Genomic DNA, 72,089 nt, shown 5'->3' with positions numbered 1-72,089 from the left:
CAGAAAGAATGGAAAACTGTGGTTATCACAGCAGAAGTATATTGAGATGGTTTTAGAGAGGTTTAGCATGAGTAATTTCAAACCTGTTAGTACTCCACTTGCTAGTCATTTCAAGCTGAGTTCGCAACAATGTCCAACAAGTGAGAAAGAGAAAGCAGAAATGAAGAAGATTCCGTATGCATCTGCAGTTGGCAGTTTGATATATGCTATAGTTTGCACTAGGCCGGATATTGTTCATGCCGTTGGAGTTGTTAGTCGGTTTCTCTCTAATCCTGGCAAAGAACACTAGCAAGCAGTGAAGTGGATTCTCAGATACCTTAATGGTACTTATAGAGTTTATTTATGATTTGGGAGCGGTCAACCTGTGTTGGATAGTTACACAGATGCATATATGGTTGGGGATCTTGATTCAAGGAAGTCTACTTCTGGTTATATGATGACTTTTACAGAGGGAGCTGTGTAGTGGCAATCTCGACTTCAGAAATATGTCACTTTGTCTACTACAGAGGCAGAATACATTGTTGTTGTTGAAGCTTCTAAGGAACTCTTGTGGATGAAAAAATTTCTACAAGAGTTAGGCATCAATCAAGAGAAGTTTGTGTTATTTTGTGACAGTCAGAGTACTATCCATCTTAGTAAGAATCTGACGTTTCATTCCAGATCGAAGCACATAGAGGTGAGGTATCGTTGAATACGTCAAGCGCTTAAGATGAGGTCATATGCACTTGAGAAGATCCATAATGATGATAATGGTCCAGATATGATGACTAAGAGTTTACCTGCAGTGAAGTTTGATTTCTGCAAAGAAAATGCGGGTTTGGTGGAGCAGCCTATCCCCACTTGAGTTGGTGAGGGGAAGATTTGTTGATGGGTCCCCAACTAAATGACGCCCACATGTTAAAAACAAAAAGAAAAAAATATAAAAGAAGTGGCATATAGCCACGGTAAGAGAGAAGAGATATTAGAAGACTCTCTTCTTTGAAAAGAAAAAAAGAAAAATAAGGGAGAGAAGGGGTTTCAGCATCGAATAGAAGAAGAAAATTGGGGGAAAAGAGCATTGCCATTTTGATCTGATTAAACCGGTAAACTCGCTCCATTTCTTATGAAATTTTAGTATGTTATTCATGGTGTAGAGATGAACATTAGGATATAACTTGCTACTTGTATTGCCTTCTCTTTTGTCTGATTTGAGATAGCCACTTTGTTAAGGGTTTATGTTGATTCCATCAATTTTGATGTTGTATTTTGTTGATTGTTGAGATGCCATAGTGCCATTAGGAAGTCTGTTTGTGTACCCATTATTCTGATAGTGGAAGATTTTACTAGACTAAGTCTCGTGGATTTTTTGTCCCTCTTTTGGGGATTTTTCCACGATAAATTTCTGGTGTTTGATTATTTACTTTTTGTCATTATATTTGCTGCTTGGAGTATCTTTGATATTGTCTATTTAATCACACAGGTTGTAGAAAAATTATTTTTGGTGCTTCTATTGTTAGATAAGTTCTTATTGAACTGCAATTTTTCCAACTGTGAGAAGATTAAGGTGGAAGATGGAGACTGGCGTGGCAATAACCGAAGTGAGAGGCGGAGTAGTGATTAAGGATTGGAGGTCACAGCTAATATTTTTGCTAGTGAGAAGGAGGCTACGCAAAAGAAAAGCGACTGAGAGGCTGCTTGAAGGAGGCATAGCAGAGGTGCTCAATAATACAACTAGGTATGATGTTTAAAATTTAAAAAGTGTATTAAGGAAATTTTAAGATGTGTTAGTATATTGTACCTGTTTTTTAGATTAAATTTAAATTTTTGAATTTTAGTTTTTTTAAATTTGTATTTTAAATTAAAAAAAAAACATTATATCTATTAAATGTGTGTGTTTGAATTTTTTTAAATTAATGTAATAAAATGCTGATTAAAGGAATAATTTAAAAGATACTTAGTTATAAAGAAATGTTTTTCATCCTTTAACAATCATCTATTAATCAGGCTTTAAATTTAATTTATTAATTATAATATGTTTTAATAGATTCATATTTCAAGCTTATAGAGAAATAGAACACATTATATAACTTCTTTTTTCACTAATTGAAGTTGTTATATATTTTTCTCTCTTTTCATTCAAAAAAGCAGTTAGTTTATTCTCCTTTCATTTGTTCATTTTCTCTTTCTCAATATACGGGTGTCTCATTCCTAAAAAAAATATATTAAAAACACAATAATTGGTGGCCTCAAACTAATATATACAAATTAATGAAACATAAAGTTTAACAATATATATAACCTTAAAACACATCCAAAATAACATAATACTAAACAAAATACCATCTAAACATATTTAATATTTGTACAAACTCATCCAAAAATAAAAATCCTTTCTCTAAGCACAACATATTGTACATACATTGCCTGCATACATACATTGGCTCCATATATTATAAATTGATATGATCAAAAGCTAAATAATATATGTAGCCTCAACCCTTTACAACGCATTTAAAATAATAAATAACAACACATTTAAAATAACAAATAACAAACATAATACTTTCTATATACATCTAAAAATCAACATAGTTAAATATCACATACACATCTAAATTGAGAAAATATTTTTATTTATTTTCAAGACACATCTAAAACTATTTAGAGGTAAAGTAAATCAAATCATTAAACAATAATAGGGATGGGAGAGGAAGAAGAACTGTAGTAACCGATTCTAAAAAATTATAGTGGAGCGAGGTGGGTTTCAATCAACGAATATTACCGGCACAGAGGAGAGGACATGTGTCGCTAATAGTGTGAAAAGGTTAAGGAGGAAGATGGAGACCAGCGTGGCAGCAACTGAAGTGAGAGGCTGAGCAGTGATTAAGCATTGGAGGTTGCTGCTAATATTTTTGCTAGTGAAGAAGAGGCTGCGCGAAAGAAAAGCAACTGGGAGGTAGCTTGAAGGAGGCATAGTAAAAGTGCTCAACAATACAACTAGGTATGACGTTTAAAAATTAAAAGTGTATTGGAGACATTTGTGGATGTGTTAGTATATTTTACCTGTTTTTTAAATTTAATTTAAATTTTTTAATTTTAGTTTTCTTAAATTTGTATTTTGAATTTTTAAAAAGAAACATTATATTTATTGAAAATGTTTGTTTGAATTTTTTATAAATGAATGTAATAAAAGACGAGTTAAACCCTAAAATGGTCCCTGAGATTGGCGTTTTGCACTGAAATCGTCCCTAAGATTCCAATTGCACTAATTACGTCACTGAGATTGAAAAAAATGCACCATAGTAGTCCCTGATCCATTTTCCATTAACGACGTAATGACATGGCATGATGACGTGGACTGTAAATGACACGTGTCACTTCATGATTTGGCCACATGTAATGGTAGGATGATGTGGTGGCCAGTAACACGTGGCATGCTGATATGGATAGTTGTGCCACGTGTCACAATGTTATTTGGCCACGTGTCCGGCTGTGCCACGTGTCGCAACAGTATTCGTCCACGTGTCATCCATTATGCCATCGTTGTATATGCACCAAATTAGTCCCTCACTTTGCATTAAGTGACTCATTTTAGTTCCTGAAATTGAATGTCATGCACCAAACTAGTCCCTTCACCAATTTTTTCTCATTTTTTCTATAAATTCAAAATTCTCAATATTTTTGAATGCATTAATTTCAATTCTATTTTTTCACACGTTCTTCAAATAAAAATATTTTTATAAAATATTTTTTCTCTTGCGAATACCCTATTCGCCGACTTGGAGTTGACGTGAAGGCTTTTCAAGCACCTTCACTACCATCTCCAACCTCTTTCAATACTTTTATAAAATATTTTTTTTTCTTGCGGATACCTCTAATAGCCGCCATCTTGGAGTTGACGTGAAGGCATTTCAAGCTTCCCTCATTATCATCTCCGACCTCTTTTGTCTAGACTGCAGAGATCAAAAGTGGTTGTGAGAGTGGTTGAAGTGCCTTCAATCTAACTCATTTATACATAACGAAAACGTGTATTTCATAAGAAAAAAATATTTATTTTAATTATTAATTTCTTGTTAAAAACACATGTTTTTTTATGAAAAAAATGTGTCTAATCAATCATATAATTATTTTTTTTATAATAACATACTTATATATTACAAAATTTACCAATATTAAATTATTAAAAAAATTATATAAGTAAAACTAAAATCTTAAAATTTTTTATAAAAGCACTTGTATTTAAACAATATATGAAAAAATAGAATTGAAATTAGTGTATCCAAGATATTAAAATTTTAAATTTAAAAAAATGAGAAAAAATTGGTGAAGGGACTAGTTTGGTGCACGACATTCAATTTCAGGGACTAAAATGAGTCACTTAATGCAAAGTGAGGGACTAATTTGGTGCATATACAACGATGGCATAATGGATGACACGTGGACGAATACTGTTGCAACACGTGGCATAACCGGACACGTGGCCAAATAACATTGTGACACGTGGCACTGTAAGACCCAGAATCTTTGAAAAGTCTTATTATGATCAAGTCTCAAATCCTACAGTTATTTATAGCCTTAATTTCACAGATTATTTTGTTAAAGATAATTAAGGCAAGTTTTGATTTATTGGATTTGAGATAAGTTGTAATTATTATCCAATTTTATAATTATTGGATTATTTTCTATATTTAAAGTATAAGGTTGATAGTTATGAAATAATATGGATTTTACATGATTTTGATTAAATGAGTAATATTTTAAATATTATTACTGCTATTTTGGAAAATGAAGGAATTAAGTATACTATTTCTAATTTTTAGATTTGGACATTTTATTGAAAATAATTTGTGAAATTGATGAGCAAATAATTTTTCTATGTATAATTAGTGTTGGATTTACATTGAGTTTCAATTACTATATTATCCCTATTTTATGTGAAATTACTATATTGCCCCTAACCCTAAGTTTCAAAAATGAAACCCTAACCCTTGTAACCCAGCCGCCACACTCAATCTGTCTTCCTTCCCTCTTTCATTCATGCCACACACGGTTTCCCTTTTTGTTTTCATGGAAGAAAGAAAAGCGAAGCAGAAATGGAAGAGATTGAGGAGAGCTGTGATCATGGGGTAGGGATGGGGCCGCGCTACTGGCGCCGGTCACCTCGCCGCCGCACCACCGCGTCCTGCCGTCGGACCCATCCCGTTGTTGCCACCAGCATCGAAGAAGAGGGGTGACTCGCGAGTGAGAGGGGCGAGAGCTTGTCGCCAGAGAAGGAGGGCGCCATCGGCGCCGTTCCGGGTAGAAGGAAGCGTCGTGCGAGGGGCAGAGGCGGAGGGAGCCTCTGTCGCGCCACCACCGCGCCGTTGCCGTTGCTCCCTGGCGCCACCGAAGAACCGCGCTCAACTCACCGCTGTTCAGGCTCTGGTTTGCCGTCACCCTCGTGCAGCCGCCGCCGCAGAATAGCCTTGCACCCGCCGCCGTCTTCGCAGGAACTTGGGTGGCCGCGGCCACTCCTCGCCATGGAGCCCGTGTCATCGTCGTTCAGCCATCGCCGGAGCAGAGCAGACGAGAGAGATCTGAAGGTGTGCTGGGAGTCCAGCCACCGCGTCCAGCCGCTGTTTGCGTCGCCGGCGCCGCCTCGGTCGGAACTGCCGCCATCAGACAAGGGTTCTGGCCGCCAGGGGGGTTCTGCGACTCCCGGGACCACCGCCGGAGCCTCTGGCTGCTTTTGCCATTGCCGGAAAGGTTGCCGGTAAGGGTTTCATTTGAGGTTTCTACCTTTTTAGTTTTTGAGATGGTTTTGATGCTGTACGGTTCTTCCAGTTAATCCGTCGGAGCTTCTGACCGCCGTCGGAGCTGTTGCCGGGCCGGTTCGAAATCGCAGTTGCCTCATTGTGTTGTTTCGGTAAGAATTATGTTTCGAATGATCTCGCGTCAGTATTCTGTTGTGTTCGGTTAATGAATACGAGTTTTGATAACGTGGGGTAGAGTCCTGATTATTGTATGTTACGATTAGTGTTGCTATGGTTATTGCGAACGTGACTGGGAGCTGAGGCTTTGGTTGCCGGTGATTTCGAGTTGAGACGGAAAGGACTCTGTGAGACGTTTGGGTTATGGAATTGCGTTTTGAGGTAGGGGCGCTTTCCAAAAACTATGTTTTATGTATTGGAATTATTACATATGGATACTGATGTGAGATATTGTGTATTTGGTGATTGTATCTGCCTTATGTATTATTTGATTGACTCGAATGATTATGGATGTTGGTTTGGCTGAATTATTGTGCGGCTTTGTGAATTGTAATGTTTGAAGTCGATTCTTTAAAGATTTGAAATCTAAGTTTAATCTGTTGAGGATTGATTTGATTTGAGTTAATTATTTTGATGATTTGAGAAGTTGAATGTACTTTTGAATTCAGCCGGGTTTGCTTTAATTGATTTGGTTTTGATAAATGATTTATTGCTAAACCGATTCTTTAAAGCTTTGGAAATGAGTTAAACCAATTGATATTGAGTTGATTTTGAAATGGTATCCTTGAGACACGCCACTGAGGCAATTGTTGGATTTAGCTTGCTTTAAATTGGTTTCTGGTTTTGAGCTGTTGAAAAGGAATGAGAAATGGTTTAGTTGGGACCCGAACCGGGTGGCAAAAGTCCAAGTTTTAGGGGAGGTGCTGCCGAAATTTCTACAAAATCCTACACTTGTTTGTAAGGTTATTTAAAAAGGGTTGGATTTGAGAAATTGTATTATTTGATTTTTTAAAAGGAAATTTATGTTTTCAAGCTTAATTTATTTGATGAACCTTATACATTGAGTTCGGCTTATTTAGAACTGAACTATTTTTACCGTTTGAATCACTAAAGGAAAGAATGATGCTCCAATATTGATTTTAAAATAAAAAGGAGTTTTTAGTGATTTCAAAGGAATCTAGATTTTGATTGATTAATCAAGTTTGAGGCATTTTGGAAGAATTAGAAAAATGGGTTCTAAAAAGAAACTTGAAAGCGATTTGATTCAAATGAACCGGTTCCGTTTCAAATGAGTTGATTTTGGACCGGGTTGGAACTTGTGATTTTGTATGGCCGGTTTTATAGTAAATTCAGTTTTATTTACTTGAACCGAGAAATCTATGATTTTAAGAGTTTCAATGAATTTTAAGGAATTGATATAGGTTGACCTTCCCTAAAGACTTGGGACTCTGCCGAGAAACTTTTGTTATAAAATCTCATTGTTGGATGGGTGGTTTTGAATAATTTGAAATAAATCCTTAACTTGCCATGGTTTTGGAAGTTTTGGAAAGAGAATGCCGAGAGTGGCTTTGTTTTAAAAGAGAAATCACTTTGAGTAAATTTGGCTTATGAGCCTGAGATGATTTGAGAAATGAGATCTTTAAAGCCAAGGCTGAAAGGAGTTAACAATTTGATTTCACAGTGAAGTGGCTTGAGAAAAGTGAATTATGGCTTAAATGCCGGTTTTATGAATTTGATGATGTTGAATGATGGAAGTACTGTTTTTGTTATGGGCCAGAATGGCTGTGTATGATTATGAATATTGGCTGGTTCTGGATTGAACCGTGAGCCGGAATGGCTGTGTGTGATATTGATTTATGGCTGATTGCCGAATGAGTTATAAGCCGTATGGCTGGCTATGAATTATGAATTTAAGCTGAAGGGCTGTATTTATTGATAAATTGGTTGGTTCTGAATTGAACCGTGAGCCGGATGGCTGAGATGGATGGTGATCCATGATTGAATATAAATGCATGTATGCAATTGAATGATTTGTGAATTTAAGCCGAATGGCTGAGATGAAAGTTGTAAGCGAGTATGCTTGTGTTTTCTCTCTGTTGTAAGGGTGACAGGGCACCGATACCCTCTAATGGCGACAGGGCGCAGATACCCTCTAATGGCGACAGGGCGCAGATACCCTCTAATGGCGACAGGGCGCATATACCCTCTAATGGCGACAGGGCGCATATACCCTCTAATGGCGACAGGGCGCAGATACCCTCTAATGATATTAATGCGCAATAGAGAGACTGTGCCCGGGTTAGCTACCGGACACGTCGGGTTGGCTTGATAACCGACAGATGATATCATCAGCCACTAGGGACAGGCATGCATCATATGCATCTATGTGACATTGTTTGGGTGTGCATATTGTACTTGTTTTGCCTATGTGATTAATTGCTAATTGTTCTACTTGCAATAACTGTTTGTTTGTGTTTGCATCTTCCTACTTGTGTTTGCTTCTGGAACTGTGTTGGATTGTGGTGGATTGGTTGTGGTTGGATTGTTTGGGCCTAGGGCCGTGGTTGAATGAGATGGACTGATGGTTGATTTCGGTTGTGGTTCTGGTTTGGAATAAGATATGAAAGGTTATTTTGGTTCAGTATAGATAAACCTTGTTGAAATGCTTTGATGTTTTGAGAATTGAACAGTTCCTCTTTCAGAAAAGATTTTTGACTTTACTTTTATTGTAAACTGTTGTTTTTGAAAAGAGGCATAAGATGGTTATTAATCACTGGTACGGCTTATCTTCATGTATCCTATTACAGTAATTCCCAAAAACCCTCTACTGAGAACCCTTTCGAGGATGATGTTCTCACCCCCTACATTTTTCCCCTTTCAGGATATGGGCGCAGAAGTTACGAAGAATTTATTTAGTTATTGTTGTAATGTTCTGTATTGCTTTAGATTATTAATTATTGTACCCTCGCCTTTATCTTGATATATTCTGTAAGAGGGATAGGAATTGTATTGGGTAATGTCCGTAATATTATTTGTATGTATGTATATATATATGGATGTACTCTTTATGAGTTTTTGTAAGTTGTATGGTTTCTTTAGATGTACGTTATCAAACGAAAGTATTCTTGGGAACGGTATTTGCGGTTTAAAGTTTCAAACAGGCTCATATTTTAGTACTAAATAGTATAAGAGTCGTCGTAATGTCCGAGCTATCAGAGTAGCGCAGCCGGAAGCGTGAGCTTTGGTAGCTAGGGTGTTACATTATGGTATCAGAGCAGTTCTTCCTGTAGAGCCTGAGGAATGGACTGACTATGCTTCAATTGCATATTCTGAGCGTTTGTCATGTATTAGGTCTTGTCGAATGACGAGAATTAGAGCTTTATGCACATGACGATCTATTGATTAACGTTGTTAGTCTTGCATTGCATAATTCTTGGTATTAAGTTTGGCCGGCTTAATACTAGTGAATTTTGTATATGAAAGCACTAATGGGTTATCATAGATGAAATCCGAGTTTTGAGTTAAGCGAATCGCGGGTTCTGGGAACGTTGAAAACTTTTCTCGAGGCTATTCAGTTGTGTGTTTTGGATTTTGTTCAAGTCGACCTGTTCTTTCATGTCCTAACTTGAAATTCTTGTTTGCTACTCCTCTTGGAAAGTAGTTTGATGTTTCTACTCTATTCCTTTATTCATATGCATTCTTGTTTGATCTTAAGTGCATATGCTTGGTTAAAATCCTTGTTGTATCTACTTTTCTCTATTTGAGTCCTTCTTGATTCAAGTATTCTTTGATATAGCCTTGAACTTGTCCTAATGTGCTGTGACTTTTAACTCCGGGTTCTGATTTCATTCTTTGAGAAATTGTTGATTCAGTTTTTCACTTACTTGACAGTGACCACAGCCAATTTTGAGATTTTATAAATTGCTGTTGATTAGGTATATACTTTTCTATATATGAAACTTTGAAGATTTCTTACACAGTTTGACAACTATTTATTTCTAATACCTCGCCTGTATTTTTACTGGTTTACGGAACTTCATTTACTTTAAAATTACAGTTTGACTTTCTAGTAATTTTACAATAGTTCCAATGTACATCTTCGTTTGGTTATGTATTTGGGGTGTTTTTCAAAATTCTGGAAAGAAAGGGGATTTCTCGCTTTTATCCCGGTTGAGTTTCGTTTGATAAACTTTACTTAATTCATTTTGAATTGAGTTTGATTCAGCATGCTATATGATTTATGTCATTGTTGTTCTTTTGAAAATGTTGGACTCATAGCTTTCTTCTTATGAACGGACTAAATTCTTTGTTAAACCTATCATCTCTATGAATGTCATACTTGACTTTGTTTTTAACTAATTTCTTACATCTTGTGAGCATTACCATTGATCTTGGTTTTTTTCCAATCTTGTGAACCTCATTCTTATGCGAGTTAGTTTTATTCGTTTCAAAATAGTGCATCGTTTATTCTCTCATCTTCTCTACAAGAGTTTTTAGTTAAAGATTTATCCTTGAGAAATTACTAATAATTGAGTTGTCTTTTCCTTATGACTTTTGTATTCTTTTGGATCAATTGAAAGCTTGTTTGATGACTCATGCCTAGTGAATCTTGTTTGAACTACTTTGGTTTAAGATTCTTTCTTGTATGGCTTGACTCCTTCTTAAGTACATCCTAATATCCTTGAATATCCTTTTGGAAATGGTGATTTCAAGTATACTTTTGGAGTCTTGTTTTAAACTTTTAAGGAAGTTTTGAATTCGCTTTGAGTAAATTTTAAACGGAATTTATTTTCTGTTGCTTGATTGAGATTGAAACCATTGTTCAATTTTTGACAAAATTGTTTTAGAGTTGACATGCGCTATTTTAAATGAGGTTTTGAAAAGTTTCCTTGTTTAGTGGAAACCGATTCGTTTGTAACGCACCACTTATTTCCTTTACCAAATTGTAAACAAGTTTTTACTTCAGAGTTTCTTTTCTAAAAAGAGTTTAACTTCCTCTTTTGTACTTGCTATAAATGTTACACATACTTGTTTGAATATGAATTTTGGGAAATTTCGAACAAGCATTTGATTTCTCTTCCGAGTTTTATGATTGCTTTTGGTTAAGTTGTGCACCTAATTATCTTTCTAAAATAATTGAGGAGATTTTAGCCTTTAGCCAAACTTGTGTGCACCTTGTTTTTTAAAATTCTGCATGATCTGTTTCAACATAAAATTGTATTACAGCAAAGCCACGTTATTGCTTTTGTTATTCTCTTGGAGAATGTTTGTTACTTAACCTTTCTTTTAAACTGCGAAGTGATTTTTCCGCAAGTTTTCGATTCTCTTAAAAACAATGTATTCGAAAGTGGTTGTAATCGTGCTCTCGAGTTCTGTGAAGCTTTGTCTTGGGTTTGATATATTCTCTTCTGTAAACCTCATACTTCATCGACTCAGTTTGAGTTTGTTTCAAACTGATGTGCTGGTTTTCTTGTTGATCCTATTGAACTTCTTTGATCCAAGGGTTATCTTTGAAGTTGTCAATTGATTTATTTCTAGCAAACTTCATTGCTTGAGCATCCTTGTTTGTCTGGAATTGGATATATTCTTTCTAATCTATGAGTACTATCCTTGATATCGTTTCTCCTTGCTAGAATCTTGTATCCTTCTGAGTAGACTCGAGAATTATTTGATATCACGTGCGATTTATAGACGCGATGCGTTAGTTCTTTAAGACGTGATATGTGTATATGGAAGTTGAAACGGTAGGTGTGCAGCGTTACGAGTGGTGGGCGTTTTGTTCCTTGCGAACGGATTTGTGGTTGTCAGGCTAATGATCGAAATTGGGGTTTGTAAAGTGCTTGATGGAGTTGGAAAGTTGAAACTTTGAGGTTAATATGAGATTAGTGTGCGGAGGTTAAGCACGTCGTTTTAACTCCATCCTGTTTGATAGCCTTTGATGCCTTGCCCTTCTAACCCATGATTGACCCATGTTATCTTTTGCATTGAGTCTACCTTGAAACGTTTGCTTTGCAATTACACTCCTACCTTTACATCCTTATGCTTATGATAATCAAAGTATTTGAAAATCGTATGTAAGATTATATTTTGAGATATTTTTGCTTCTTCCTTAAATGTGTTCAAGGGTGAACTGTTATGGAATTTCTTTCATTTTGTATCAATTTTCGAGGGCGAAAATTTTTATAAGGTGGGTAGAATGTAAGACCCAGAATCTTTGAAAAGTCTTATTATGATCAAGTCTCAAATCCTACAGTTATTTATAGCCTTAATTTCACAGATTATTTTGTTAAAGATAATTAAGGCAAGTTTTGATTTATTGGATTTGAGATAAGTTGTAATTATTATCCAATTTTATAATTATTGGATTATTTTCTATATTTAAAGTATAAGGTTGATAGTTATGAAATAATATGGATTTTACATGATTTTGATTAAATGAGTAATATTTTAAATATTATTACTGCTATTTTGGAAAATGAAGGAATTAAGTATACTATTTCTAATTTTTAGATTTGGACATTTTATTGAAAATAATTTGTGAAATTGATGAGCAAATAATATTTTCTATGTATAATTAGTGTTGGATTTACATTGAGTTTCAATTACTATATTATCCCTATTTTATGTGAAATTACTATATTGCCCCTAACCCTAAGTTTCAAAAATGAAACCCTAACCCTTGTAACCCAGCCGCCACACTCAATCTGTCTTCCTTCCCTCTTTCATTCATGCCACACACGGTTTCCCTTTTTGTTTTCATGGAAGAAAGAAAAGCGAAGCAGAAATGGAAGAGATTGAGGAGAGCTGTGATCATGGGGTAGGGATGGGGCCGCGCTACTGGCGCCGGTCACCTCGCCGCCGCACCACCGCGTCCTGCCGTCGGACCCATCCCGTTGTTGCCACCAGCATCGAAGAAGAGGGGTGACTCGCGAGTGAGGGGGCGAGAGCTTGTCGCCAGAGAAGGAGGGCGCCATCGGCGCCGTTCCGGGTAGAAGGAAGCGTCGTGCGAGGGGCAGAGGCGGAGGGAGCCTCTGTCGCGCCACCACCGCGCCGTTGCCGTTGCTCCCTGGCGCCACCGAAGAACCGCGCTCAACTCACCGCTGTTCAGGCTCTGGTTTGCCGTCACCCTCGTGCAGCCGCCGCCGCAGAATAGCCTTGCACCCGCCGCCGTCTTCGCAGGAACTTGGGTGGCCGCGGCCACTCCTCGCCATGGAGCCCGTGTCATCGTCGTTCAGCCATCGCCGGAGCAGAGCAGACGAGAGAGATCTGAAGGTGTGCTGGGAGTCCAGCCACCGCGCCCAGCCGCTGTTTGCGTCGCCGGCGCCGCCTCGGTCGGAACTGCCGCCATCAGACAAGGGTTCTGGCCGCCAGGGGGGTTCTGCGACTCCCGGGACCACCGCCGGAGCCTCTGGCTGCTTTTGCCATTGCCGGAAAGGTTGCCGGTAAGGGTTTCATTTGAGGTTTCTACCTTTTTAGTTTTTGAGATGGTTTTGATGCTGTACGGTTCTTCCAGTTAATCCGTCGGAGCTTCTGACCGCCGTCGGAGCTGTTGCCGGGCCGGTTCGAAATCGCAGTTGCCTCATTGTGTTGTTTCGGTAAGAATTATGTTTCGAATGATCTCGCGTCAGTATTCTGTTGTGTTCGGTTAATGAATACGAGTTTTGATAACGTGGGGTAGAGTCCTGATTATTGTATGTTACGATTAGTGTTGCTATGGTTATTGCGAACGTGACTGGGAGCTGAGGCTTTGGTTGCCGGTGATTTCGAGTTGAGACGGAAAGGACTCTGTGAGACGTTTGGGTTATGGAATTGCGTTTTGAGGTAGGGGCGCTTTCCAAAAACTATGTTTTATGTATTGGAATTATTACATATGGATACTGATGTGAGATATTGTGTATTTGGTGATTGTATCTGCCTTATGTATTATTTGATTGACTCGAATGATTATGGATGTTGGTTTGGCTGAATTATTGTGCGGCTTTGTGAATTGTAATGTTTGAAGTCGATTCTTTAAAGATTTGAAATCTAAGTTTAATCTGTTGAGGATTGATTTGATTTGAGTTAATTATTTTGATGATTTGAGAAGTTGAATGTACTTTTGAATTCAGCCGGGTTTGCTTTAATTGATTTGGTTTTGATAAATGATTTATTGCTAAACCGATTCTTTAAAGCTTTGGAAATGAGTTAAACCAATTGATATTGAGTTGATTTTGAAATGGTATCCTTGAGACACGCCACTGAGGCAATTGTTGGATTTAGCTTGCTTTAAATTGGTTTCTGGTTTTGAGCTGTTGAAAAGGAATGAGAAATGGTTTAGTTGGGACCCGAACCGGGTGGCAAAAGTCCAAGTTTTAGGGGAGGTGCTGCCGAAATTTCTACAAAATCCTACACTTGTTTGTAAGGTTATTTAAAAAGGGTTGGATTTGAGAAATTGTATTATTTGATTTTTTAAAAGGAAATTTATGTTTTCAAGCTTAAATTTATTTGATGAACCTTATACATTGAGTTCGGCTTATTTAGAACTGAACTATTTTTACCGTTTGAATCACTAAAGGAAAGAATGATGCTCCAATATTGATTTTAAAATAAAAAGGAGTTTTTAGTGATTTCAAAGGAATCTAGATTTTGATTGATTAATCAAGTTTGAGGCATTTTGGAAGAATTAGAAAAATGGGTTCTAAAAAGAAACTTGAAAGCGATTTGATTCAAATGAACCGGTTCCGTTTCAAATGAGTTGATTTTGGACCGGGTTGGAACTTGTGATTTTGTATGGCCGGTTTTATAGTAAATTCAGTTTTATTTACTTGAACCGAGAAATCTATGATTTTAAGAGTTTCAATGAATTTTAAGGAATTGATATAGGTTGACCTTCCCTAAAGACTTGGGACTCTGCCGAGAAACTTTTGTTATAAAATCTCATTGTTGGATGGGTGGTTTTGAATAATTTGAAATAAATCCTTAACTTGCCATGGTTTTGGAAGTTTTGGAAAGAGAATGCCGAGAGTGGCTTTGTTTTAAAAGAGAAATCACTTTGAGTAAATTTGGCTTATGAGCCTGAGATGATTTGAGAAATGAGATCTTTAAAGCCAAGGCTGAAAGGAGTTAACAATTTGATTTCACAGTGAAGTGGCTTGAGAAAAGTGAATTATGGCTTAAATGCCGGTTTTATGAATTTGATGATGTTGAATGATGGAAGTACTGTTTTTGTTATGGGCCAGAATGGCTGTGTATGATTATGAATATTGGCTGGTTCTGGATTGAACCGTGAGCCGGAATGGCTGTGTGTGATATTGATTTATGGCTGATTGCCGAATGAGTTATAAGCCGTATGGCTGGCTATGAATTATGAATTTAAGCTGAAGGGCTGTATTTATTGATAAATTGGTTGGTTCTGAATTGAACCGTGAGCCGGATGGCTGAGATGGATGGTGATCCATGATTGAATATAAATGCATGTATGCAATTGAATGATTTGTGAATTTAAGCCGAATGGCTGAGATGAAAGTTGTAAGCGAGTATGCTTGTGTTTTCTCTCTGTTGTAAGGGTGACAGGGCACCGATACCCTCTAATGGCGACAGGGCGCAGATACCCTCTAATGGCGACAGGGCGCAGATACCCTCTAATGGCGACAGGGCGCATATACCCTCTAATGGCGACAGGGCGCATATACCCTCTAATGGCGACAGGGCGCAGATACCCTCTAATGATATTAATGCGCAATAGAGAGACTGTGCCCGGGTTAGCTACCGGACACGTCGGGTTGGCTTGATAACCGACAGATGATATCATCAGCCACTAGGGACAGGCATGCATCATATGCATCTATGTGACATTGTTTGGGTGTGCATATTGTACTTGTTTTGCCTATGTGATTAATTGCTAATTGTTCTACTTGCAATAACTGTTTGTTTGTGTTTGCATCTTCCTACTTGTGTTTGCTTCTGGAACTGTGTTGGATTGTGGTGGATTGGTTGTGGTTGGATTGTTTGGGCCTAGGGCCGTGGTTGAATGAGATGGACTGATGGTTGATTTCGGTTGTGGTTCTGGTTTGGAATAAGATATGAAAGGTTATTTTGGTTCAGTATAGATAAACCTTGTTGAAATGCTTTGATGTTTTGAGAATTGAACAGTTCCTCTTTCAGAAAAGATTTTTGACTTTACTTTTATTGTAAACTGTTGTTTTTGAAAAGAGGCATAAGATGGTTATTAATCACTGGTACGGCTTATCTTCATGTATCCTATTACAGTAATTCCCAAAAACCCTCTACTGAGAACCCTTTCGAGGATGATGTTCTCACCCCCTACATTTTTCCCCTTTCAGGATATGGGCGCAGAAGTTACGAAGAATTTATTTAGTTATTGTTGTAATGTTCTGTATTGCTTTAGATTATTAATTATTGTACCCTCGCCTTTATCTTGATATATTCTGTAAGAGGGATAGGAATTGTATTGGGTAATGTCCGTAATATTATTTGTATATGTATGTATATATATATGGATGTACTCTTTATGAGTTTTTGTAAGTTGTATGGTTTCTTTAGATGTACGTTATCAAACGAAAGTATTCTTGGGAACGGTATTTGCGGTTTAAAGTTTCAAACAGGCTCATATTTTAGTACTAAATAGTATAAGAGTCGTCGTAATGTCCGAGCTATCAGAGTAGCGCAGCCGGAAGCGTGAGCTTTGGTAGCTAGGGTGTTACATTATGGTATCAGAGCAGTTCTTCCTGTAGAGCCTGAGGAATGGACTGACTATGCTTCAATTGCATATTCTGAGCGTTTGTCATGTATTAGGTCTTGTCGAATGACGAGAATTAGAGCTTTATGCACATGACGATCTATTGATTAACGTTGTTAGTCTTGCATTGCATAATTCTTGGTATTAAGTTTGGCCGGCTTAATACTAGTGAATTTTGTATATGAAAGCACTAATGGGTTATCATAGATGAAATCCGAGTTTTGAGTTAAGCGAATCGCGGGTTCTGGGAACGTTGAAAACTTTTCTCGAGGCTATTCAGTTGTGTGTTTTGGATTTTGTTCAAGTCGACCTGTTCTTTCATGTCCTAACTTGAAATTCTTGTTTGCTACTCCTCTTGGAAAGTAGTTTGATGTTTCTACTCTATTCCTTTATTCATATGCATTCTTGTTTGATCTTAAGTGCATATGCTTGGTTAAAATCCTTGTTGTATCTACTTTTCTCTATTTGAGTCCTTCTTGATTCAAGTATTCTTTGATATAGCCTTGAACTTGTCCTAATGTGCTGTGACTTTTAACTCCGGGTTCTGATTTCATTCTTTGAGAAATTGTTGATTCAGTTTTTCACTTACTTGACAGTGACCACAGCCAATTTTGAGATTTTATAAATTGCTGTTGATTAGGTATATACTTTTCTATATATGAAACTTTGAAGATTTCTTACACAGTTTGACAACTATTTATTTCTAATACCTCGCCTGTATTTTTACTGGTTTACGGAACTTCATTTACTTTAAAATTACAGTTTGACTTTCTAGTAATTTTACAATAGTTCCAATGTACATCTTCGTTTGGTTATGTATTTGGGGTGTTTTTCAAAATTCTGGAAAGAAAGGGGATTTCTCGCTTTTATCCCGGTTGAGTTTCGTTTGATAAACTTTACTTAATTCATTTTGAATTGAGTTTGATTCAGCATGCTATATGATTTATGTCATTGTTGTTCTTTTGAAAATGTTGGACTCATAGCTTTCTTCTTATGAACGGACTAAATTCTTTGTTAAACCTATCATCTCTATGAATGTCATACTTGACTTTGTTTTTAACTAATTTCTTACATCTTGTGAGCATTACCATTGATCTTGGTTTTTTTCCAATCTTGTGAACCTCATTCTTATGCGAGTTAGTTTTATTCGTTTCAAAATAGTGCATCGTTTATTCTCTCATCTTCTCTACAAGAGTTTTTAGTTAAAGATTTATCCTTGAGAAATTACTAATAATTGAGTTGTCTTTTCCTTATGACTTTTGTATTCTTTTGGATCAATTGAAAGCTTGTTTGATGACTCATGCCTAGTGAATCTTGTTTGAACTACTTTGGTTTAAGATTCTTTCTTGTATGGCTTGACTCCTTCTTAAGTACATCCTAATATCCTTGAATATCCTTTTGGAAATGGTGATTTCAAGTATACTTTTGGAGTCTTGTTTTAAACTTTTAAGGAAGTTTTGAATTCGCTTTGAGTAAATTTTAAACGGAATTTATTTTCTGTTGCTTGATTGAGATTGAAACCATTGTTCAATTTTTGACAAAATTGTTTTAGAGTTGACATGCGCTATTTTAAATGAGGTTTTGAAAAGTTTCCTTGTTTAGTGGAAACCGATTCGTTTGTAACGCACCACTTATTTCCTTTACCAAATTGTAAACAAGTTTTTACTTCAGAGTTTCTTTTCTAAAAAGAGTTTAACTTCCTCTTTTGTACTTGCTATAAATGTTACACATACTTGTTTGAATATGAATTTTGGGAAATTTCGAACAAGCATTTGATTTCTCTTCCGAGTTTTATGATTGCTTTTGGTTAAGTTGTGCACCTAATTATCTTTCTAAAATAATTGAGGAGATATTTTAGCCTTTAGCCAAACTTGTGTGCACCTTGTTTTTTAAAATTCTGCATGATCTGTTTCAACATAAAATTGTATTACAGCAAAGCCACGTTATTGCTTTTGTTATTCTCTTGGAGAATGTTTGTTACTTAACCTTTCTTTTAAACTGCGAAGTGATTTTTCCGCAAGTTTTCGATTCTCTTAAAAACAATGTATTCGAAAGTGGTTGTAATCGTGCTCTCGAGTTCTGTGAAGCTTTGTCTTGGGTTTGATATATTCTCTTCTGTAAACCTCATACTTCATCGACTCAGTTTGAGTTTGTTTCAAACTGATGTGCTGGTTTTCTTGTTGATCCTATTGAACTTCTTTGATCCAAGGGTTATCTTTGAAGTTGTCAATTGATTTATTTCTAGCAAACTTCATTGCTTGAGCATCCTTGTTTGTCTGGAATTGGATATATTCTTTCTAATCTATGAGTACTATCCTTGATATCGTTTCTCCTTGCTAGAATCTTGTATCCTTCTGAGTAGACTCGAGAATTATTTGATATCACGTGCGATTTATAGACGCGATGCGTTAGTTCTTTAAGACGTGATATGTGTATATGGAAGTTGAAACGGTAGGTGTGCAGCGTTACGAGTGGTGGGCGTTTGTTCCTTGCGAACGGATTTGTGGTTGTCAGGCTAATGATCGAAATTGGGGTTTGTAAAGTGCTTGATGGAGTTGGAAAGTTGAAACTTTGAGGTTAATATGAGATTAGTGTGCGGAGGTTAAGCACGTCGTTTTAACTCCATCCTGTTTGATAGCCTTTGATGCCTTGCCCTTCTAACCCATGATTGACCCATGTTATCTTTTGCATTGAGTCTACCTTGAAACGTTTGCTTTGCAATTACACTCCTACCTTTACATCCTTATGCTTATGATAATCAAAGTATTTGAAAATCGTATGTAAGATTATATTTTGAGATATTTTTGCTTCTTCCTTAAATGTGTTCAAGGGTGAACTGTTATGGAATTTCTTTCATTTTGTATCAATTTTCGAGGGCGAAAATTTTTATAAGGTGGGTAGAATGTAAGACCCAGAATCTTTGAAAGTCTTATTATGATCAAGTCTCAAATCCTACAGTTATTTATAGCCTTAATTTCACAGATTATTTTGTTAAAGATAATTAAGGCAAGTTTTGATTTATTGGATTTGAGATAAGTTGTAATTATTATCCAATTTTATAATTATTGGATTATTTTCTATATTTAAAGTATAAGGTTGATAGTTATGAAATAATATGGATTTTACATGATTTTGATTAAATGAGTAATATTTTAAATATTATTACTGCTATTTTGGAAAATGAAGGAATTAAGTATACTATTTCTAATTTTTAGATTTGGACATTTTATTGAAAATAATTTGTGAAATTGATGAGCAAATAATATTTTCTATGTATAATTAGTGTTGGATTTACATTGAGTTTCAATTACTATATTATCCCTATTTTATGTGAAATTACTATATTGCCCTTAACCCTAAGTTTCAAAAATGAAACCCTAACCCTTGTAACCCAGCCGCCACACTCAATCTGTCTTCCTTCCCTCTTTCATTCATGCCACACACGGTTTCCCTTTTTGTTTTCATGGAAGAAAGAAAAGCGAAGCAGAAATGGAAGAGATTGAGGAGAGCTGTGATCATGGGGTAGGGATGGGGCCGCGCTACTGGCGCCAGTCACCTCGCCGCCGCACCACCGCGTCCTGCCGTCGGACCCATCCCGTTGTTGCCACCAGCATCGAAGAAGAGGGGTGACTCGCGAGTGAGAGGGGGCGAGAGCTTGTCGCCAGAGAAGGAGGGCGCCATCGGCGCCGTTCCGGGTAGAAGGAAGCGTCGTGCGAGGGGCAGAGGCGGAGGGAGCCTCTGTCGCGCCACCACCGCGCCGTTGCCGTTGCTCCTGGCGCCACCGAAGAACCGCGCTCAACTCACCGCTGTTCAGGCTCTGGTTTGCCGTCACCCTCGTGCAGCCGCCGCCGCAGAATAGCCTTGCACCCGCCGCCGTCTTCGCAGGAACTTGGGTGGCCGCGGCCACTCCTCGCCATGGAGCCCGTGTCATCGTCGTTCAGCCATCGCCGGAGCAGAGCAGACGAGAGAGATCTGAAGGTGTGCTGGGAGTCCAGCCACCGCGCCCAGCCGCTGTTTGCGTCGCCGGCGCCGCCTCGGTCGGAACTGCCGCCATCAGACAAGGGTTCTGGCCGCCAGGGGGGTTCTGCGACTCCCGGGACCACCGCCGGAGCCTCTGGCTGCTTTTGCCATTGCCGGAAAGGTTGCCGGTAAGGGTTTCATTTGAGGTTTCTACCTTTTTAGTTTTTGAGATGGTTTTGATGCTGTACGGTTCTTCCAGTTAATCCGTCGGAGCTTCTGACCGCCGTCGGAGCTGTTGCCGGGCCGGTTCGAAATCGCAGTTGCCTCATTGTGTTGTTTCGGTAAGAATTATGTTTCGAATGATCTCGCGTCAGTATTCTGTTGTGTTCGGTTAATGAATACGAGTTTTGATAACGTGGGGTAGAGTCCTGATTATTGTATGTTACGATTAGTGTTGCTATGGTTATTGCGAACGTGACTGGGAGCTGAGGCTTTGGTTGCCGGTGATTTCGAGTTGAGACGGAAAGGACTCTGTGAGACGTTTGGGTTATGGAATTGCGTTTTGAGGTAGGGGCGCTTTCCAAAAACTATGTTTTATGTATTGGAATTATTACATAAGGATACTGATGTGAGATATTGTGTATTTGGTGATTGTATCTGCCTTATGTATTATTTGATTGACTCGAATGATTATGGATGTTGGTTTGGCTGAATTATTGTGCGGCTTTGTGAATTGTAATGTTTGAAGTCGATTCTTTAAAGATTTGAAATCTAAGTTTAATCTGTTGAGGATTGATTTGATTTGAGTTAATTATTTTGATGATTTGAGAAGTTGAATGTACTTTTGAATTCAGTCGGGTTTGCTTTAATTGATTTGGTTTTGATAAATGATTTATTGCTAAACCGATTCTTTAAAGCTTTGGAAATGAGTTAAACCAATTGATATTGAGTTGATTTTGAAATGGTATCCTTGAGACACGCCACTGAGGCAATTGTTGGATTTAGCTTGCTTTAAATTGGTTTCTGGTTTTGAGCTGTTGAAAAGGAATGAGAAATGGTTTAGTTGGGACCCTAACCGGGTGGCAAAAGTCCAAGTTTTAGGGGAGGTGCTGCCGAAATTTCTACAAAATCCTACACTTGTTTGTAAGGTTATTTAAAAAGGGTTGGATTTGAGAAATTGTATTATTTGATTTTTTAAAAGGAAATTTATGTTTTCAAGCTTAAATTTATTTGATGAACCTTATACATTGAGTTCGGCTTATTTAGAACTGAACTATTTTTACCGTTTGAATCACTAAAGGAAAGAATGATGCTCCAATATTGATTTTAAAATAAAAAGGAGTTTTTAGTGATTTCAAAGGAATCTAGATTTTGATTGATTAATCAAGTTTGAGGCATTTTGGAAGAATTAGAAAAATGGGTTCTAAAAAGAAACTTGAAAGCGATTTGATTCAAATGAACCGGTTCCGTTTCAAATGAGTTGATTTTTGGACCGGGTTGGAACTTGTGATTTTGTATGGCCGGTTTTATAGTAAATTCAGTTTTATTTACTTGAACCGAGAAATCTATGATTTTAAGAGTTTCAATGAATTTTAAGGAATTGATATAGGTTGACCTTCCCTAAAGACTTGGGACTCTGCCGAGAAACTTTTGTTATAAAATCTCATTGTTGGATGGGTGGTTTTGAATAATTTGAAATAAATCCTTAACTTGCCATGGTTTTGGAAGTTTTGGAAAGAGAATGCCGAGAGTGGCTTTGTTTTAAAAGAGAAATCACTTTGAGTAAATTTGGCTTATGAGCCTGAGATGATTTGAGAAATGAGATCTTTAAAGCCAAGGCTGAAAGGAGTTAACAATTTGATTTCACAGTGAAGTGGCTTGAGAAAAGTGAATTATGGCTTAAATGCCGGTTTTATGAATTTGATGATGTTGAATGATGGAAGTACTGTTTTTGTTATGGGCCAGAATGGCTGTGTATGATTATGAATATTGGCTGGTTCTGGATTGAACCGTGAGCCGGAATGGCTGTGTGTGATATTGATTTATGGCTGATTGCCGAATGAGTTATAAGCCGTATGGCTGGCTATGAATTATGAATTTAAGCTGAAGGGCTGTATTTATTGATAAATTGGTTGGTTCTGAATTGAACCGTGAGCCGGATGGCTGAGATGGATGGTGATCCATGATTGAATATAAATGCATGTATGCAATTGAATGATTTGTGAATTTAAGCCGAATGGCTGAGATGAAAGTTGTAAGCGAGTATGCTTGTGTTTTCTCTCTGTTGTAAGGGTGACAGGGCACCGATACCCTCTAATGGCGACAGGGCGCAGATACCCTCTAATGGCGACAGGGCGCAGATACCCTCTAATGGCGACAGGGCGCATATACCCTCTAATGGCGACAGGGCGCATATACCCTCTAATGGCGACAGGGCGCAGATACCCTCTAATGATATTAATGCGCAATAGAGAGACTGTGCCCGGGTTAGCTACCGGACACGTCGGGTTGGCTTGATAACCGACAGATGATATCATCAGCCACTAGGGACAGGCATGCATCATATGCATCTATGTGACATTGTTTGGGTGTGCATATTGTACTTGTTTTGCCTATGTGATTAATTGCTAATTGTTCTACTTGCAATAACTGTTTGTTTGTGTTTGCATCTTCCTACTTGTGTTTGCTTCTGGAACTGTGTTGGATTGTGGTGGATTGGTTGTGGTTGGATTGTTTGGGCCTAGGGCCGTGGTTGAATGAGATGGACTGATGGTTGATTTCGGTTGTGGTTCTGGTTTGGAATAAGATATGAAAGGTTATTTTGGTTCAGTATAGATAAACCTTGTTGAAATGCTTTGATGTTTTGAGAATTGAACAGTTCCTCTTTCAGAAAAGATTTTTGACTTTACTTTTATTGTAAACTGTTGTTTTTGAAAAGAGGCATAAGATGGTTATTAATCACTGGTACGGCTTATCTTCATGTATCCTATTACAGTAATTCCCAAAAACCCTCTACTGAGAACCCTTTCGAGGATGATGTTCTCACCCCTACATTTTTCCCCTTTCAGGATATGGGCGCAGAAGTTACGAAGAATTTATTTAGTTATTGTTGTAATGTTCTGTATTGCTTTAGATTATTAATTATTGTACCCTCGCCTTTATCTTGATATATTCTGTAAGAGGGATAGGAATTGTATTGGGTAATGTCCGTAATATTATTTGTATATGTATGTATATATATATGGATGTACTCTTTATGAGTTTTTGTAAGTTGTATGGTTTCTTTAGATGTACGTTATCAAACGAAAGTATTCTTGGGAACGGTATTTGCGGTTTAAAGTTTCAAACAGGCTCATATTTTAGTACTAAATAGTATAAGAGTCGTCGTAATGTCCGAGCTATCAGAGTAGCGCAGCCGGAAGCGTGAGCTTTGGTAGCTAGGGTGTTACAGGCACAACTATCCACGTCAGCATGCCACGTGTCACTAGTCACCACATCACCCTACTATTGCACGTGGCCAAATCATGAAGTGACACGTGTCACTTACAGTCCATGTCATCACATCGTTAATGGAAAATGGGTCAGGGACTACTATGATGCATTTTTTTCAATCTCAGTGACGTAATTGGTGCAATTGGAATCTCAGGGACGATTTCAGTGTAAAACGCCAATCTCATGGACCATTTTGGGATTTAACTCAATAAAAGACTAATCAAAAGAATAATTTAAAAAATACTTAGTTATACTATATATAAAATTGAGTTTAGCTAAACAAATTTGTCATTATTGATCGAGGTATGAAAAGATTATAAAAATTTTAACATGACAACTCATATTTAAGTATCTAAAAAAAGTATAAAATGAATATATGATATATCAATATTGACAAAATACAAAAGGATAATAAAAAAAGTTGATATATTTAAAAAGTTAAAGTATATCTGACTGTCAAATCAATGTTTTAATCAATTTGAAATATGAGGAAATACTACCTTATACATATTAGAAGCAACAAAAAAAAAAAGTAAAAGAAATAACTTGAATTAAAGTCAAATATATGTTACAAATTTTAACCAATATTAATGAATATGAAACTTTTAAGAATTAAAAACCTAGTAAACAAAATGTAAGTTGCCCACTGCCATTATATTCTTAAGTATTAAAAATAAGTGGATCAGATACTCTAACGAGTATTTCATAATTTTTTTATTATTTTCATGTGAAAATATTTTATTGATCATTAAAAATAAATTGAAAAGTTTAATTTTGATATATTATAAAAATATTATTTTTATTTTAAGTGCAGCTAAATAAATAAATTATAGAGTAAAGTAAGAATTAGGTCCCTGAAAATTTTGACTTTGGACAAATTAGTCCTTAAAGAAAATAAAGTATTAATTTAGTCCTCTAAGACAGTGAACAGTGGATATATGATGTTCTTTTATCAATCTATCAACTAAAAATTAATAGTGATGCTTATATGTAATATTAAATTTTCTGACATGTCTATCTATGAAAGATAGTTATGTAGATAGATAACAACTTTTGGAGCGAAACTTCACTTATTTTAATAAGATTTGTGATAAATAGAGAGCAATTGATAAAGAATATATGAAAACTCAAAAGATAATAAATGCTTCACTGTCTAAAAAACTATATCGTTTTCCTGCTCATGTGATAATAATGAGACATGCACTACTGTAGATAACGAAATACATTGACAATTCAGTTTCATTTCGTACTATTTATTGACAGAAGGACATACATATACACCGTTTGCTATCTTAGAAGACCAAATTTGTACTTTTTTTTTCAAAGACAAATTAGTCCAAGGTCAACATCTTCGAATATCTAATTGTCACTTTACTCTAAATTATATTTTTTAACAAAAGATATTCATGAAAAGATATTTTTGACATCTTTATTGAAATAGGCATTTTAAAAATATTATATCTTGCTTCCCTTTCGGAACTTGGCCAGTATGATACTCTGCTACTCGCTTTTCCTTCATTTTGCTGTTGCCTATGGTCGTAGTTATTTTTACAAGTTTTTCTAAAATTTCAACCCACCTATGTTGCTGATCAGCTTAACATTATTAGTTGCACCATTCTAATCCTTAAAAATATCCACAGGTGTACCTACTATCTCTGCTCAAAGCCAAGCCTCCAACTCCCTCTATTTTTCTACGAACTTTGTAGGTTCGGCTCTAGAGGGATCCCAATTTTTATCATCATGTCCAATATGTCCAAATATGTAGCAAAAAGTAGACAATTTTTCATACTTAAAATCAATTATCTATCTGTGTCTATTGTGTTTATTACCCAGAAATATTTCATTTTCGTTCCATGATAGTTGTTTTATAATGTTTTGAAAGGTTTTAAATTTGCAGAATGATCTCTATAAAAGCAAACCTAAAGGGAGAGAAAAATTTGAATGGATTCCTCCCTACTTCTTGATACTAATTAGGTTGAGAAAGCCAGGAAGTATAGAGATTAGATAAATGACAATCTCGCTAAGTAATTAGCACGAATCCTGCCAACTTCTGCTAACTCTTATTGGACTGAATCAAATCCCACTAACCTAAAAAAAACTATCCCAACCTAAACCCAAACCTAAGCAGCTGCATCGTACTCCCCCTCTCCCTCTCCTCTCCCATCTCACTTACGATACCCACAACCCTAGGCAGTTGCGCCACCGCCTCTTACCGGTGCCGGCAAGCATCCACCCGCAACAAGACGCTGGAGACAATAACTAGAACCATCACCGAAGAAAGCCTTGTGCGCCGTCAACCTCCGTACAACTGCACCGGTAGCCACGACCCGAGCATCCATCTGCTACAAGACGCTGGCGACGACAACCCAAGTCACCACACAAGGAAAATGACGAAGCCATCAGCCGCAACTCCTCTCCATTGAAGACAACGTTACTCACCCTGCGAACCATCCCCAGTGGTCCGTTACTACGCCGCGCACCAATACGTCGGCACACCAGCCCTAAGCCAGTCCCACTACTGCCTATATTCAGTCGTCACTGTCGACTACAACAACAACATTCAGAAGGTAACGTGCTGGTTCTTCCATTCCTAGTTTTTTTTTTATGTTTATGTCAGATGGAGCAATAGATTGTCTTATCCTGATGAATTTACGAATGTTTGTTTTTGATTAGATAAATGTTTCTTTTTATTTTAAATGAATGTTTCTTTATACTTTAAATGGATATTTTTCTTCTTGCCATTTTTATTGAATTTCTCAATTGCTTGAACTTTATTTTTGGTTGTTACTTTGCTGCAGAATTGGATGTTTCTTTGCATAGAATTTCACATGTTTCTTCCTATGTTAATGTTTTTTCTCAAGATTTTTTAATCATGAGTTTCTCATAAATCCATGATTCACAAAAAACTTTAGCTTAATTGTTACTGGATAAGTGTTTGTTTGGATTAACTTACCTAAATTAAGAAATTAAAATATTTTGTCGAGTTACTGTATCTTTTTATTTTTAATTATTAGATGTTTCTTTTCTGTATTAATAGATGTTTTTTTTGCTAATGGTAGTGGATATGTATTGCACTGATATATAAAGCTAAAAATTAAATAAAAGATTTAATTTATTATCAATACATAAATGCGATGATTTAATTTTTTTTTTTAAATAAAAAGCTCAACACAACAAGGTGGAGCATCAACGTCTCAACAGAAAAGTATTAATATAAACAGATAAAATAAACTAATTCCTAACCATCTTCGACCAAAGCCATCAACAATCCAAAAGATCAAATATTACTCCACTATTTGCAACTCTTAATCGACCTGTTAAATACTCCTGCAACATCTGATTCTTAATTCGTGAAAATTCGGTCATTTCTTTTTAACCAAGTGCTTCAAATGATAACAATGAAATCAAACTCACTAATATTCTATTAATTTAACTGCACGCGATTGACTTCTGAACTATGTAAACTTACGGTCATTCAACTCTATATCCACCAATTTGATAATGCTGTTAACATTTGTTCATTAGTTTCTTATAAATATGATACATAAAATTTAGCTTAATTGTTACCGAATAACTCTTTGTTTGTGTTGACTTATTTGAGTTAGGACAATATTTTCTTGAGTCAATGTATATTTCTATTTTTATTTACTGGATGTTTCTTTTTCATGACATTGATTAAAAACGAAGAGCATGTAGAAGAAATGAAGAGGATGGATTTTTTTGGAGAACACTAACTTGAAGCACACAAAGAAATAGTTGAAAGCTTGGAGCAACAAGAGAGGGAACTACTTGCACTAAGTATGAGAAGTTGGAAGAGGAGATGAAGGAAGCCATGACTACCTTGGTCTCTCAAGCAAGTCAGATAGAGGAATTGAAATTCCATCTTAGGAAGTGTGATCAAGAGGTTGCTACCATCGAGAGTGCACTATCCTAGTTGTTGAGGAAATGAAGATTGACTTGAGGAAGAAGATTGAATAAGCAACACTTATTGATGCTAAACTTAAACAAAAAACTCAACTTTTGTTTTCATACATATGTTTATTTCAATCAAACCTTGATGATCACTTTCGGAGATTTGAGTTATTTTAATTAAATATTCATTTTAGTTGTACAATTCATTGAGAATTTGTTAGATTCTTATTTTAAATGTCAAAGAACCTAGTTTGTTCTTCAATAAACTTTTTAAGTTTATATGAATATAAACATAATTTTTTCAAGTTCTTCAGTTTTTATGTAGACATATTTGCATCAATGTAAGTTCAATTATTTATCATCTATTTGGTTATAGTGATCTTGTAACTATAAATTTGTCATCATGCTAAGATGCAATGAAAGAAATCATAATATGCATTTAGGTTATCCATACAATTTACCATACAATTTGCATGATTGTGAAATTAGGAATTCATCATGACAAAAAAAAATTACAAAAACTTTATATTTTGTTAGAGGGAGTAAAGCTACATCGTTTAAAAAATTAGTATATAATTACTATACAATTAGCTAAACAAAGAATAAATTTTTAGCTGCTACACTTGGATTATGTTTTTTCACTTCATCCGATTCATCAACTATCTCAAATTTCTCTTCAATCAGTTCAAATTCATCAATCATTTTAAAGTAGACTTTTTGCAACTATCCATCTGCAACCATAAGCAAAGACACATATGCAATCATAAGCAAAGAAATATTTATCTAAAAAACAAAGAAATAGCCATCTAGTGACAACTATAAAAATAAAGAAATATCTACTTTTAAAAATAAAAGAAAAGGTTAAGTATTGTTTTCATCCCTAACGTCTTGGGTCAAAACCAAAATCGTCCCCAACCTTTTTTCGTTATTAAAATCATCCTCAATGTTCAAAAATGCTTTAAAATCATCCTTTCTCGAATTCTTAGACCAAAATACCCTCATCATCATCATTCTCCTCTACACCTTCCTCACCCCATCACCTCCACTGCCACCAACATTACCACCAACACCAACACCAACACCAACACCAACACCACCAACACCAACACCAATACCAACACCAACACCAACACCAACACAAACACCACCACCAACACCAACACAAAGAATACCAAACAACAGCAACAACACCAAACAACACCAGACCAAGAAGTAGAAACAGAAAGCTAGAAAGCAGAAACAAGAAAGTAGGAAAGCAAGAAAGCAGAAGCAAGATGCAGATGAAGCGGCGAGGCAGAGGCGGTGGCAGTGGCTCGCGTCTCCTCTCTCCCTCGCGATCCCCAATAGCGACGGCCACGACGACGGCGACGGCGGCTCCAAGCTTCGCCGCCGCCGTCCCTCTCCCCCCTTTCCCCTTCCCCCCCTCCCCCCGCGTCCTCCCCCCCACACGTGTCCTTTCCCCTTTCCCCCTTCGTCGGCGTCGTCCCCCCTCCCCCTTCCCCTTCCCCCTTCCCCCTTCCCTCTTCCCCTATCCCTTTTCCCTTCTCCCCTGCCCCCTCGTCCTTCCCCTTTTCCCTTCTCCCCTCTCCCCTGTCCCCTCCCGTGTTTTCTTTTTTTTTATGACGATGAGGGTATTTTGGTCCAAGAATTCGGGAAAGGATGATTTTAAAGTGTTTTTTGACGTTGAGGATAATTTTAATAACGAAAAAAGGTTGGGGAAGATTTTGATTTTGACTCAAGACGTTAGGGACGAAAACAATACTTAATCCTAAAAGAAATAATTATTACTCAACCTAAAACTTTCTAGCTATCTAAATCTAGGAAATGTTTATAGAAGCAGCCCAATGCATATGGTGCCATTTCTTCCCCAAATTTGATCATAATTATTTCCAAAGTAAATATAAGGTCCTCATTCTCAACCTCATCCATGAGTTTGAAAATTTTTATAAAAAAATTAATTCAGCCCTGCTTGTTCAGTAAGACAAATTAATATATTGAAGATAAAATTTCTAGACACATACCATCAAGGAGCTGAAGAAAAATAGGACGGATTTTATTCAAATATGCAACAACATAGAAAAGAGATTAAATATAAATAATATCAACCACAAAGAGAGAAGTACTAAAACCAAAAACGAAAAAAAGGTACCACCTTTGCAAGCTTCGATGAAAGAACACAAAGCAAATACAGAATCAACTCGAACATAAAGTTCATAATCTCAAATTTTGGACACAAACACAGTGCAATATTTTTCGAAAATAGTTCTAGTCTAAGAAGTTAATATGGACATACTGTCATACAAATTAGCTTACACAAATCAAATTAAAATATGGAACTGCAAACAAATAATTTGTTTAATTTATAGCAAAGCCGACAGAAAGAAAATTGAAATTTTAAAACATAGAAAGATCGCAAAACCAATTTTTAAAAAAATCCAATAACGTAAAAAGAACACCCGAAGCCCAGTAAATGAAATAACTATTTACTCTGAAAGAAACAGAACTGAAAAATTAGGTTGCGTTTGTTTTCAAGGACAGGACACTGAGACATGGGCACAGAAACACAAAATTATGTTTGACAGATGAGACATGGACAGAGACATTGTGTCCAGGGACACTGAATTAGTGTATTTTGTGTCCATCCTAACAGGAAGGACACAAAGACACTAACAAGGGACACAACTTATTTTTTATTTTTTCTTTCATTATTCTTGTTAATTTTTTATAATTATATTTTTATTATATTTTTCTTCTCAATTTTTTAAATGAAAAAAAAAATGAGAATAAATTGAATTTTCATAATTTGTTCTAGTTTATCACCGAATAGAATATAAGAACATAAAATTTTGTGTCCTTGTCCTTTGTGTCTTGTTCTTAGTGTCTTGTTCTCAATGTCTTGTCTTGTCCTCTTCTTAAAAACAAACACAGCCTTAATGACACGAGGGACATAAAAATTGAAATAGCACTGCATAGAGAAGGTTACCGTGTTGATGGGCGTCCGTTGGGGGAGTAGGGTTGCAAGCGCGGTGGCGAGCAGGGCGGAGGCCATTGGGCAGCATATGGTGAGCATGCCTTCGATGAAGGGGCGGCGCGAACAATGGATGGTGCCACGGCGGCGTGGTAGAGGATGACATGAGGGAGGACACGCTCACTGAGGCGCGGTTGAGGAGAGCGACGCGAGGACGGGGTGCGGCGCAATGGAAAACGGCGAGACGAGAGAGAAAAAGGAGGCGACACCAGTGCTGAGGAACGTAACGTTCTCGAAGAAACGACATCAGCGCTGAAGAGAGAAGAAATGTTCTCGAAAAGGCGACGTAAGCACTGAGGAGGAGAGAAGAAAAAGGAGAAAGAGGAGGCATAATAACAACACAGAGAAAGTAGGGTTCATGGGAAGGATGGAAACAAAATAAAATTAGAGTAAATTTTGAATAAGATTATTCAAATTCTAATTTTTTAAAATAAATTTATTTATTTATTAAATAGTGTTGTTTAAGTTTGCAGGTTTAGTAATTAATTCCCTATACTTTTTCATTTTATAAAAATAAAACAAGAAAAATATTTTTTATTAAAAGAAAAAAAAAAGGCAATCTTGGAGAGAAGTGCTTGGGCATGAGAACTATATGCACGTCAGGTTTTACCATCCCACACGCACAGTCTACACAGTTCTTGTGCTTTCCCTCAAACACAACGTTTCAAGTAGTTTAATATGCAAATAATTTTACCATTATTATTATTATCATTGTTATTATTTTCGTAAAAAAACTAGAAACTAATTTTTTAATCAATAATCAGTCAATTTTTTTATATTATTAATCATTTGCATGATTGCATCAACTTGAATATACCCAAAAAATTATGTGTTGATAGTTGCATAATAAGATAGATTATTACACCTTATATTTTTTCCAAGAATATAAATTGAATTTTTACGATTAATTAATACATAAAAACAATTACGGTGAACACTCTTTAAGCACATTCGCAAGCCACTACAAGATTTATAAATCTATACTCTAATGTCTAATAATAAAATAATGGATGACATCTAATTTGTCTAAACTTTTCAAAGGAAAAGAAAAGTATGGGTTAAAATCTTTTTAATAAAATAGAATAAAGAGCTTAACATATTCATCTTGCCAACCCATTCACGAGAATAACGTGCACTCCTCCAAGATACACTTCATATAAGCATAAGCACCATTTTTCTCTCTGTTTTATTGTTTTCATTCTCTCGCTCTCTCATTGAGTCATTGTCAAGATGTCTGAGCGACAAGGTGTTGGTGATCATGGCACCAATTCAGGAACACGGCGAAAAGGTGCGGCCACAAAGCGTGCCATGGCAGTGGCAGCAGCAGCAACAGTGCCTCCATGTGGGGCATGCAAGTTCTTGAGGAGGAAGTGCATCAGCGGCTGCATCTTTGCGCCCCATTTTGGCTCCGACCAAGGTGCAGCTCGCTTCGCAGCCGTGCACAAGGTGTTTGGTGCAAGCAACGTGTCGAAACTGTTGTTGCATATTCCGGTGAACCGCCGCCATGAGGCGGTGGTTACCATATCCTATGAGGCACAGGCAAGGCTGTCTGATCCGGTGTATGGTTGTGTGTCGACCATTCTTGCTTTGCAACAACAGGTTTATTTACAGCAAAATATACATACGTTTTTGTATAAATAAATTTCTGGTGCCATATATATAGGTTTAGCTAATATGTGTCCAAGACTATTATTAATAAAATATTTTAAATATTTTTATTTAATAAATAAAAAATAAATATATTAAAAATTTAAATTTTTTATATTTTAAAAAAAATTAATTTATCATTGTCTTTAGTAGCTAATGTTAGATAAACCATATATATATATATATATATATATATATATATATATATAATCTTTTTTTATTTATAATTTATTTTTTAAGTAATAATACATTAGATTAAATAATAAGAATTAGATATTATTATTTTTATTTAATAATTTTTTTTAAAAAATTTAAGCATATAATGTAAAAAAATAATATGTAAAATAATATTATAAAAAATAAGAGTGATATTATTTTTTTAAGTAATAATGGGATAAATTAAAATATTGGTCTGAAAATAATGAAACAAAATAACTTCAACGATGAATAAAATTAAAACTTTTAAAATTTTATTAGACCAAAATTAATAAAAAATTATAAAAATCAAAATCAGAAAATATAATTAATATTTTTTGAAAACCAAAAATTATTTAAACCTCTTGTCTTTTTATTTTATTTTTATTGAATATTCTATAAATATGTAACAAACAAACGCCCTAAGACTCATTTTCAGGTGGCATCATTGCAAGGGGAGCTTTCTATGGTGCAAAATCAGCTGATAAATTCTAGGTTTGCATATGCAAATGTTCTTCATCAGTGCACACAACAGCATCAACATCATCATCATCATCATGATAATAATCAGCCAAACATGATCAATGTATCTTTATTGCAACAACCAGCATACTCCAACAATAATTCATCTGCTTCAACCAATAATAACCTTGTGAACATGAACACCTTCAATAATAATAATAATAACCATTCAGGTTTCGAGCTTGCAATGGAGGCGGCACCATCATCACCACCACACAGCTTTGAGCCTCTTCGGTTGTCACAGGAAAATAATGACGAGGATGATGAGGAAGAGAGCATCATTATTCCACAACTATTCAACCATGAGATAGTGCTTCACCGTCAATGACTCTTACCATTGTTTTTCTTTTCTTTGTCTCTAGTTTTCGGATCCATATATATTATAAGTAATATTATCGTTCACACTTTCATAAACGCAGTACAATGTCATGAGAACCAAAGAATCATCGATATATAAGAGGAATGCAAAATTATAAGATAAAAAAAATCTTCTAAGAATCAATGATCTTTTTAGACTGTTGGTTAGTGCTTGATATTCAAGAAATTAAAATGAAGCAGAGAATACGAGTTCCGAAAAAAGTTAAATAAGATAATGCAAAACAAGGGCAATGCTATGGTGATGATAGGGAAAAACATTATCACGCGAAGAGGTGACGTCCAATGGCATAGTTAGAGTTAGACAAGTGATTTTTGCTGGAACTCCATTAGGTGACCAACAGGGATTCAGTCAACTGGATCTCGAAATCTAAAAAAAAAAAAAATATCTTTTTTTCCTTTCTGATCCTAATTTAAAATTTAGCTTTAACCTTTTTTACTTATCCCTTTTCACTACCACCCATGTTCTTCTTCTCACCTCCATCAACGGCACTAGTTTCACTGCTCAGCCTCTTTCACCCGCCGTCTCTGTCGCCGTTGACGGGTATCTTGGGCACCGCCTCCGCTTACCACCTGCGCAGCCCGAGTTGCTCCTCCACTCGTGAGGACGCCGTCGTCATCAACACCACAACACAACCCTGCCGCTGCTGCTTCTCACGAAGGTCAACGCCGCCGAAGCACCGCCAATGCTGGTTCTCATGGAGGTTGACGTCGCCACGGGAGTCCTTCTCATCTGAAGGCGTCAACGACGCATCACCTCCTCCAGGCCACAACAACAACCGCCTCAATGTCCATGCCGTCCCGCCGCATCTCTCTCACCGCTGACTGTCACACGCCGCTCTATGCAATCATCCGATGTTCTCCAATTGGTTAGTATATTGTTAGGGTTTTAAGTAATAGTAGATGTTTCAACTTTGTTTCAGGGTTCAAATTCTTGGTATTCGTGGTTCTTATGTGATGCTCTTCTGATTTTTGTTAGATTAATGGATTTTTCGTTGATTTTAATTGTTGGATGTTTCTTCTGAAGTAGTTTGATATAATTTTCTTGTAACTTTTTTCTAATTACAGTTCATTGAGCTCCTTTAATTCATGTTTGTCTTAATGGAAATATAATAGTGTATATTGATTTTAAGGCCAAATTTTGATTTTGGACTTTCATGTCATGTAATTTTATTTAATTTTCATTTGACATTATGTATTTTTTACTTAGTTATATGTATGTTTGGTGTAACTTTGCTATTTTTAGTTATATGTTACGATGAGTTTATTGGTTTTTTATTGGTTAAATGCTACAATAAAAATACTATAGAATTAAATTTACCAAAAATCCATCATTACTAAACACCAATTCACTGTAATAAGATGTTGAATTAGTCATGAATGATTAGTATTTATTTATAACTATGGTGAATTTTTTCTGTTGTTGATCTAAGAGCAAAGGAAAAACTTATAAATGGTTGATCACATTGTTTGACATAAATTCTTAAGAGAAGGCTTGTTCTAATTTTTCAGGAGATACATAGATGGAGAAGAAATAAAAGATTATGCAGTATAGAGAAAGACTTGATAGGACCTTTGCCTCGCCTGATCTTTCAAATAATGAGATGCTCAAAAAACTTGTCGAAACCATCTTGTATATTCTTCAAGACAAGAAGTAGAATGTCACAACATTTCTTTGTGTCCTTTGAATTCATTTAGAAATAGTACTAGCTTGGTGAACCATTATTTTTAGTTAAATTATTCTTTTATAGGTTATTAAGATGCTTTGTTTGATTAATTAGCATACAAGGAGAAGTTGTTAGAAATGAAGACAACAGAGGTATTTAAATTTCTTGATATGTTAAGGAGTGTTTCTACAGATGATATCTTTTTATTTTTGTTAAACACTTGTTTTATTTTAACCGGTTAATACTTGGATGTGTCTTTAATAAATGTATCTTCTGTTAGATGTATCTTTTGTTTGAAACTTATTTGGATGTGTGGTACACGAAATCGTGATTCACACTTTTCACAACTCCGTGCAACTGACCAGCAAGTGCACTAGGTCGTCCAAGTAATACCTTACGTGAGTAAGGGTCGATCCTACGGAGATTGTCGGCTTGAAGCAAGCTATGGTCATCTTGTAAATCTCAGTCAGGCGGATTCAAATGGTTATGAAGCTTTGATAATTAAAAGATAAATAGACATAAAATAAAGATAGAGATACTTATGTAATTCATTAGTGGGAATTTCATATAAGCGTATGGAGATGCGTTATTCCTTCTGAATCTCTGCTTTCCTACTGTCTTCATTCAATCATTCATACTCTTTTCCATGGCAAGCTGTATGTAGGTGGATCACCGTCGTCAATGGCTACCATCCATCATCTCAGTGAAAAAGGTCCGGCTACGGGTTGCGTAGGGCTAATCATCTGTCGGTTCTCGATCGTGTCGGAATAGGATCCAATTATCCTTTTGTGCACTGTCACTGCGCCCAGCACTCGCGAGTTTGAAACTCGTCACAGTCATCCCATCCCAGATCCTACTCGGAATACCACAGACAAGGTTTAGACTTTCCGAATCTCAAGAATGCTGCCAATTGATTCTAGCTTATACCACGAAGACTCTGATCTCACGGAATGGAAGGCTCTGTTGTCAGGAAAGGCAACCATGCGTCGTGGACCAGGAGGCCAAGAGATACACACTCAAGCTATTGCAAATAGAACAGAAGTGGTTGTCAGGCACGCGTTCATAAGTAAGAATGATGATGAGTATCACGGATCATCACATTCATCAGGTTGAAGTGCGAGTGAATATCTTAGAATAAGAATAAGCTTGAATTGAATAGAAGAACAATAGTACTTTGCATTAATTCATGAGGAACAGCAAAGCTCCACACCTTAATCTATGGTGTGTAGAAACTCCACCGTTGAAAATATATAAGTGATGAAGGTCCAAGCATGGCCGAATGGCCAGCCCCCAAAACGTGATCAAGAGATCAAAAGATGATCAAAAGATGAAATTACAATATTTAAAGGTCCTATTTATAATGAACTAGTAGCCTAAGGTTTACAGAAATAAGTAAATGATGCAGAAATTCACTTCCGGGGCTCACTTGGTGTGTGCTTGGGCTGAGCATTGAAGCTTTTTTGTGCTTAGGCTATTTCTGGAGTTAAACGCCAGCTTTGGTGTCAGTTTGGACGTTTTACGCCAGAATTTTTATGCTGACTTGGAACGCCAATTTGGGCCATCAAATCTCGAGCAAAGTATAGACTATTATACATTGCTAGAAATCCCAAGATGTCTACTTTCCAACGCAATTGAGAGCGCGCCAATTTGGCTTCTGTAGCTCTAGAAAATCTATTTTGAATACAGGTAGGTCAGAATCCAACAGCATCTGCAGTCCTTTTTCAGCCTTTGAATCAGATTTTTGCTCAGGTCCCTCAATTTCAGCCAGAAAATACCTGAAATCACAGAAAAATACACAAACTCATAGTAAAGTCCATAAATATGATTTTTTCATAAAAACTAATAATTATATACTAAAAATTAACTAAATCATACTAAAAACTACCTAAAAATAATGCCAAAAAGCGTATAAATTATCCGCTCATCCATGTGTCTTTAATGAATATGTCTTCTGTTAGAAGTGTCTTTAATGGATGTATCTTCTGACTAAATGATTTTCGCAAACAGGGGTGTGCCTTTAATATGTGTTTTTAATAGATGTATCTATTGTTAGATGTGTCTTTAATGAATGTGTCTTCTATTTAAAAGTTGCTTAGATGTATCATTAATTTCATAACTACTTAAAATCAAGTAAGATTTAGATTTGCTTTGGCGCACCCTAATCTAAACTTTGAGTACAAGCCCCTACCTTTAGTAAAGAAGACAAACTTTTAATCAAGATTACAAAAAAAATGAAATAAATAATTATTTGTCATATGATCTGAAGATAATTGACTACAACCCAAAGTTCACAATTCATAAAACTAAGCAATAAACTTGAAGGTTATAAATTTGAAGTGCCAGAGTAATCTGTCAATAAATTTGAAGGTTATATGATTCTGACCGCCCATGCTATTTGATGACAGCAGAGTATTCTTCATATACATACCTGTAAATAATAAATCTTACTCAGTGCTAGAATGATAAAATCAAAACGTGAGTTAAAAGTGACTAACAGTTCTTAGATGCATCAAGAAAAGATTGTGCACCCTCATTGGGAGTAAATGCTTCTGCCAAATGCATTGGAAGTGCCGGAGTAATCTATCTCTGATCTAGAGGTATCCGTAATCCTGCATGAATACTGTACTTTGTTAGAGTGTCAAAAATATTTTGATAGAAGTTACAATGAAGGTGTTGTAGTTAATGCAACAAGAGTCCCGTGCCTTAATAATATATTATTGCGGTGCAACAATTTATTCCCAGATTAAATCATGTTATACATCACCCCTGAAAGCTAAAGCATGTTTTTATTGTATAAAAATATCAAAACTAACAAATAAGCATAAGCAAACATCATAGAAATACAGTTTGGATAAAGTCCTCACTAGTATATGATCCACTAATACAGATAATGAAATTAAATTTGAAGGTTATAAACTTTTGTAGTCAAGCACCAACTATATTCTAGAGTTAAGAAACATAATCATCAACCTGAACCACTTATCTTCACCATCCATGCTCTTGACAATATGGATCTCTGTTTAATATGAACTCACAACTTTGATCTACAACCACAAGACAAATTCCACTATAAAAACAACATTTTTATTTTCTTTCATGAACAACACATTTGAAACAGGATCTTGAAAATGTAGAAAACCATTCTTGTGATTACATGTCCTAAAAATCATTCTTGATTTTTAACTTTAAAAGCCTTGAGATCCTGAAAAAACACATGATATTACAAGCAATATCACAGTAAATGCAGAAAAACACTAAATCAACAAAATAAGAATAATATTCATTAGAAATAACAGAACACAAATCCCCAAAATCAACAAACAGTGAAAATTCCACAAGGACCCAACAAAAAAAAATCATGAATTTCGATACAGATCCAACGTCTGCCACCCTTATCATCATAGTTTACAACAGAAACAACATAACACCAACAAAAATTTCAAAAACAGTGAATGACATACTTGCTCATCCAAAATTCAAATATCATACACAAGCACTTGGACAAATAAAAAATTTAGAGAGGGAGATTGAACCATTGAGTGACTGTACCTGATTCGGATTCGAAAATAATGCGCCGGCATTGCTCTCTCGGGAGGCCTGCACCAGCAACCAAAGAACGGGTTGGTGGCATAAGGAGATCAACGTGGAAGGGCTGAGGGCACTGGCTCAGAAGACCTGCAACAGCAACCACTCATATGTGTGAAAGGGCTGCAGCGGCGGTGGCGACACTGCGAATCGTGACAAGAACGGCGATGCTGTGGTGGCGGGTGATGCGTGAGCATCTTTCCTATCTTTTTCTAGTGAATTTGCATTCAAATTTGTGAGTTTAATCAATATTTAAATACCTCTTAGCCAGTATGAATGCTACTTTGAGTTGTGTGCAATTCTGTTTATTTCAGGTAGCATTTCGGATGAATTTGATGGAGTTTTTGTAGAAGAAGAGAAGAAAGTGAACTATGTTGTCAACCCTGACCTCCTTGCACTCCAACAGAAATAACTTGAGCTACAAAAGTTCAATTGACATGGTTCTAGTGGCATTGGAAAGCTAACTTCTAGATATTTTCAATGATATATAATAGTATACACTTCTTCTCCAGAAATTTGGCCATACTGGCGCCTAACTTGGCTATTCCCAAGTGAGGCGCCAAAAGAAGGATTTACGTTGAGTTGCTTACTGCCAGGGTGGTGCCTAACTTCAGAATTCTAAAGTTAGGCGCCAAGACACAAGGGACTCCTCCTTATTTCGCTGCCATAGTAGCACCTAACTTGAGATTTTCCAAGTTAGGCGCCAGCCTTGAAGAAACCAAGTGGTCCCAGCGCCAATTGAAGCAAGCAACGAGTGTTTTAATTAATTTTGATTAAAACTTTAATTTATTTACAAATAGGAAAAGATATTATTTAGTTTTAGAAAATATATTTTACATTAATTATAATTAGATATAAAAGGGAAAAGAATCAGCCCTTCGAGCTCTTCTCTTCTCTCGAACCTCATTCTGCACTTTACAGTTTTTAGAATCCTTGTTTTCTCTCTGAACCATGAGCAACTAAACCTCCAGTGTTAAGGTTAGGAGCTCTATTTGTTGTATGGATTAATACTATTATTATTCTATTTTAATTACTGTTTTAATTTCAATTTCAAGAATTTATTTTCATTCTTCATCTTATGAATCTAGGTGGAAGGGAAGTATGACCCTTATTCTATTTGAGTTCTTGTGAATCTCGGGAGAGTTATCTCTAGAGGATTGTCTTGCTTGAACAACAGGCTCGATTGTGGTCCTCTAGAGAGTCTCACTTGAACAACAGCTTGAAAACAATTTCTCCTAAATTTCTAATTATCTGGACTTAATGGGATACGTGACATATAATCCTCTTATATTTAGATAATTAGGATTTCTGTGGCACATAAACTAGTTTCGAACTTAACCCTCTAATCGGAATCAAGTGACCGAGGAATTTGCGGTTGATAAAGGTTAGAGAAGACTAAAAAGGTTTAAGAAATTAGGGTTTAGTCACATATAGTTTGCCATAAATTGAATCTTGCATGATTAAAATAGTTGGTAAGAAAAGTTAATCCGAAAAATAAACATCTCTGAAACCTTAACTATTTTCTCATATATATTTCACAACCCGTTTACTACTTGCTTATTTAATTCTCTAAATTTACTGTTTAATGCAATTGGAACCCAATTACCATTTTCTACTTGTCTGACTATGTGAATCACTAAATTATTGTTGCTTGGTCCATCAATCCTCGTGGGATCGACCCTCACTCACCTGAGGTATTACTTGGAATGACCCGGTGCATTTACCGGTTAGTATGTGGATTATAAATTCCGCACCAGCGGGCTACAAATCGCAACGAGGTACTACAAATCACGATGAGAATGGCTTTGCGGTGGTCAGCGGCGCTGTGAATCACGAGGGAGATACTGCAGTGGTAGCAGGCTACAAATCGCGACGACGAGGGCGCTGTGGTGGTCGGCGGCGCTATGAATCATGAGGGAGGCACTGCATTGGTTGGCAGAAGGAGATCAACGTGGAAGGGCTGAGGGCACTGGCTCAGAAGACCTGCAACAGCAACCACTCATATGTGTGAAAGGGCTGCAGCGGTGGTGGCAACACTGCGAATCGTGACAAGAACGGCGATGCTGTGGTGGCGGGTGATGCGTGAGCATCTTTCCTATCTTTTTCTAGTGAATTTGCATTCAAATTTGTGAGTTTAATCAATATTTAAATACCTCTTAGCCACTATGAATGCTACTTTGAGTTGTGTGCAATTCTGTTTATTTCAGGTAGCATTTCGGATGAATTTGATGGAGTTTTTGTAGAAGAAGAGAAGAAAGTGAACTATGTTGTCAACCCTGACCTCCTTGCACTCCAACAGAAATAACTTGAGCTACAAAAGTTCAATTGACATGGTTCTAGTGGCATTGGAAAGCTAACTTCTAGATATTTTCAATGATATATAATAGTATACACTTCTTCTCCAAAAATTTGGCCATACTGGCGCCTAACTTGGCTATTCCCAAGTGAGGCGCCAAAAGAAGGATTTACGTTGAGTTGCTTACTGCCAGGGTGGTGCCTAACTTCAGAATTCTAAAGTTAGGCGCCAAGACACAAGGGACTCCTCCTTATTTCGCTGCCATAGTGGCACCTAACTTGAGATTTTCCAAGTTAGGCGCCAGCCTTGAAGAAACCAAGTGGTCCCAGCGCCAATTGAAGCAAGCAACGAGTGTTTTAATTAATTTTGATTAAAACTTTAATTTATTTACAAATAGGAAAAGATATTATTTAGTTTTAGAAAATATATTTTACATTAATTATAATTAGATATAAAAGGGAAAAGAATCAGCCCTTCGAGCTCTTCTCTTCTCTCGAACCTCATTCTGCACTTTACAGTTTTTAGAATCCTTGTTTTCTCTCTGAACCATGAGCAACTAAACCTCCAGTGTTAAGGTTAGGAGCTCTATTTGTTGTATGGATTAATACTATTATTATTCTATTTTAATTACTGTTTTGATTTCAATTTCAAGAATTTATTTTCATTCTTCATCTTATGAATCTAGGTGGAAGGGAAGTATGACCCTTATTCTATTTGAGTTCTTGTGAATCTCGGGAGAGTTATCTCTAGAGGATTGTCTTGCTTGAACAACAGGCTCGATTGTGGTCCTCTAGAGAGTCTCACTTGAACAACAGCTTGAAAATAATTTCTCCTAAATTTCTAATTATCTGGACTTAATGGGATATGTGACATATAATCCTCTTATATTTAGATAATTAGGATTTCTGTGGCACATAAACTAGTTTCGAACTTAACCCTCTAATCGGAATCAAGTGACCGAGGAATTGGCGGTTGATAAAGGTTAGAGAAGACTAAAAAGGTTTAAGAAATTAGGGTTTAGTCACATATAGTTTGCCATAAATTGAATCTTGCATGATTAAAATAGTTGGTAAGAAAAGTTAATCCGAAAAATAAACATCTCTGAAACCTTAACTGTTTTCTCATATATATTTCACAACCCGTTTACTGCTTGCTTATTTAATTCTCTAAATTTACTGTTTAATGCAATTGGAACCCAATTACCATTTTCTGCTTGTCTGACTATGTGAATCACTAAATTATTGTTGCTTGGTCCATCAATCCTCGTGGGATCGACCCTCACTCACCTGAGGTATTACTTGGAATGACCCGGTGCATTTACCGGTTAGTATGTGGATTATAAATTCCGCACCAACGGGCTACAAATTGCAACGAGGTACTACGAATCACGATGAGAATGGCTTTGCGGTGGTCAGCGGCGCTGTGAATCACGAGGGAGATACTGCAGTGGTAGCAGGCTACAAATCGCGACGACGAGGGTGCTGTGGTGGTCGGCGGCGCTATGAATCACGAGGGAGGCACTGCAGTGGTTGGCAGCAATGCAAATTATGAGGGGTGACGACACTCTTGAGGGACGACGACGATGAGAGTAGTTCAAGTGGGGGTGAGGCGAGATCTATCGCAGAGCGTTATCCCCATGGGGAAGAGGAGAATACGAGATTAAGGGGTTGTTTTACTAATCCTTATAATTCAAAATGGTAATTAATGTTGATTATTTAGATTTAAAAAAATTTTAAATAAATAATTATTAATTATAGTTGTTAAAACTTGGCTGATTGTAGGTTGTCTCCCAATACTTATTGTTTTTGTTGATTTTTATGCTAAAAGAGGATAATTGCATTGAGGTTAAATGTGACAGGCTTCTTTGCAATAATACAAAATGAAAGTTTTGAATCAACCAAGTCCTAAAGTCCTAAAGAGTGCTCGTGAGTGGTGAGAAGAAAAAGGAAGTATAATAATGGTAGGATGACTTAGCTTGTATAAATAAAGAACAACAAAATGTAAAAAAAAAAAAACAGAGTTAGATCAGATTATTATAAATTCTTTGGTACATGAATGAAATGGCCATTAGATGAAGTAATTTGGATTTTTTTTAATTTGAAAAAAAAAGTCTCCCCTCGATCATACGCACGCTCCTCTCCTTTCTCATAATCCTGAAACACTTGTGTCAAAAAGTAAAAATTACCTCTTCTTCTATTCGCAGGTGCGACAACACCCATTACTATCTTCGTCTACAATACTTACTATCATCTTTGTTGCGATTCTCCAAACTCGCTATAATCAAACAAGGATTTGTCATTGGTGGAGAAACCTAATTCTGATCCTTCAAGGACGAGTCTTTTTTTTAATAAATAAAAAAAATCTTTTATTTACAAAAATATGTAATTTGTAACGTTTTTATGAATTTTCACTCTATTACTTATCTCGTTTACACTGTAAACGAGATAAGACACGATATGTGAAACATGGCTATCTCGTTTACATTGTGTAAACAAGATATACACAATGTTATTTTGTTTACACTATAAATGAGATAAACGATAAGTTATGATGTTTACATTATAAACAAAATATGGTACGACAAATTTTCAGTAGCTATAAAAGGATCTACAACCATTTTTATTCTCCACAAATATTTTACTTCTTCTTCTCTTCTATTTTTCTACCAAAAATTAAGCAAAAATGTCTAGTGGTAGTGGATATCTGGTTGTAAGTGTGTATCCCAATTGTCATATGAGAAATAGTGACACTGGGTGATATTTGAGTGTGATAATTCCATTCTATTGTGCACTCGGTGAGATTTTTTTTTTGAACTAAAGAGTCTGATATTAAGGAGCATTGGTACTAGCAAGAGAAAAGAGGTTGGAAAGGTTGGGTATCGGTTGCTAGCACCGATGAAAAATGGAGATTTTCGGTTTCGTCTGTTTTGTCTCCATGGCGACGAACACATACGTCTCATGTTTAACATCCATCGGAGCTTTCTACGGAATAAGTGATGGAGCTTTCTGTGGAACAAATGATGGGACTTTCTGCGGAGGTTGGTGATGTTGGTGGCGGTGGATCTAGCCACTCGAATTTTGTGCAAGATGACCCACCACTTGCACCTCCACCGCTACACTATGCTAGTCCAATGAAAGACATGGACGTGGAGGGTGAGGAGCTCGATGAGGAGTATGTTGCTGCTAGCAACGATAGTTGTTCTTCTAAAAATGAGGAGGAGGAGCAGTTTGTACCAAAGACTCTGGTCGACGCATCAGTTTGGTATCTTCTGCATGTCCCGACTCGATTTCGGCCTTATCAATTGTACCCAGTCACTATTATACATTGGATCTAGACGCGATACACGAGAAAACTCTATTTTTCAATATGGTTGGAGACGATTACAATATAGACGGTAGTGTGGAGTTTAGGATTGGCCATAAATTCAAAAATAGAGACACAGTAGTGCAAGATGTAAAAAATTACAGCATTCACAGAAGTGCTAATTATCGAGTTGTGGAGTCGGATCGATTAAAATACTGTGTGCATTGTCGACAATTTGCAGCAGGATGTCCTTGGAGTCTCCGTATTGCTCTCCAACAGAGAAAATATATGGTATATCCAAGAGACTACAAGCAGAGTACATCCAGCAATGTCTGTGGTATCTCAATGTGTTGTAAAGCATAGGGAGTGGTACGTCCATACAGGCACAGTGGATTCCTAAGACAGACCGCGGCACCTCTAGAAGTCATCCAATAGTGGCAGCCACCGAAGACGGACCTGATTGTTTGACTTGTCGGTCATCAGGTAACCCCCGATCAGTAATAGTATGGAACACCTCGTGTATTGTCGAACCCTTGGAGGGTGGCTGCCTGGCTGGATCAGTGGTATCGGGCATATGTCAGACTTGGTCCCCAAGCTATATCAGCTTGATAGAGAAAAACTTTTTTCTCTGCGCACCTTGCTGCTGAACATGAGGAGGCCTGGTACCAAGGAGCTCCTCTACCCACTCCCAGGTCGAGTGCCCATACCATGTCTGAAAATCACGAAAGCATCCACCCACTAGCTCCCCGTGCATGTGTAACCCGAGATGGTACGCAACATCCTGCAAGGTGATGGTGCACTCACACCATGGCAGGTGAAAAGTGTAGGTCTCCGGACACTAGCACTCCACGAATGCAATTATTAGGGAATTGTCAAACACAAAGTTCTTGAGCTGCACCATGTTGCCAAACTCAGCCTCCCCTTCAAGTAAGGGACAATGATGTCCGGTGGTGCAAGCGTGTAACTCAATTGCCTAGAGAGAAACATGCAAGGCCTCTAATAAAAAAAATGGAATAAAAAATCCAATTCAAAAGTAATATTTAAATTTCGAAATAAAAAGATAAAAAATATACCAAACAAGTATTTCACATTTCATAACTTAGTTGGAAACAGAATAATTAATTTCTAAAAAACAAACATCGAAAAACATATCGAACAATTGTAAGTCTCATTAAAACATCGAATAACAGTTAAAAAAGTTATCTGCCAAGCTATCAAAATTAAAATTAAAAATATAGAAATCAAATTAAATAAATAACAAAATGCAATAAGCATTTACTTAATAAATTAATTTAACCATTAAGTTAAATCATACCTATCAATTAACACTTACTTACAATATATTCTACCACCAAACATATACTTCATCTATAAAAGTACTCTAACCATGACTATAACTATATGCTTATTTACCTTAAACATGAAAATAACAATACTAACCTGAAAATCGATTGCGTCAACGATATGCCACGTCATGTTCAGGCGGTTGATGTCTTGATCCCGTGCATCTAAGCACACTAAAATCTCTGAGTACCTCGATAATATGAATAGAAAAGGCTAGAGGTACAAGAAAATTAGAAGAATAGTTCAAAAGTGACTTCAAAAGTCACGCTATAAACGAGTTCAATATATAGGCGCGGTTATTACTTATCTCGTTTATTGTAAACGAGATATATACAATGTTATTTCATTTACACTATAAATGAGATAAATAACATAATGCAAATCTATAAAAATACTATAAATTATATATTTTTGTAAATAAAATATTTTTATTTATTAAAAATTAATCCTCAAGGACTTGATAAAAACATTCTAAATGTGTAGCTTCAAATAGCCCCGTACAAAAGAAATTGATTTTTTCAATAATAAGTTCCATTGTTTTTTTAATTGCAAACTTATCCAATTTGATTATAGAGAATGGGATTGATTTGGAAAGAAATTATGTTGGTCAATAGGTTGTTAGGCCTTATTGGACTAATATGTAGTGGTTGGCTAACACACATTGTAGTAAATGGCAGCCCATTAGAAATCTGACATGTTGCAAGCAATTTAGGTTAACAAGTTGGGTGATTTTTGGACTAATAAATAGAACCGATTATATAAACAAAATAGTAGGTAACAATGATTTGGAATAAACTATGAAGTACGGATATTTTTGCTGAGTTGTTGTGTCTGCGTGTCGGACACATTTCAGACATGACATTCACCGACACTCGTTCGACACGCGTGTCTGTTGTGTCCAAATCGTGTCTCAATAAAAATAAAAAATTCTTCTCCGGACACACTTAAACACACCTAAATACCATCACGTATCAGCGTGTCCGGTCTTATTCTTAATATATATTTTTAAAATAAATTTAGATATAGTATATATTATTATTTATTAAAACAAAAAATATTTTAAATACTTGATATAATTAAAATAAGACATTAAAAATAATTTAAAAATTAATTTATATTTTAATATCAATAAAATATTAAAATATCATTACGGTTTATCTAAAAAATACTTTATATTTTATATGTATGCGTATCCCCGTGTCATGTAAAATTTTAAAATTTGCGTGTCGGCGTGTCCCGTGTCGTATCGTGTCCCGTGTCCGTGTCAGTATCCATACATCATAGGGAATAAACTACTAAAATGATACTCCAAACCTTAGATAGCCTAGAAAGGCAGTAAGATAAGTAAAATGCCTAGAAAGGCAGCAAGATAATATTTTGACCAGTAAACTCGTCACATTACCAGTCAGAGAAGGAATGAGAAAGCTTACAGAGTTACAGCAACAAAGAAATAGCTGCAGTAGGCCAGTAGCAGGGCACGTACAATATCAACAGCAAGAACAAAGAGCAAAAATACACGAGCAACTGGAGATCTATACGCAACTATAATAAAATACAAGACTTAAATCAAAGCTAAAATTCATGCTATAATCAAACTCTAAATTTATTGCAGCAATAGAAAAGTCAATAAATTATGTTCTTTTTATCAAAAATTAATTTATTTATGGAAATTAAAAAGGTGATGTGTAACTATATTGTGTCATGGTGTGTAATCCAGAAATGTGGAACTGCTAAAGTCAGTAACTTGCAAAACACAGGGTACGTTTTGACTGTGCTAAAATTAAAAAAGCTGCATGTACTGCAAAACGCAGCTTGCGTTTGGCATGGGAGGAGAATGAAGTTTCAAAATGTGTCCCTACCCCCTACATGCCAACATGTCCTGCATGTTTAACCATCCCCTCGAAGCTCCAAAACGCAACATGCGTTTGGCAGGGTACATAGGCAAAACGCAACCAGCGTTTGGCAGCCTCCCTACCTGCATGTGTGACACATGTAAAAGAGAGTGGTGGAGTCGGCCTTTAAAAGCAAAACGCAGGCCATGAGAGTTTCACTGTTTTTCTTTTATTTTACTTGCTGTGAATGAGAATTTTGAGAGTGAAAAGGTTGGGGGTTAAGGGTGAAAAGGAGTAAGTTTGTGAGGAGGAAGAATCAATGAAGGTTTGAGAATTCATTTAGTGAAGAAGGAAAAATGGTTAATAATAATAATAATAATAATAATAATAATAATAATAATAATTACATGTTTATAATAATGATGTCTATGATATCAATAATAGTTTTTTATCATACTGTTAGTCATGAGATATTATTATTATTATATTATTATTATTATTGTTATAATTATTATTAATGTTATTATAATAATTATTACTGTTATATTGTTACTATTATTGCTATTATTATTGTTATTATTATGATGCTTAAGTCTCGAAAGAAAAAATAGTATCATGATTAGTATAGTAGAATACTGTTTAAGATGATAATAATAACTTATTATTATTATTATTATTATTATTATTATTATTATTATTATTATTATTATGGTCGAGTCTGTTGAAAAAAATTGTTATCATGAGTAGTATAATAATAAAATACTGTGTAGGATAATAATAATAAGTTATTAATATTTTCTAATAATAAATAAATAATACCGTTTAATAATAATAATAATGAGTTCAATTTGGCATAATCTTGTGAAATCGTGTTCATGGTGCACGTGTGTTTGTCATTGTATCTTCTGATCTTCCAACAAGTTTTTTTTCGAATCAAGTTAGCTCGGATAAGCCAATCATATCCTACACCGTAACCCTTGCATTTCGCATAAAATGTCTGCGGCTCAGATTCATAAATAGTATAATCAACTCCTCTAGCGATAGTGTAGCTTTTGATTGCAGATATAACCGACTCTCTCAAACCAAATTCCATTCCGATCATAAACTCACCATCTTCCGCCGCAGCGTTGCCTTCACCTACAACAGGCGCCACCATCAGTCAAACAAGGCAAATAAAATAAACACTACAGGTAACTTGAATTAATAATCATAACGTACCCATGTTTGCATACTCAGGAAATTTCGGGCCATGCATGGCTTCGAGATCTAGAGTCTGCATAAAAGACGGAACACCGAATAGGTGCTGGCTTACAATTGCATCCGCTTCATTTTGCACCGCCGGATTGCCTGCTAAATCTCCGTCATCGTTTTCGTCATCGACTTCATAGTTGGCTTCGAACTCCTCTTCACTGTCATTATTATCTTCTTCCCAATCTATATTCCCGAACTCATCAACATTGACCTCCTCGCTTACCGCGCCCAACCCCGACTGCTGTTCGAACTCAACATATATGTTGATGACTTTTTTACCAAACCCTTAATGGAAGATAGATTTTACATTAAGAATTACTTTGGATATTTTAAGTGCTTTTGATTTGGTTTAATTGAACTGATGAGATTTTTTTAGTTTTCTCAAGTCGAAACGAGATTTTCTGAACAAATGATGAACAAGTTCATTTTTTTTAAGCTACCACCTTTATATCTTTTTTGAATGATTATGTGATTTATGTATTTACTTCAGAAATATTTTCTTGCTATATTAAAACATATTTCATTTAAAGTTTTTTCCGCATTAATCATATTTATTTTCAAAATCTTTCTTGACATTGATTCTTAAAATTCCTTTTCAAATCAATTTTAAAATCTTCTCTATTTTATAGGAATTTCATTCTTACGTTAGTTATAAATACTTCTAGTATTTCACACGTCATTCTGCTGCTGCTACTGATGTCTGTACCTTTCTTTATTTTCTTCCTTGACAACAAAAAAGGGAGAAAGTAAAGATAAAACTATTATTTGATTGGTGGATGCTCATAAACACGGGAGCTTGCTAAAAGTCAAGGAAGTCATTTCATACTCTCTCTTTAATTTGAAGTTTAATCATGTTTGTCATCAAGAAAAATATTGTTGAGTCATGAATTGATTTAGTTCATTGTGATAACAAACATAATTAATAATATTCTAATATACTTAATTTTTTATAAGTATTGTAGGTATTAATAGATTGACAATCAAAAATCACAATCAAGCAATCCATGATTCAAGCAAAAACAACACATGATTAATTCTTTATAAGCAAGACTCAATTCATATATGGAGAGAAAGCTGTTGCACATTGAATGGAACCAAAGAAGAAAGAATTTTCTCTTCAATGCCAATGACTACAACCATTAATGTGCAGCTTGATCAAATTAAAAATGATTCTAACATTGAAGAAAGCAATCAAGCTCTATAAAAAAAGTTTTCATCTAAAAAAGAGGCAACCATTTTTGTGCATATTGATGACCGTAAAAAAATAGCCCTTGTTTTTCTTGTTTTTGAGTGTATTCTTACTTCTATTTTATCTAGATTCAAGCTTACTTTGAGAGATATATAAAAAAATAAAAAAAAAGAGGGTAGTGCATACAAAAGCCATTTAACATTTGTTTGATTATTTTGATTTCGAAAGTGTGCTGGGTTAGGATGCACTTGGTTTCTCTTAACAAAATTGGGTTAGCACCTAAGTGATTTACTAAATTTGGGATAACTTAGGTGGTTTACAAGAGTGTGAGTCTCTTGAAATTAGTAATTGTAATATATATTAATTATAGTGAAAACTCTACTATTGTTGTGGTGGAGACTAAACGTAGGTCACATTGCAATTTATGGCCAAATTAGAATATATCGAGGCGACACTCTTCTTCTTCCGTGTCTTATGCACTTTCTGTTATGTATATTTAGGAGACAAAATCGCAAATAATCTCTTGATTTATCAGTTCGCTGCATAATCTCAAAAGTGATTGTTTTATTTAATTCCCTTCTTAATTCACTTGAGAACCTTTAAAACAAAACGCATAAATCAAACAAGGATAAGGAGAAGAAGCTCACCATGATTTAGAAACAAAAATATAGAAATAAGAAAACGCAAAAATAAAAAAACCTAAAATCAAACAAGAAATAGTAAAACCAAACATAAGAAATAGCAAAAATCAAACAAAATGCAAAAATTAAATAAGGAGAAGGAGAAAAGAAATAGAAAAAATCAGATGAAGAAGTTTTGTTTGATTATAGTGGGGTGGCAGAGGATCGCAACAAAGATGGTAATGAATGTTGCAAAGAAAATCGTGCTTAAGAGTGAAAGAGGAGGTGGTTTTGGCGTGAATGACTTAAGGGTAAGGGAGGATAGCAGCGCGTATGTATGAGTTTATAAGATTGTTTTTTCGGTTTTTAAATTTTTGTATTTATATACAATAACTAATTTTGGTGTACACCAAATATAGTTAAAAAGAAAAATGTAATTAAAAAACAATGGATATCAAAATTAAAGATAGTTCTTTAAAGATACTAAGTGTAATAATTATATTTGAAAAAAATAAAACAAAAATTATTTAATTATTTTTAAAATTTAAAATAATGTTAATAGGCATAAATAAAATTAAATTTAAATATTTATTAACATTAATTTTTTTATAAAAAACTTTTAAAGATTAATAATTTTTAGTATTTTTAGTCATCATTTGACCAACACTAAATTAATTTTAACAAATATTTTTTATTAATTCATGTATGTAAATTCTAAAAGATATAAATATAAATTATGTTAATTTATGTGTATAAAACTTTGATAAATATAAGTACAAACTATATATTTTGTGTACAAAATTCTTATAAATATGGGTATTATTATTGACCAAAAACTAGTAAAAAATGATAATATTTGAGGCTAATACCCTATGAAATACAAACACTTTGCTGAATTGTCATGTCCGCATGTCAGACACATTTTAGATACGACGCTCATCAACTCTTGTACAACACACATGTCTACTATATCCAACTGTGTCTTGATAAAAAATAAAATTATTTTTTCCAAACATGCTTAGACACACCTAAATATCATCACGTGTCAACGTAACCAGCTTTATTCTTAATATATATTTCTAAAATAAATTTAAAAATAATATATATTACTTTATATTAAAATAAAATATATTTTAAATATTTTATATAATTAAAATAAAATATTAAAAATAATTACAAAATTAATTTATATTTTAATATTAATAAAATATCAAAATATTATTACAATTTCTCAAAAAAATACTTTATATTTTATACATATACATGTTCCAATGTCTTGTAAAATTTTAAAATAAAAAAATCTAGAAAACCCACTTATATTAAAATCTGATCAACACTTAACTAACAAAAACAGAATGAATAATTTTTCACCATTAGATATAATCACACACCATTAAAAATATTATTGATGACTAATTAATAGCTATAAATCACAAAATTTACTTACCTAACATTGCTCCTTTAATGTAACATCATACCTAATGCCCTATTAACATATAAATTTACCAACATGATTGCCGTACATAGTTTCATTTCATTTCTTATTTGGATGAAACGGGTAAATTGGAGCTCATCCGATAACGTCAACATGGATTTTATCACGAGGAATCGGGTTGAATTGAATTAGGCTCTACTTTGGTGATGACTTTACCTATATATAATTAACCGCTCAATTGAAAAAAAAATAATAATAAGAAAATAAAAGAAAAAAGGTTTACTCTACACATTTTTACCATCAAAGTACATTTACAAGACCTATACCAAGTTCCTCTGCAAGCTCATCCCAAACAGGAAAAAGAGTGAAGGCCACAAGAAAAATAGCAGCCGCCACAAGCGTCTTTCTCCATGTTCCAACCTCTGTCACGTCATTTAAGCAAGGTTTTTCCGGTGTCCTCTGCCAAAAAAAAAAAAAACAAAAAAAAATTTATCACTTCCTCAGAAACAAACAAAATAAAAACAAACGGTGTCTTTTAAGTTTTAACCATTGATTTGTGGGGAAAAAAAATGTGGTAACTAAGTCCAACAAAAAATTAAGAGAAAATTTAGTGAGTTTCTCACTTTCTCGGAATGAATCACTAGAACTGAGTACAGATAAGACTAAATTAATACCTGACATAAAATGACATAAAGCCCCCAAGGAAGCGAAAGAGGTCCGCCAATCTGTCGAGAATAGGAAAAATAAAAAAGAAAAAAACTTATTCTAGTCATAAGAATAGGGGAAAAAAGTGACGAACTACATTAATATCAAATCAAGAAATAAAATAATACAACACAGAACAGTGCAATCTGACCATGCTACAAGGATGGTTTATGGGGGTCAGTGACTCCCCACCCCTTCAAAAGTCAAAACACAGACTTTGGTTTGATTATGCGTATGCTTTGTTCTATCTAAAAGAAGAGATCAAACATACCACCCCTAATCCAAGCAATGTATACGTGGTCAAGCCAAAGCCCATTAGTGCACCTTTTCCGAAAGCACCCTGAAGAAACATGTCATTTTTTAAGACTTCAATCAAAATGCTCACCGTATCATTTAGGATAATTTTGCACAACAAATAGGAACAGAAGTTTTTCAAATGTGAGAAATACACATAATATTATATTCCTACTCTCTGTCCGAAAAAATTCACATCTTCCAGCAGAAAACATGCTATGATCGAGTATCCAAATTCTATCCGTATTAGGTTCTAAAAAGTTTATACAAGACCTATTCATAAAAAGTGCAGGTAAAACATGAGTGCGAGCTGGTTTGAATTTTGACCATGTGTCACCTCAGGGGACACAAAAATATGAGTATCATTGCTCCCGCTTGACCACTTGTGTAAGCGTACATGGAAGACGGAATGAAACGCATTGGAATGAGACTCACTGGTAACTTACTAAGGGGATTTCTTAAATGTAATGTCTCTACGTGATACAGACTAAATAAAAGGTGTGAAATTGTCATCAATCATCTTCATAAACAAGGAGCCAACAACTAAGCTTGGCTCCACTAGGTAAGGTCAATCGTATGGAGCAAACACTGCCATAGTGCTATCATGGATATATTTAAACCACTTCCAATAATCTCTCTTGTAGTTTTCTTATATCTATCATCACAGTATTAGTTATATTATAAAACAAGTCTTACTCTGCAGAGATTTGCTTTCATCTCCCACATCAAACTTCCCTTATGTATACATGTTATTAATCAAATATGTAAAGGGTCCCTAGCTCACTGCACAAACTATTTGACCAAGATATCATTGCATTTCCTCACTTAATACGTTGTCATTACAGGTTCGTCCCCCACCTTCACTTTTCATTATCTGAAGTTGGAGAAATAGGGACAGATCAATTTTCCTCCTCTTAATCTTCCCATGATACCCAAGTAAGGAATGTAGACCAATGCCCAAGTAATACCCTGTTGATAATCTTGAAATGGCTTCCTGTCAACAATTAGCTCGGCAGTTCCAAAACCACTCTGGACACTTAGAGTATTTATCCAAAATGGCTTACCTCCGTTGTAATTTGCACTTGAGACATACAAATGAAATATTTTTACTTGAGCCCAACATGTTGAGCATAAAGTAAACCCTCATTTTTTTCCCTTAGCGTTATGCTACTCATTATGACTATTTGAAATTTGGAAAGGAGGGAAAATGAAATACGCTTTTATTTTTCGCGAGTGTTTACCATGATTGAAGTTAATATCCTAAGACACCGTTTTCACCTGTGATGCTTTATATATCCTATTATCTCAAATGAAAGTGAAACTGATGAAAATTGACTAGGAGGTACGACAGTGTATGTTTTAATTTTTAAACTTCAAAGTAGACCCACAATGTGTTACATCAACTCAATCATTTCCAATTACCTTAGGAAATATGAAAATAGTACAGCAAGAATTTTTTTTTTTTTTTCTATGCCAAAAAAAACCTGTATCCTAGCAAAAGGCAATAAAGTTCTCACTATTTAAAAAAAAAGGGTGAGAAAAGATACCTGAACCGCTCTTCCACCATCAAGGCAACCCACTGGAAGCATGTTAAAAGCCTGTATTGTTAATCCACACCTGTAATATCATGAACACAAAAAAAGCTAAGCATCTGATGGAATAATTTGAGTATTTGGTACAACAAAATTTGGCAACGATTTATAAATGTAAGCAAGTCAAGTAAAAGAGGGAAAGCACAATACCAGCCTGCAATCACAAGAGGGTGAATTGCAACAGTTGCAGCATGCATTGCTCTGCACATTAACAGTAATAATGTATCAGGGTCCGCTATCGTCAGCTAAATGGCATACATAAGCATCAGTTCTGATTTACATAATCAAATAATGGGTTGCAGTCAATTTATACCACACAGAAAAAGCTTGAGTTTGAAAATTTCCCAAGCATAATAATCTACTGAGTATAGCAACTAAGTTTTTGACAGAGGATCACAAAACTAGACCTACACTTAGCTAATTATGCCCGTGTACATAAAAACCATGTAAAGGGAGGGACATACGCATAACCAAGAGTGGCTCTACTGATTAATCCAAGAAGCAAGGAACCTTGAAACAACATGCTAGGAACTTGCACCAAATCTCCTGCTGCATCTGGATTTGATGAGAGCAGGAGACCAACAGTAAACATTGAAAAGGATAACACAGCACCAGCAAAGGGGCCCGCAAGTGATATGTCGACTTTTGTACTTCTATCAGGAAGTAGAGATTTGAACTACAATAAATAACCATGGATTAACACTTGGATATATACCAAAATATAAGAAACATAAGAAATGAATTTCAGTCTTAAGTTATATACGATAACATTTCTTATATTTAATAACAATAAATAGATAGTTAGAAGACACTGCAATGGCTCTAATTGGAAACTGAATGAACACTTTGCATCTACATGCATGCAGTCCTTCATGCATAACATCTTGCAGATCTCTACAAAATATTGGGCAAACAAACCCCCTAACACAGAAGAATGGGACTGCTAAAGCTTCAGAAAGTAGTTGCAAATTCGATGTAAAAGTGACTGGCACGAAAAAGTTCATAACATTACCTGAGTAATAGCACCAAAGCTACCAAGAGTAATGTTTGGGATGAAGAAAGGAATGCTTAATTTCACTTGTTTAGGGAAAGCTGCCAGAAAATGTCCAACCTCCTGCACACAGCGATATCCATCAGGAGGAAAATACACAAAGATTCCAGAAGCTGAAACGGGTAATAGTTAGAAAACTGAGATATTGAGCAAAGTGAAAAGTAAACATATAACATATGGAGTAATACTTTGAGCCATTTGGCATAAAAAGGTATGCATGTATGTATGTATGAATTGACCTATGAGGCTGTGGCAAAGGGCACGTAGTTCTACTTGTACAGCATTTGAGATTAACAACCACTTGCACCAAAGTGGATGTTCTGAATCCCCAAACAATTGAAATTTTTAACTACTTTTGATGCATTGCCAACAATCAGTCAGCCAACATGCTTACAATAATTCTTGACTGACTGACATATCCTTATAACATATGCATAACAGCATTAAAGATAATAAGAACCTTAGTTAATAACTTATAACTAGGTTAGTTAATGAGATGGAGTATAAGACTCAAGTCATCAGTATAATATCACAACTAATATCAATTATTAGTTATTACCACCCCAAGAAAGTTCAACATGACTTGTTTGTAGTTTATCACTATAGGCTTCATCTTAAATGCAAACAAACCTGCACAAATTATTTGCAACAACAAAATGTTTACTTGCAGAAGTCAACAGAGAAAAGTCAGAGATTTAGTTAAATCATTCAGAACCCACATTTCTAGGATGAATAAAGTATGCATAATAACATGAAAACATCAGCCTATGATCTGTAGCAATTATGTAAACAAATGGCAATAAAAAAAATTTAATATGAATGCTTACATGAAAAAGAAGAACACCCAAGACACCATATGCTAAAGGTAATGCTGACTCAACAAATGGAAATAGTAGCTGCATATCAGGGGCTTCAACCGCATTGGGATCTGTCAAGTATTTCACAACTTCTGGGGGAAGTCTGTTTATCTGATCAATCAAAAGCACAATATTAACAAAAGATATGCAAGTGACAGAAGAAAATAGCATTACATTGATGGAATTAATTAACATTCAGAAATAACTCAGGTCTCAGGAACAGAATGTTCACAAACGTTGACCACAAAACACATAATGGTCAAATGGTATCAATAACCAGCCTACCTGAGATGCAATTCCCAGCTCCACTGAGGAGCCAATAGTTAGAAGAAACAACAACAATGCAATGACATATTGCCAAAGTGTTGTCGGCCCTGGCTCAGAAACCTCCTTCCGCAGCAAACCAAAGCTAACACGTGGCCCACCGCGAGGATCAGGACTGTCTGCATCAGGCTCCTCCACCATAAAAAGGTTGTACTTATCTCCTGTGACCTCTACAAGCAGATTTTGGAGTTTGGAAAAGATATCCTCTCTCTTTCCCCTCAAGTTTCCGATGAAAAGAATGCCTTCTCCCAAGTCTCCAAAAGGCTCCTCTTTCGTCACCCAAAAGGTTGAATAACCAAAAAGCTTATCCTTTATCAGCTTTACATCAGCTGGATCTACCTTTTCAGGTCCAAGGAGTTCCATAAGTTTGAAAGAATCAACTTGGAAATTGCTGTACGTAGGTCCAAGCGAAGTCAAAGATGACTGAAGAATTAAAATGTTGGAAATATCAGAATCAGGAAATATAACATAAAATCCACATACATAAGCAGAACACACCTATCAGTGGATTTTCAGCATATATACATGCATCATGATACCTTACAGATAAGAAAGTATACCAAGAACTACGAAGAAATAGTGATACGCATTGACAAATATTAGCTCGACTCCAACATGGTAAAAAAGGGAAGCGATATTATTTCAAACTCATGATGATATTTATAAATTTATAAATATAAACAAGACTTGTGCTCCAAAATGCATTTTCTTGCAACATATATCTTGAAGCATCCAGTAGCTGATGCTCATGGCCAAGGAAACTATGGATAGAGTTGAATCAGACATCATCCAAATAACTTCCACCCACTTGCATAATTGAGATTGGATGGAGAAAACTAGAATTTATGTGGCAAAAATCAACTCCTTCTCAAGCCAACTTCAGGAGGCAATAAACAAACCAACCATCAAGTGTTGCCATATGAGGAGTGAGTGAAAGGTGTCATCGAGGTTGTGTAATTGTGAATCTGTGAGGCACTTTGACAGCATCTCATAGTTACTACAAATCCCATACAGGGATCGACGGGTATTGGTATACAATTCACTACAGTTTGCGATTAAATTACAAGCATTCCTGCCGAGAGAGAATTTGATATGCAAGAAATGGGAAATTCAGTGCGTGTAAAAGAGAAAACCAAGTAAGTAGTAACTATGTGACACCTGCTCCATCATTTGCACTACAACCATGCTACAAATCAGCAGCCAAATCAGCCATTCATATAAAAAAAAATACGCGTTAAAATACAAATAGAAAATTAGTTAAATAACACATGTATCTGTATGATTGATTTGGTAGCTGATTTTTATTGTGTACATGGCATTTTTGTTTGCCCTATCATTTCTTGTTACAGTTAGGTAAAATGGAGACATTAATTGGAGTTAGTTAAGTTAGTTATAGGTTAGTTAATATACTTATAATTTAACAATTCAGTTAGCCGTTATTGCGCCATATGATCCAAATATACACAATGTTACTTAAACTGCTAAACATGTTCCTATAGTCTATAGTGATAAATTTTACACAAAAAGAAGAAAAGGGGGGGGGGGGGGGGGGAGAGTAGTTACCCTGGGAGAAGGCGAGGGAGGAGCTGATTTTTCTGACTTGAACGCATCGTCGCGTCTCTCTTGCGTCGTGGTGGTGGTTGCGTTGGAAGAATCATTCGGAGGTCGTTCAGCTTCGCCTTCGACGACGTCGTTTCTGTTATCATTGTTGTTGTTGGCAGTGGCAGAACACCGAAACGCAGGAAAATTGGAAGGGTGAGGTAGTGTGTGAGTGAAGGTGGGGAAGCACGTGGACCTCAATCGTTTGAGCGCGTGGTAGTGAATGGTCTCCCTGAAGGCGCGCCGAACCGGGTTGGACCGGAACTCCGACTTCAGAGGGATGAAACCACAACTCGTCAGAGTTCCCATTCGGACCACACAAAATGATAATAGTAAAGAAGAGGGGGGCTGTTTAACGACAGTGTATGAGAGTTCGTTGCGTTTTAGTGGTACGACATTTGAACGTGGAAGAGTGAGTAGGACTTGGGAGGAAGAGGAGGAAGGGGAGAATGGAAATTGTTGTTGCCGTAACAGGCTTTTTGGATGTGGTTGCCGGCTTTGGATAAAAATTACTAATAAAATATCTCGTGTTTTTATTTTGTCTTCCGTTCGTGATAAATATAAGCAAAATAAAATATCTTATGCTTATAATGCTCTCTTCCTTTTCAAGTCAAATTTAACAGCAATAATGTTAAAAGGAATAATTTATTATTTTTTATTATTAATTAATTATTAATATTTAAAAATATAAAATAAAATGTATTATTAAATTATTAAATTAAAAAATTAAACTAAAAAAATTAAATTAATAACTAAATAATTATTTAAAAAATAAATTCTAATTATTTTCTAATAATTTTTATTAGGATAGGATGTTATCCGTTTTAAATTAAGGCTTTTCTTATTTTTCAAAAATAAATTAAGGTCTCTTTATTTAAATAAATAATTCATTTATTGAATAAGTATAAAATTATATTACAAAATTATTTTTTAAATTTTCACTTTTCAAAAAATTTAAAATTAGGATTTAAAATTTTAAATTTATAATTTAAAATTTAAGATTTATGGATTAAGTTTAGAATTTAAAATTTAGGATAGCCAATAGCAAAATATGAAGTTATAATATTAAGAAGAAGAAAAAGAAAAAAATGAACAGAAAGATAATAAATATAAAAATAAAAAATAAGGCAAAAAACATAAATAAGCTAAGAGAAGCTAGAAATTACGTAAATCCGCCAAGTTGAAAATTGCTTCATCAATCAACCAAAGCACTTCTTTATACAATTCGAACCAGCTTAGTTCGAATTGCATTTGTATATAATTCGAACCGAATCAGCTCGAATTACTTGGCAAAATTAACACTAATTCGAACCAGCTTAGTTCGAACTTAAAACATACATAATTCGAACTAGATGTGTTCTAGTTATATAGGTGGAATCTTCCCAAAGTAATTCGAACCAAGTAGGTTCGAATTACAAAATCTAATTCGAACCAGGCTGGTTCGAATTAGTGAGGACCAGACCTATATATATATGGTGTGAACGTGAGTTGCTCTCATTAGAGGGGTAAGATGGCCAGTGAGGAGAGTTTCGTAGTGTTGGCTCACCACAGAGGATCCATTAAGAGGAAAACTCATTCTGGTGTGAAGTTCACTGATAAGGATCCTCTGTGTATGATCGTCAAGCCTACGACGAGGTATGAGGACTTTGTTAGCTCTGTACTGCTGAAACTTGGTCTCGAAGGTGTGAAACGGGTTAAGAAGTTTTTCTATCGCATTCCAATCACGGTGCTCCAGGAAACCATTAAGTATGATTGTTTCACGATCGGGAGTGATGAGGACTTGTAGGTCATGTTTCATTGTCGCCGGCAGTTTCCAGAGGTGAGGACACCAGAATTGTTGGCAAAGTTGGTTGACGTGGTATCCAGCTCGGGTGGTTCGAACCGAAATACCACCACTTTAGCCACGGTAGCCGATTCTAGCTCCAGACCTACCGTTGCTTTTTCCTCCGTCCCTGCATACGAACCACCCGTCCAACATGTCGCCTCCCTTTCGTTCGCTGTTGATCTCAATGGCAGTGTAGGCGATGAGGTCGGAACAGGGGAATTTTTGCGGACCTCTTTACAGTGTGCTGCACCGGCTGGGGTTGGAGTTGGATTGTTGGATGATCCAGAGGATGATGATGTCGAGTCGGATATGATTGCTGATGACAGTGGCGATGATGTCGGAGCAAGTGAGCCTGCTGGGGCGGGCGGTGGTTCTAGCTCTGGCACACAGCAGTACCCTCCACATTTTTCCTCTTTGCCATGAGGCAGGAGGGAGTTCCTGGGCAGCCGGCTAGATTTGGCGCTAGAGATGGTGAAGGGTCTGCAGGTCTGACAGAGCTTCAGGTTGGTCAGCAATTTCAGGATAAAGAAGAGGCCCTGTTAAGTGTGAAGACTTACAACATCTGTCGACGGGTACAGTACAAGGTCGTGGAGTCTGACTATCGCCAGTATGTGGGCAAGTGTTCTGAGTTCGGGAATGGGTGCACATGGTTGATTCGCCTGAGTCTCCGACAGCGCAAGGGCCTTTGGGAGGTCAAACGGTACAACGGACCGCATACGTGTCTCGCCACCTTTATCTCCAGCGACCACAGGAGTTTGGATTACCATGTGATATCGGCATTCATTATGCCAATGGTTAGGGCTGATGCATCCGTCAGCATCAAGGTGCTCCTAAATGCCATCGCCGCATACTTTGGGTTTAGGCCAATGTACAGGAGGGTCTGGTTGGCCAAGCAGAAGGCTGTTGCCCTCATCTATGGTGACTGGGATGAGTCGTACAACGAGCTCCCAAGGTGGGTGTTAGGAGTCCAGTTGACGATGCATGGTACTGTTGCAGTCCTTAGGACGAGTCCTGTTCGTGTTGGTGCACAGCTGGACGAGTCTCAAGCTTATTTTCACAGACTATTCTGGACGTTTTCACCGTGTATCGAGGCATTCCGTCATTGCAAGCCCCTAGTTAGTATTGACGGCACCCATCTCTATGGCAAGTATGGGAGAACGTTGCTTGTCGCAATTGCACAGGACGGGAACTCCAACATACTCCCTGTGGCATTCGCATTAGTCGAGGGTGGGAATGCTGAGTCGTGGTCCTTCTTTCTCTCCCACCTACATGAGCATGTAACACCGCAGCCGGATCTGCTGGTTATATCGGACAGGCATAACGGCATCAAGGCCGCGCTTGAGGCTCCTGACGGAGGATGGTTACCTCTGTCTGCATACCGGGCATTCTGCATTCGACATATAGCGGCAAATTTCGCCCTAACCTTCAAGGGCAAAGACGCAAGGAGGCTACTTGTGAATGCGGCGTACGCTAAGACCGAGGTCGAGTTCCATTACTGGTTTGATATTCTGAGGTCTGAAGACCCAACGATGTGTGACTGGGCGAACCGAATTGAGTATTCATTGTGGACACAGCATTGTGACGAGGGGCGTAGATTCGGACACATGACGACGAATATCTCTGAGTGTGTGAACTCAATCCTCAAGGGTGTCAAAAACCTTCCTGTGTGCTCGCTAGTGAAGGCAATATACGGAAGGTTGGCCGAATTATTTGTTCGCAAAGGGAGAGAGGCTGAGGCGCAGCAGAAAACCGAACAACAATTTAGTCAGCACTTGATGAAGTGTATAGAGGCCAACTTGAAGACGGCTAGGTGCTTCACGGTGACTTTGCTCCCTTGACTTATTTCTATTTTTTGCCCTAACAAATAATTACAAAATAAAGTTAATTAACATTAGCTAAAAAATTAGAAATGTATACATCACGGATAACTCAATTACTCAATTAAAACCAACCTCAACTAAATTAATTATAGTACCAATTGATTAACCTTAATTAGTTTGGATATGAAATTCGTAATTACATAAAAAGAATCGATCCGATTATATAATATATACATTATCTATATCATATCTAATACTAATTTCTTTTCAGCAACCATTCTTGGCTCATTTTTTTAGGATATAAATTTTCAGAATGTGTTAGTTCATAATTACAAAGAATTTGTATATTTTTAATTAGGGTAATATTATGATGTTGAAACTAATAATTTTCAGCATGTATTGAAATGAGATAATCATGTTATATGATAAACACGTGTTACTGTTGATGTGACAGGTAAAAACAGCAGAATATAATAATTGGTCAAAATGGTGTCGATAATTAAACAAAAAAGTTTGTATAAATCGAAGTGGTTATAGTTTGTTAATTTTTATTACAATTGGATTTTTTCTTTTTTTTTTTTGTTGCAGCCGAGAGTTTTTGGTAAGTAGGAATGATCCAATATTTTGAAAATAAAAAATTTAATACTAATACATTAACTAATACTCCTACATAAATTAACTAATTAACTTAGTTCCTAAATTCAAGAAAAAAAACTTACTTTATAAATTTTTATTTAATAATAATTGGTTGAATTGTTATCAAATAAACTAAATATTTTATTTTTCAAAATATCAACTAAAATAATATATTTACAAATAAAATTTTTAAGTTTTTTAATAATATATAATATTTTTTTACTGTTTTAAATTGGTTATCCTCTAATACGATCAACCTATTAACAATAATTTAATACAATTAATTAATAATAACATTCTCACTCATTTAACGAAACATAATCTAATTAATTTTATTTTTAAATTATAAAATTAATTTTTTTTACAGTTTTATTTTTAAATTATTTAATTCATACTCAATTTTTTTTCTAATTTTAAATTAATATTTATTAATTTTAAAATTATAAGACAACTTTTTTTCCAAAACCAAATATATATCACTAATATAACAATATAAGGCTATAAGCACATTGTACGGCTATATTTATTTTCATATTGCGTACTTACTGCATATTACTAGTTTTAATTAAATAAAAAATAAAACATAACAAATATTTGAAGTTTTACAAGGATTTATTATAACTATGTTAGAAAATGAGTGATATAATAACTATGTTGTCTAGTCCAATTTATAATTTTCATCAAATTTCTAAATTTTGTTCTTATAATTAATACTACAACTATATAAATATCAAGGTGTTAAAAAGTGGAGCATATGGCATATATACTTACAAGCCATTCACGTTGTCCTCGTAATCCTTCAAACACATTTAGTGTGTATAATACTATAGTGTAATGGAAGTGCAATATGAAAATAAACGTAGCCATATAATGTGCTTGTATTGTTAGTGATGTATATTTGTTATGTTTTATTTTTATTTAATTAAATAAAAAATAAATATTTAAAACTAATAATATGCAATAAATACGCAATATGAAAATAAACATAGTCATACAATGTGTTTATATTGCTAGTGATGTATATTTGGTTTTAGAAAAAACAATTACTTTATAATTTTTAAAATTAATGAATATTAATTTAAAATTAGAAAAATTTGAGTATAAGTTAAATGATTTAAAAATAAATAATGTAAAAAATTTAATTTTGTAATTTAAAAATAAAATAAATTAGATTGTGTTTCATTAAATGAGTAAGAATATTATTATTTAATTAACCGTATTAAATCATTGTTAATAGGTTGATTCAATGTGTATTAGAGGATAACCAATTTAAAATAATAAAAAAATATTTTATATTATTAAAAAAATAAAAAATTTGATTTGTAAATATATTATTTCAGTTAATATTTTGAAAAAAAAAATATTTAGTTTATTTGATAACAATTAAACCATTTATTATTAAATAAGAATTTATGAAGTAAGTTTTTTTTTCTTGAATTTATGAACTAAGTTAATTTATGTATGAGTATTAGTTAATGTATTAGTATTAAAAATTTTATTTTTAAAATATTAGATCATTCTTACACAATGTAAGTCCAATCACCCCAATTAATCTACCTATTTACCAAAAAATCTCACCTGTAACCAAAAAAGGAAAAACCCAACTGTTAACAAGCTATAACCACCTCAATTTATACAAATTTTTTGGTTTAATTATCGACACCATCCTGACTAATTACTATATTATGCTATTTTCACCTATCACATCAATAGCAATACGTGTTTATCATATAGCATGGTCAGCTCATTTTAGCACCTGCTGAAAATTATTAGTTTCAGCACCATAGCATTACCCTAATTAAAAATATATAAATTTTCTGTAATCATGAACAACACATCCTAAAAATTTATACGATTATTTGGATTGAATCTATACTCTACACATATTTTTGAGTTTTGAGTTTTGAATTTTAAATTTGTATTCATATAAAATAAAAATCTTTTTTATTTATCTAAAATAGAACTTAAAAAGATATAAAATACAGAATGATGTGTTGTATGCGTATCATTCTGACTATCATGAGTTAATTTACTTAATATTCATTTTTTTTGGTGTACCATTCTAGATTTATTACAACTTGATGTTGACGAAAGTGGTATAAAAATAATATAAGTTTTCATAAATAGTATTGTATTAAACTCAGCAAAAAAAGCATGATACATTTCATATAAATAACATCAAAATATATAATGACTTCAATCACTCCTACATGTGTACTTAATGCATCATAATAAGTCACACAGTATTAAAAATTTTTACAGTATTTCAATATAAATTTTATATTGTTAATTTCAAAAGACCAATTTAATTTATAGCACTCAAACAAAACTCTACTTACCAAGTTTTGTATGAGTTATATATCATAAGAATTCAACTTTACTTTAGAAGATTACTTAGATAATAGAAAAAAAATTCAAATTGGATTCAATGTCAGTATAAATAGAAGAAATTAAGTTCAATGAATTTGAAAATTGTTATGATTTTTTATGTTGACAATAACATATCATTTTTTAGGGGATATATAGGCAAGCATAAATCACTACAAAAACACCGCAGTTCATGCCTTTTAAACATTTGATGAGAAACTGTTAGAAGGGTGTAGCAATTTCTTTTCACACGCAACCCAGCGTACCACGGTTTATGTCCAAATCATAATTCATCATGCTCCTATCGCAATTTCTATAAAAATAAAAAAAATATATTTGTGTCTTCAATGTATAGATGTTATATTCTGATCATATTAAAAAACAAACAATTTATTTTAGTAATTTATTCCTTAATTTATTTATCTCTTACTAATTTGGCTCCAATATTCATTCTCAAACTAAATGATTACAAGATTAAGTTTAAAAATTAATTAATAAAAAATATTCAAAATCAAATCAAATATCTCAAATGTCACTTTTATTATTAGATAGCATTCATAATTTTTTTACTTTCCATAATTTTTAATTGGACAGGTTAAGAACTAATTTATAGCAAATTTAAACTTCATTTAATGAACTAGTTACATATACAAGTCAAGATTCAAATTTTCAATACTTATTTAAGGGATTGAATAAACCAATTACTTGAAACTTAGCTTTGAATATATATATATATATATATATATATATATATATATATATATATCATTAAAAATATTATTTGTATACCAAAATCAGTCGCTAAAATTAGTCATCAATATATTTGTGTATAAATATGTGTGTGATTTAATTTATTTTTAATATATATTTATATTCTAACATGTATTTATACTGGTAGTTAATTTTAATGAACACATAACATAATCGAATTTTCCTAATTCGATTTATATATGCATGGTAAATCTAATCAGTGTGTTTCGAATATATAAGGACAATATCAGGGCTAAATCGAAACGACTTGTTTCGAATTACTAGGTATGGCTAAATTGAAACGATCTGATTAGATTTATTAGGACAGGATGCATGCATGCATAAATCGAACCAGTGTGTTTCGATTTACATAGAGAATAGCTAAATTTAGTCTGACTCATTCGATTTACATAGAGAGGTGATCGGAGAAATCCATTAACATTTTTTAATTTGGGTAAATTGTGTAATATTGAGTTGGATTTGATTTAATTGGGTATTTTACCCTATATATTATGTATTTTATACTAAGTATTTAAAATTTAAAATCTAAGTATATATTTATATATTTATTTAAATAAATTTAAAATATATATTTATTTACGTATATGTACACTTCTAAGTTTATATAATGGTGTTATTGTAACAGAGTCTCCTTTTTTGTGGGTGATAGTGAATTGTCGTAGGGATGGAATTTAATTTTTGAGAAGCTATGATTGCGACGGTAAAAACCTATGCTATTCATAGAGACATAAATTACCAGGTGTATGAATCGAAATTACAAATATTCTATGTCAAATATATACCGTATGACACAAGTTGTAGTTGGCTAATTAGAATTAGTATAATCCAAAAAAATATTATTAAGAGATAAGAAGATATAATGATAATTATACTTGCACAAAATTTAATATTTCTAATAAATAATAATATCTAATTAATTGAAGACTAACAAAATTTTTACACATTCTCAATGTCACTTCTTAGAAAGAAAAAAAAGCTAAAGACTTCTATAAAAAAACAAAAATAAATTAATTATTTTGAAGTAAACATAAACATGGTAAAAAAATAAATTAAAAGATGATTTTTTTAATAACAGTTTAGTTATTTATATTAAAAAATTATTAATTTTTTCATTTTGAATTAATCATTAAAAATTTCAAGTCACATAATATTTGAAGAATATTATTTTAAATTTTTTTAGTTGTAAAATTATTTATTTCTTATCATATTTCTTAAAAACTTTAAAAATAATTTTATTTATAAATTTTATTTTAATATAAATATAAATATTATTATATAAATTTTATATTAACATTTTTTACCGGGCCTCCTAAATTTTTTTCAAGTTCTATTACTACGAGTAAGGTTGCCAATCCAATTCGCAGCGAATAGGGTAGATTGCATGTAGGATTCTCGTGCAAATTGAGTCTCAATTCTACCCGATCAACCTGCATTTTATATATATAGTGGATATTGAATTAAGCACTTCTCAAGATCTTTAGCCAGTTAGAGAATATTATTAATTGAAAATTTAATACATTTTTTTTACATAAAAGTCTGTTTTATTTTAAATTATCATCAAGTTATATAATAATGTTGCATCTTTTTAGTAATCTGCGGATAGGATCGGATACCGGCGAGTTAAAAATGGGTAGAATTAGGCTTGAAATATTCCCAACCCACAAATAGAATAGAGTTGAATTTATATAAAAATCTTAACCCGTAAGTAGAATCAGAATTAAATTCAAATTCTATCCTACTATCTTATCCAAATTTTCAGACAAATTTAAGTAACAATAATGAATAAAAACAACAAAAAATAAACTAAAATAATTTTAATTATCATATTTATTATTTATTAATTATATCAATAATTAATAAAAATTAAATAAAATAAATTTAAATTTTTTTTTATCTTTTTATGTACATAAATTATATTTTATATGGAATATCCAATAGTGTATTTGCTCAATATTAGAGAAAGAAGTGTTTTACCGCATTATGGGTGTTAGTTTAACACGCAGGGGGCGTGGTGGCAGCGCCAATCAAAAGCGTGGCAGTTTCTGAGTAACACACAAGGAACGTGGTGAGGTGATGGACAGGAACGGGTGGCAACACACAAGAGGTGTGTTGCCTCTGAATCCTAACATCATTGCAGGTTTTTGCTTTGTTCCAAGGATACAATAGCAACATAGAAAGCGTGTTGTAGGTGGTCTACATGCAGGGAACAACCCCACTTCGATAACAAACGAATCTCATTTTCAAGCTCTATAAATTGAGCTTCTTGATTCTTAGTGGAACATTTGAAGTATGTGTTGTGTGTGATACTGAGAAAGAAGAAGAAGATAGGTTGAAAGGCGTAAAATAAGAAGCTGACCGTGTTGTGAAGTGTGTGTTATATACTGAGAGTTAGGATTTTATTTAGGTGTGTTTAAAAAAAAAATTATTAGTTTTGTAGTAATTAAAAAAATGGTACGTAATTATACGACACTCGAAGAACATATCATTAATTATTTGGATCATCCAATTTATGTATTGATAATTTTGTTATTTTATATATTTAAATAAAATTTTATTTATATTTATTTATTTTTCATAATTAATATTATTTAGATTTTTTATTTTTGAATATAAATATTGTTAAATATTTTATATATTTTCAAAAACAAATATTATTTATATTTAAATAGTTATTTTTGAAAATAAATAATAATGATATTTATTTATTGTTGAAAATAAATATTATTTATATTTATTTATTTTCGAAAATAAATATTATTTAGATTTTTTATTTTTGAATATAAATATTATTAAATATTTTATATATTTTCGAAAATAGATATTATTTATATTATTTATTTATTTTCGAAAATAAATATTATTGAGATTTATTTAGTTTTGAATATAAATATTAAATATATTTATTTATAATATTTAAATAAGTAAATATTTTTTATTTATGATTAGGAATAACAATATGTTATATTTATGTAAATTATTATTATAAATATTCATTTTTATTTATTTAAACTAATATTTAGCATCAGTATTTATCTTACTTGTTTCTAATGAAAAGAGTGTATTAATATGTTAGTGTCGTCCTTCACATACACAAAGTTAAGTTAATAATGATGCTTTGAAATCCAAATTAAAATATTTTCTTTTAATACAAACATATTTTTTAAAGTATGACATCTTTTTATTATATTAAATACAAAAAAATCAAATAATTTTAACCTTAAATTTTTTGTAGAATAGTCTCTAATAATTTTATTGATTATTATTATTATTATTATTATTATTATTATTATTATTATTATTATTATTGAGTGACTATATATATATATATATATATATATATATATATATATATATATATATATATATATATATATATATACTTTTATATTAGAAATACGTGCATAAGAATCTAATGAATAAATTTATTATTATTTTTGTCCAAAAAATATAAAAAATTATAATACAGTATTATTGTGCAATTAATAATAATAATTATTTTATTTTATTTTTTTGGATGAAAGGCTGTTATGTCTGACGAAAAAAAATATTGAAGATTAATTTGTATATTAATTTTTTTAGAGACTAAAATATCTATTTTTAAAATTTTTAGGGATTGATCTGAGTAATTACTCTATCAAAAATTAAATTATATATAGACTAATTTATCTATCAGAATAAAACCTTAAAAATTTATCTATATATTATTTTTTTTAAGAACTAAAATATTCACTTTTAAAATCTTTAGAGATTAATTTGGATAATTACCCAAATTATAATCGCACATAAACACTCTTAGAGAGCATGTACCACGGTCATAAAATGAAAGCCCCATCATTATTGCTCTGATAAAAAGTGCAGAGCCAATATTGGAAGAAAATAAAATTGAGTTCTTTCATATTTTTTGAGGCAAATAAAATTTAGTTCAGACTTCAGAGGAATTAAAGTCAGTTTAAATGATTTTATAAATATTATTTTTAACATTTAATTTATAAAAAGTTATAGTATTAGTATTTGATAAAATTTTTAAAATTAAAATATAATTTTTTAAAAAATTATTTAAATATTTATAAATAAACTAAAAAAATTTATAATAATTTTTTTTAAATAAATACTTTTAAAATAAAAAATTAAATATAAAAATTTATTTATAAGCTACTTAAAATATAAATATTTATTATTTAACTCTTATTTTAAAAAAAAATTAATTAAAATGTTTATCCAAATTGAGTTTAAACTTCTTTAAAAGAAACCAACTAAACCTAAATACGTGTGACTAATAAAATAAAATAAAAATATTTTAAAAGTTAATAAAATGAAAACACATTATATATATATATATTGAGATTGATCCAAAAATTGGTAAAAGTGAATTCAAAAATTAAAATATTGTATAATTAAATATAATTTATATACTTAGTAATATATAATCATGATTAATATTTTTTAATTAAAAAATACTAATAAATGCTTGTTATATAAAAAAACAATCTTAGTTCTTATAAATTTTTTATTTTGGATTCGATAAAATAAAAAAGTTATCTATTTTTAAAATTAATTTACTTTATTGAGTATTATTGTGATAGTAAATTATATTTTTATGCTTTATATCATTAAAAAAAATATACTATAGAATAATATAAATAAATTGTTCTAATAATTTTTTTATATGTATTTAAAATATATTTACAAATAAAATACATAAACTATAATCATTTTAATTAAATTACCTAATATGTTATAATTTTAATATTACAAAAAAATAAATAAATTTAAAATAATTTACTTTCATGTATGTATTATAATATATAAAGATTTTTTTAGTTATTTTAAATATTAAAGTATTTTTATATGATAATAGGTAGAAAAATAAAAAAATATATTTAAAAAGAAAAAAGTTTAAATATTTAAAGATTTAGAATTTTATTTAATTAAAAAGTGATTGACAATAATTTTTTTTAATTTAAGGAGCAAGACATTTATTTACATAGGATAATTATTTATTCTATTTTTTAAATAAAAATAAAATTATATACTATATAATAACTTTATATACTTAAAATTATTAACTTTTATTCACAAAAGTTCGGAGGAGCCAAGACCGAGGGATGGATTTATGTGTGTGTGTATTTTTATTAAAAAATTACATTTTCCTTCACATTAAAAATTTTTATTAAATTTTGTATTAAAAATTTATTTTATATATTTTTTAATTTTTAAAATTAAATTTTCATATACTTATAGTGTAAAATAGTTTTACATATGTATTCAATTATGTAACACCATATCATAAAAAATAACTACTTTTTACATTGATTCCATTCGTGTAAATGATCATCTAAAAAAATAGATATAATTGGATAATTATGTAAAATATTTTACACTGTCAGTACATCAAAATTAAATTCTAATTTGTATCTAAAAGTATAATATAAAAATATATATTAAATTAGTTTAATAAAAATAAAATATTATTCACTACAACCATTCCAGTACTTTGCGACGGTTTCTGGAGCCATTTTGCGGCAGTTTTGAACCGCCGCAAAACATTTCGCGGCGGTTAATTAAACGCCAGAAGATGGGGGCGCAGGCAAATGATTAGCGGCGATTTTTTTCAACCGCTGAAATAACCGCCGCAAAATGTGAATTGGTTTCGCGGCGGTTATTACCCGCTGCAGTATGGGTGAAAAATGATATTTTCAATTTTGCGGCGGTTTGCAACCGCCGCTAAATGCTAGTGGTTTGAAAACGAAGTCGTTTTGGGGTGGGTGATAACCGCCGCTAAATATTAGAAAAATGAACAATATGACTGTTTTGCGGCAGTTAAAAAACCACCGCCAAATTCAAAATTTCCATTAAAATTTAAGGTTTTTTATTATTTTGCCTCTTTTGAAAACGTCTGTTTATTAAACTTTAATTTTTTTATTTTCAATTAATTTAAAGAAATTACAACCAAATAAAATAGCCAAATAACATAAACCAAACTAAATATATGCAAACATAACATATATAATGAGATTGTCATAACATCATCCAAAATAAAATAAGAATGCTTAACTTGAAGAAAATAAGCATAAAGCACTAAACCAACTTAAATGCAAAAGTATCTAAGAATATTGATTGAAATTCAA

General features: G+C 34.0%; 3 protein-coding genes across 4 annotated transcripts; 2 read left to right on the top strand and 1 right to left on the bottom strand.

Annotated features, from left to right (window-relative positions):
• Positions 1-31,985: 31,985 nt before the first annotated feature.
• LOC130936680 (LOB domain-containing protein 20-like) lies at positions 31,986-33,678 on the top strand. 2 transcript variants are annotated; one of them, XM_057866806.1, is made up of 2 exons: positions 31,986-32,458; positions 33,141-33,678. In XM_057866806.1, the coding sequence occupies exons 1-2, from the start codon at positions 32,090-32,092 to the stop codon at positions 33,549-33,551; spliced, it is 780 nt and encodes a 259-aa protein (XP_057722789.1). In that variant the 5' UTR covers positions 31,986-32,089; the 3' UTR covers positions 33,552-33,678. The 2 variants fall into 2 exon arrangements, with proteins under 2 accessions (XP_057722789.1, XP_057722788.1); XM_057866805.1 differs by having other exon boundaries at positions 33,129-33,678.
• Positions 33,679-52,358: 18,680 nt separating this feature from the next.
• Positions 52,359-59,058, bottom strand: LOC130936700 (probable zinc metalloprotease EGY1, chloroplastic). Its single transcript, XM_057866834.1, has 10 exons — positions 58,507-59,058; positions 56,905-57,366; positions 56,590-56,730; positions 55,724-55,825; positions 55,176-55,387; positions 54,862-54,912; positions 54,667-54,736; positions 53,097-53,165; positions 52,795-52,845; positions 52,359-52,579 (listed from the first exon to the last, which is right to left on the bottom strand). Exons 1-10 carry the CDS (start codon positions 58,849-58,851, stop codon positions 52,421-52,423), a joined length of 1,662 nt encoding a protein of 553 aa, XP_057722817.1. The 5' UTR covers positions 58,852-59,058; the 3' UTR covers positions 52,359-52,420.
• Positions 59,059-60,786: 1,728 nt separating this feature from the next.
• On the top strand, positions 60,787-62,205 carry LOC130934438 (uncharacterized). The gene has a single exon (XM_057864011.1). The coding sequence runs from the start codon at positions 60,787-60,789 to the stop codon at positions 62,203-62,205; it is 1,419 nt and encodes a 472-aa protein (XP_057719994.1).
• Positions 62,206-72,089: the final 9,884 nt, after the last annotated feature.

This window comes from Arachis stenosperma, chromosome 6, assembly GCF_014773155.1.
Source record: "Arachis stenosperma cultivar V10309 chromosome 6, arast.V10309.gnm1.PFL2, whole genome shotgun sequence".
NCBI lineage: Eukaryota > Viridiplantae > Streptophyta > Magnoliopsida > Fabales > Fabaceae > Arachis > Arachis stenosperma.
This window is presented reverse-complemented; position numbering and strand designations above follow the sequence as displayed.

Coding starts and splice junctions, on each gene's coding strand:
- LOC130934438 (XM_057864011.1), top strand. CDS start 60,787: ATGAGGCAGGAGGGAGTTCCTGGGCAGCCGGCTAGATTTGGCGCTAGA.
- LOC130936680 (XM_057866805.1), top strand. CDS start 32,090: ATGTCTGAGCGACAAGGTGTTGGTGATCATGGCACCAATTCAGGAACA. Junction 32,459..33,128: donor TTCTTGCTTTGCAACAACAG/GTTTATTTACAG, acceptor AAACGCCCTAAG/ACTCATTTTCAGGTGGCATC.
- LOC130936700 (XM_057866834.1), bottom strand. CDS start 58,851: ATGGGAACTCTGACGAGTTGTGGTTTCATCCCTCTGAAGTCGGAGTTC. Junction 54,737..54,861: donor CCTCTTGTGATTGCAGGCTG/GTATTGTGCTTT, acceptor ATGATATTACAG/GTGTGGATTAACAATACAGG. Junction 52,580..52,794: donor TTTATGTCATTTTATGTCAG/GTATTAATTTAG, acceptor TTTTTTTGGCAG/AGGACACCGGAAAAACCTTG.